Here is a 72089-nt window from a genome sequence, read left to right as displayed (position 1 = left end):
CGAAATGGAAGCAAAAGAGGTAGGCCATCAATGACCGATGATCACGTCACCAGAGAAAATCCTATAGAGTGCTTGCACGGAAGGTCATTAGTTCAAATCATCCTTCAGACACGCTCCAGAAGACATGCAAATACATAGAGTACAATACCAATCACCTATTTAACGCGGGGTATTGATCAAAGTAAATCCTCATGAATAACAATGTCAATTAAATGTCGGTAAAGGGAGTGGACAAAGTGAATGTGTTCGTTGTGGTTCCTTCTTATCTCTTTCTTCCATGGTAATACGAAGGTCGCCGGTTCGAATTCGGTCAGATGCACTGGGTTTTTTTTCCAACGTTTATATGCGCAGGTTGCTCTGGGTAATTATTACAATTTGTTTCATACAGGGCATAGTTAATACAATGCCCACACTTATCCAATCAGATGACAGAAATCTATATATGATGTATATAACTGTACATATTTTTTAAGCTCAAAAGCTTACATAAATGTGAAATGTGTAGCAATTGATTATTGTATATGTACATACATGCAGCATTGAAACTTGCGGCCAAAACCCAGCCTTCACTGAAAGCCAAACTGGAGTCTAGGTGACTCTAAAAGTAGAGTCCAACCACTCTGCGACTCTATGTCTAAAATGACTCCATATTGGGAGTCATTTGACTCCCTTGAAGAGTCATAAATTTCTTGACTCCGTTGAAGAGTCACTGTTGATGACATTTGAATCCCAATATACAGCCTGTCTCAAAAAAAATTGTGCAAGTGAAAAGCGCCCTCTATGGCAATTAGAGAATACCGTTATGACATAATGCTTACATCAACGTCACGGGCTCAGTCTTAGCTCTCAAATGCCGTTTGTTCTGTTCAATTTGCTTGTTCCAATTTCGAGATATGTTTATTTAACAACGAAAGGGTAAAATCACAATTGTGCCACTTTTACTAGGGAAGAGAGCTTTACATGTAAATCAATGATAGCTGATGTTGATGCGTCTAATGCACTCCTCCTTTCGGGGCGCATGCACTAGACGCATCAACATCAGCACGCGTGCATTATTCTGTCTAATAATATCTCTCCCAACAAGTAATACGCGTTCATTAACCTATAACATGTAGTACGCAATATTTGTTTGTCATAAGTGAAGAGAACAGCATTTACCATGATAAAATCATTGACATGCACATGTATTTAATTTTTACAGCAGAATGTGAAATATTTATTTGTATTTTAATCTCTTTATAAGTGGAAAAAGAGAATCATCATTCCTGCATCATGATAAAACAGTAAAAACAGTCAAACAAAATTTGTATTGTGTAATTGATGCATTCTTTTGGTTTCACGAAGGAACTCTTGATAAACTTGATGCTATCACTGTTACATGTAAAGCCCTCTTCCCTATAGTAAAAGTGGCACAATTGTGATTTTACCCTTTCGTCTTTAACTAAACATATCTTGAGATTAAAACAAGAAATTTGAACAGAACAAACGGCATTTGAGAGCTAAGACTACGACCTTGATGTTGATGTAAGCATTATGTCACAACGGTATTTTCTAATTGCCAAAGAGGGCGCTTTTCACTTGCACAATTTTTTTTGAGACAGGCTGTAGAGTAATTTTAGACATAGAGTCGCGTAGTGACTGGACTCTGCTCCTAGAGTAACCCAGACTCCATTAATAGAGTCACCCTGACTCCATTACAGGGTCACTCCGACTGTCCGAAAAAAGACAAATTAATGATACACATAGATGTACATATAAAAATTCAAAGTATAGACCTACCGGGGAATAGGAGACTTTACTCTGAGTTTCACGCCATTGGCGATTGTCAGACGACACGATGGAGAAAATTTGGCTTGACCACCATCCCCTTCGAATGGGAGAATATACATTCCATGGTGTCATGAGCCAAGCAATAACAGAGTCTGACTCCCTTGAAGAGTCATAAATGTCTTGACTCCGTCGACGACTCTAATTGTAGAGTCAATTGATCCCACAGGTAGTGTCAACTGACTCTCCTGTGATAATCAGGTGACTCCTTTGGAGAGTCAGTGCTAGTTTACTCCACTCCATTCTGGCTATCAGTGTTGTTATAAAAAAATTGGTACTGATCAATAAAGTTATTAGCAGTGTGTATACATAATGAATGCTCAATTGCATGTTCCAAACATAATACACATTCTCATTATTACATGTATTACAAGAGCGCCATTATGCACCATTCAACATACTCCATGGTTTGGTGTACATTGTCCGGTGTTCTTAAAGCCATACTATAACAATTCCATAAGAAATAGAACTGTATTTTTTGGTATAAAATGTAAGTTTTCACTGTCAGAGATGTCAGTGCATGTCGCCAATGCGATCCACTCATTCGAACGTGAGTCGTATCGGCTCTTTAGATATGTCACGACTGCCCGTACGCCATGTACGTACAGTGTTATGAACATCGTGTACGCGTTCGACTAATATTTCCATCGTAATAATAAGACGACAGGTTTCTGGGGTTTATTCAAAATCCCGAATTTCGATCAAAACTACAGCACCTAAAGTCTTGATTTTATGTATGTTAGTTAGCTAAAGTACAGAACAACCGTGTAAAAAAGCAGAATTTTGAAAAATACTGAGGGCATCCTCATCAGCAAATGTTATAATATGGTTTTAAGCGTATACTAAAATTCAGATAAAATATCAAGTTCTGTTCAAAAACTGTCACCCAATACAATCATACCTGTATTATGAAGTCCAGAAAAAGAATACAATGTACAAATCCTTGTACAGCAGTATATATTATCCTTAGAATCAGAGGAACTCATCCCTTGACTGTATGGCAATTTGGCTCCAAGCAAATGGCTAGCAGTTATTGTAATTAGTCATGTGACATGGTGTATGAGAGCCAATATAATTGTATATTAGTGCTAGCTGAAAGCGGGTACTATTCCGATATAGTATAGCCTATAGCCCATACATGTACCACTTATGAGCCCCAGTCCCCTGGTGTTTTCGAGCTAGCCATTTCAATCTTTTGCTGATTATTTTAACATTAGGGGCCCTGGGGCCAATGTTTGGGACTCATTAATACGTGTAGTAATTATAGAGTATCCCTAAGGCTATGATAAGGTCACAAAGATCTACCAGAGTCTTGAATGTATCAGTGTACCAACTCAGGACCCTGAGGCTGTTTTATTTGATGAGAAACGGCATGATTAGTATTTTTTACATTTGGGCCCCTGGGGCCCGTGACCTTTGACCACTGGGACCAAATGGACAAAATGCACATCTATAGGGTATGGCCATCACGTGTGCCAAATATGAGCCATAGTGCCATTGTAGTTTTGGAGATAGCCTTGTCAATATGAAGGGTCTGGAGAATGAGAAGAAGAAGGAGAAGAAGAAGGAGAAGACTAAAGAGCATAAGCAGAATATCTATGCCATGTTGCACAGGCATAGATAAATTTACCCTGTATGTTCTGCATGCGGGTATAACAATCCATAAGTTTGCGAGATGCTTTTTAATTTTACATTTCAAATGATGTTTTTTTTTTTTCAAATAGTAGAAGCATAATATAACTTTATATTTGGAACCCAACAATTATACATGCCATAGCTGCGTCTTGCACCGTACCGTTGCATCCCAGAAACCCTTTCAAATTGTTCTTGCAAATAAGATGTATTAGTATTTTAAATAACTTTAAATAAATGATTCAAAATTTTAGGCGCCTAACATAAACGCAGAAATTTAACTATATAATTATCTTCAACACTTAAAAAACAACCAAATTGGGCTATCCATTTAAAGTCCACACTCCCCCTGTGGAAGATTTTGGAAATATGTTCCAGAGAGGAAGTATGAAATTAAAATAGAATTAGCACATTAACCAACTCTTATACCCTCCTCCCTCTGTGGAAGATGCAGTTTGAAACTTTCTCAGAGGGTGTATCAAATTCAAATGGAGCTGCCTATTATGTTCATTATATTTGAAATTCAAACTCCCTCTGTGGAAGAGATTTCCAAAATATTCCATGGGGAGTGTGAACTTTAAATGTGATAGCCCATCCTACAGATGACATGCATGTAATGAAAATAATAAAATACAAAAGCAAGTGTACCCTGCTTTTATCCAAATCTCATTATCATTATCATGTCCGGTGTATTTTATTGTCTTGTGGACAAGATGAGAATATTTTGTCAATCAATCAAGTTAATGTGTTTTTGTCATCGTTAGTATCAGCAAAACCAATGTAAAATCTGATCAAGCCGGAATGAGCCATATTTGCACAAACGCATTAATGATATTTGTCTAAAAGAATGGTACAACATTCCCTGGGACAACTTTACTCTTTTTTTTGTAAAAATGAAAAATGTCATTTTTGGGAACCATATGCTCAAATTCGTTTACTTTCAGCATATTCAAGAATACAGTATAACCATGCATGATAACTGGTAAATTTGATTGGTAATATTACAAATAATTACAGCTGAGCTTGCAACATACAAAAAAAATTAGAAATCCGAAAGTATAGGCCTACCGGTATATATTCTAAAATATTTTCAAAATGTTGAATTACATGTACATTGTACTAGGCGGTTACCCGTATTTGCCGGTTCTCGACTGGGCGTGATTACCTGGCTGATGGTGACTGTACCCACCAAGTTTCATGCCCATCCGACAATTTTTTACTAATTTGACCTCAGTTGACCCCTGGTGACCCCCAAATGCCTTTCCCAAAATTTGGCTCTAAATGGTGACTGTCACGTGACTCTCCAAGTTTCATGCCCATCGGACAGTTTTACTAATATGACCTCAGATGACCCTGGTAACCCCTGAAATGACCTTCCAACAGTTTGGCTCTAAATGTTGACTGTACCCATCAAGTTTCATGCCCATATGACAGTTTTTACTAATTTGACCTCAACTGACCCCTAGATGACCTCGGATGACCCCGAAATGACCTTCCGAAAATTTGGCTCCAAATGTTGACCATACCCACCAAGTTTCATGCCCATACGACAGTTTTTAGTAATTTGACCTCGGATAACCCCTGGGTTACCCCGGATGACCTCTAAACTACCTTCCAAAAATTTGGCTCTAAATATTAACTGTTGACTCAGATGATGTCCTCGGATGCCTTGACCCACTAACCAATACAAATTGTTCTGTCTGGGGTCAAGATGCACCCACCTATTCACTAGTTTGGTCAGCACTGGGATGGATAAGAGCTATCCATTATTTTCCCATTTCACTTGTATGCATGGACAACTGCTATCCAAGCCTTGGGCCAAACACATGTAATCTGACAGGCAAAATGGATAGCAATTATCCATGTTGGTCACTCAGCACCATGGATAAGAGCTATCCAATGTCCATTTCACTAGGGCTATCCATGCATGCATTGGTCAAACATGGATAACTGCTATCCAAGCCTTGAGCCATACACCTTAGAACATTGAATTCTTTCATATTGGATGTTATTATGTCCACTTTTTTTTTCAAACTTCAAATAATTTTACTTTGTGTAGCAAATATGATTTTGAATTTCCAAATCATCATCCAAATAAATACAATGTTTTAGGACAGCCTTTATCAGTCTAATTTTTTTTAAATTGTTATTATCAGTATTGTAACATGGTAGACTTGGAACAAATCTTTACTTAGCATACGGGCGGATCACACCAAATCAAACAAGAATAGTCTTTAAAAAGACAATCGTCGCTAAGGCAGTTGTAATATGAAGCTGAAGGGGAGCGTGGCCTAGCGGTTAAGGCGTTGGACTGTGAATCCAAGGGTCAAGGGTTCGAATCCCAGGTCCGCCTGAGCTTGGCTGGCTCTTTTAAAAGACTTAGGGCGAATTTCTCGATAGGAGTCTTCGTAAGCCTTAGGCTTAAGGTGGCCTTGAGGCTACTAAGCCTAGCCCGCTCTTGAAGCCCGAGTCTTAACTGTAGCCGGATTTCTTGAACGCAAATTCAACCTGGTCTTAGTGGCCTTGCAGGCTTAACGCTTGACAACCTCGTCCCTTTCTACCAGCGACTAAATTGTATAGGCATTTGGAGGTAGATGTGCATAAGCTGTTGTCCTTCACGGTTTACCGTACTAACAAGGTTACCAGCGCAAAGACTAGCCTAGACCGGCGGTCTTGTGCTTGGGCTTACACCGTACACAACTTGATGCAAGACTAGTATTTTTTCTGTTTTTGTGTCATTTATGTATTGTTTTATTTCCACTTTACTTTATTATCATTATGAGTCCTGCTTGCTCATGAATACTTCTATACTTTTTACTCGACTCATTAATTTTTCTTTGCATTTCAAAAAGGGTCAAACTGCAAGCCTACAGAAAAGGAAACTTTGATTCCCCTAAAAGTAGGCCTAAAGCAAAAATTGTTTCACACTTCAAACAAATCATACGTAGGTTTGTCAAAAGTAAAACATTATTTAAGGATAATTTTGGTGCAAAAACAAAAACATAACCAAGCATTTGGCAACCATCATGCGTGCTATCTATTGCTGAAATGTTCATGTTCTATTTGCGAATTTAGCATGAGTGCATAGTTAATATGATGATGATGATGATGATGATGATGATGATGATGATGATGATGACGATAAAAGAAGTTTTGTTTCTTGATCATTCAAACGTTGTTCCTTCGGGTATGTTAACGAAACAATTCCGTTTTGTTCACAAATATAATCATTATTACCATCAGCATGCCTCCGAAAAGTCGCACTCAGGCAACAAATGTATAGGCCTACAGAATTGAATTACTGCATATTTTGCAGCCACTGTTTCATGTCATTGAAAGCAAGGCGTCCGATAATAAATTTCAGGCAAAAAAGAGGAAAGCATGGGAGCAAATTCATGTGGAACGTCAACATGGTCAATGTTTCGATTTCTCAAAAATATGAAAGAACAAACTTTGCATTACAAATTTAAGCAATTTGTCAATTGAAATAGAACACGGCTTACGACGTAAGACCTGCTCTGAGGCAGGGCCAAGAAAAGCCGCTGTAAGCCTGGCCTAACAGGCTTGCGTAGACTACGGCTACAGAAGACTGATTTCGAGAAATGCAAATTTTACCGAAGCCTGGGGCTAATCCTACAAGCCTGGCCCACAGGCTAACGAAGCCTCGAGGCTGTGGTAGCCGTGCTTCGGGGAATGTGTTTTCAGTTAAGCCTGGTCTTACGACCTCTTAAGCCTTGAGGCTAGACTAGCCAACTGCTAAGCCACCCGTCGAGAAATTCGCCCATAAAGACTAGTATATAATATGATTTCATAACAGGACGTTACAGTCATCTACTATTTAATGTTATTAAAACGTTTTTACCTAAACCAAAACCCAAAATATAACTTATTTAAAACTTTTTAAAAACGTTTTTGTGTTTGCTGGGTAAATCAAAAGGATATGATTTTAAATCTTACAGATTTGTATTGGGAGTTCATTTAAATTTTGAAAATAATAGTGGATTCATATTCGACAATGTCTTTGTCTCAATAATACATAATCTTCTTGAGTATAAATATTTAGCAGCATCCATGATTGCTTCGTCCTTTGTAATCCTTAATTGAAGCCCGTATAGCATGCATAGTAGATGGAAGAATCACGCAAGTGTTCCAAAATAGTTCTAGGGTCTCTAGTAGACATAGAGAATAATCTCAAATAAATTATGTGTTTGTATGTCTGAGGCACTTTTGAATAAAGGTTGGTATCTTTAGTTATCTTACCTAATTTTGATAATGCTGAATCCAAAAAGGGGGCTACCAAGCTTTACCTTTGAGTCTATAACCCTCAAAATGACCCCTAACATGTTATCGAGTTATACAGTGGTTTAAAAGGTTATAAGGATCACACAACTATAAAATTTGTGCGCGTACGACATGTGGTTCTATAGGGGTCAAAATCGGAGCAAGTAAAAATGTGACCCCTGTACAACTTGAATCTTGACATTCGACACTTTTTGTCACATACAGGCAACTAAAAATGTGACCCCTGTACAACTTGAAACTTGACATTCGACACTTTTTGTCACATACAGGTAACAAAAAGTGTCGAATGTCAAGTTTCAAGTTGTACAGGAATCACATTTTTAGTTGCTCGATTTTGACCCTGTAGAACCCTATGGGGTCATTTTAGAAGTCATTTTGGGGGTCATATACTCGAAATAAACCTTGGCAAGTGACTCCCTTTGTTGGATTCAGCCGGTCAAAATTAGGTAAGATAGCTGTGCCAATTTTTACTAATTAATTCTTTGTTTTAAAATATTCACTGTTACAATTTAATTAGTCAAAAAAGGACCTAAATCGCCTAATTAAAAGTTAGTCATCCAAGATATAACTTTGTTATTCAAGAAAAATAATGCTGAAATGATATATTTTGTAATGCTAAAAGAACAATAGCATTTCACATTAATTTGCATCATGACTTTTAATGTTCACTTTGTAAAGAATACGAAATAATGATGATTTTATGACTTAGTGATTTATCGTGATTTAATCAGTCATTTACATTTACATTTACTAATTGATTAATAATTGAAAGACTAATTAGATGACTAATTATTAATCGAAAATAAGTTGAAATGATACAAATTAATGTGAAATGCTATTGCTGTTCTTTCATCATTATACATACACCATTTCAGCATTATTTTTTCTTAAATTAATAACAACATTATATCTTGAATGACTAATTTTAATTAGTCGAATTAAAAAAAAAAAAAATTTATGTCAAGACATATCAAGGCATTAACAGCTGTTATCGTTGCAATAAAGCTGACGGGTTGGCGCCTAGATAGCTATTAACCTCCTTTTTGAAGCTGTTCCTTTTCGCAATTCCAGGAATGTGAGGCGGGAGTGCATTCCATGTGCGGGCTGTAGATGGAATGAAAGACCGCTCATGACTAACAAGGTTAGATCTTGGAATTTGAACTGCAAGGTCGTGAGATCTAACTGAACGGCGAAGGCGAGGGTCAGTCTGGAGCTGGTCCGGAAGTAGTTGGCATAGTAATTCGACCCGTTTTTACTACATTTAAGTTAAACTTAACCCAATTAGAACAAATTGCACTTTGGTAGACTTCTACTACTTTGATGTTAAAGATATCAATTCATATATTTTTTATTTACTCTACGGGTACCAAAATTGTCATTTGTACTGTACAGTTCTCAACAACCCTATTAGTAGATGAAAACCTAACGAGCATTTGATTGCATCTCATTTTAGGTAAAGAACCAGCTAGTAGCTGGCCTCAAAGAGGCGAAATCTTGATAGAAGATATCCATGTACGATACGCAAACCATTTACCTTGCGTTTTAAGATCCGTGAATCTCTACATAGCGCCAGGTGAAAAGGTAACATATTTGTGTCGATATAATAATTATGCAATTCTCTTCTCGAAGGAAACGTGACACAATTTGATCTTTGCAAGATTATTACTGACGTTTTTATATGAGATTCAGTCTTTGCAAGAATATTACATTTTTATGAGAAGGTTTCAAGAATAGTCCATAAAATGATTGCTGAATAACTACGAGCGTAGCATCCGTCCGTTGATATAGCTTGTGTGGTTTACATAATCACGTGTGTGGTGTAATTTTTACATGTGTTGTTTGAAAGACAAAGCTACAGTGTTTATATGATCATTGAGAAATGTCATGAAAACAATCCATATATGACGTCACAAGTCAACTCTTATTACATACTGACCCACTCTCGTATAAGAAGGATTTACTATTATTACGATTATAGGGGAAAATTCTTGATACTATAGTGGTGTCTCAAACATTCATCACGAAATTCTAAGAAAAATCCAGGGGAAACGGCAATGCAAATTCAAGCAATATTGTATGACCTTATAATATGAAATTTTTTTCAAACCTGATCATGCTGATTGTTTGATATATTTGTGATTACACATGTCCCAATTAAATTACACCTAAATGGAATCAGCCAAGTTTGTTGTGTTTGTAGGTCAACAGCAATGTTAAACGGCCAAAACAACCAGTTGTGTGTCACTTTACTTTGTTATTTCGGCTTAAAATGGACAGAAACCCTGCATATTTCAGCATTTTGGGCAAAGAATAACAACGTTAAAATGTCCTTCTGATATCAAATAATTTTAATTTTTTGAAATTGGCGATATAATACAAACTTTACGGCAAATTATTAAAAAATGGTATTTTTGATATTTAACAGTCCTCGAAGTATACTTCATAAATCTAATGATAGTAACGGTTGCCTTTTCCAGAGGTCTATACTTTGAATTTGTTTCTACGCTCACCTGTAATGGGTTTGAGCACTTTTAATTCCAAAGTTGGTCACCTGAAAATAATACTTGTTATAAATCTAATGATATGTATTTAAAGTGTATGTAGCTGGGATGAAAAGTCGACGATCTATTGAAAATTTTGACCTTTCGGATTGAAGATATGAATTTGTTCCCCAAAACACCAACAAACTTTAGGTCTTTTAGGAAAAAATATACATCTTCAATATGAAAGGTGAACATTTTCAATTGATCGTCGGCTTTTCTTCCCAGCTATATACACATTAAGTACATAATCAATAGATTTATAAAGTTTACTCCGAGGACTCTTAAATATCAAAAATTTAAAACATATCAAATTTTAATAATTTATCATGAAATTTGTATTATACCGCGAATTAAAAAAGTAGAGATTCACGGATCTTAAATTATTTGATATAAAGGACATTCCTCGTATTCAGAACGCAATTCGATAGGTCTGGTGTACTCTCATCTCCCATAAAAAATACTGTGCAAACGTTAATATCCGATTACTTAACAGATTGTAAATACAAATAAGCGAATGAATAGGGAAGTTTTTTTGTAGCACACAAACATTATGAAGCCGGTTGTATGAAAATGTCAACTTCTTTTGAGAAAAGTGGGGGGATGAGGCTATGGATCACGAAATACTCTTTTGAGGTACATCTCGCTCAATTACTGTTTTAGGTTGGAATCTGTGGACGAACAGGAAGTGGTAAATCATCTTTAACTTTAACCAACTAGTATTACAATGATAAACATCGACCAAAAAGTAATTACCCCCTTTAAATAATGGCCATTATTCCAAAACGGTTAATCGCATGCCATAATTGGAATATGCAGTCGAAGTAGAATTTATTTCACCTTATTTGTTGCAATGGTCCCAACATTGATGCCGCAGCGTACACTTGAATGGAAGTGACCCAAGATCTGAAAGTTGCAACAAAGTCCTATCGATCTGAGATTAACTTCAACCAACCGCAGTGCGAATTCGCTGTAGAAGTGACGCAATAAATCGGATTAACTACCATAGCAATGGATGAATACAATTATGACTATATCGCCCTGCACTACAAGCAGTTTGCACTCATCACCTGTTTATGTCTGCAATCATAGATTGAATACAATGCCGCTCTTTTCAAAGATATTTATCTTACAGGTGCGATTGAGCAGAATGATATGGTTCAATGCATATGTACCGCGTGAACGTTGTAGTGCAGGGTGATATAGTCAAACATTGTATTCATCCATTGCCATGGTAGTTAATCCGATTAATAAGTCACTTCGACAACGAATTAGAAATCATAAACATAAGTAAACAAACAGTACTTTTAAAAGGGGGCTACATTTCAAAAAGGTAAGTCTTTTGACTGGTTTTAAAGGATTATACACTGGCAGCTCTCGTGATGTTCTATGATAGCAAATTGTTCTTCTAACGTGATGTGGATGATTTATGTTTTCCCATCTTTCAGCATTAGCTTCTTGTTTGTTAACCATGCCCTATAATAGAGATACAAACTACCAGTTTGTTTGTTCGATTTCAATAGTAACTTTCATTATCACTGAATTTCTTACTTATTTTGAAAACACAAGCCAGTTGAAGCTATTTAGAACTAACAATTCAATGTTTAAGGCTTCTGCGAAACTTGTTTTGGCCCTCGCCATGCTCACCCAAATCCCATATTTTAATAAATGGTTATGTTCTCACCCAATGGGCCATCTCTCACTCAATGACCGCCTATTTCTTACTTTGTTCTCACCGAATACTCAAATATTGTAGTGCTATATTATTTTTTTTTTTTTTAAGACTAAACTTGCCTGTATGTCTTAGTAGGAATATAATTATTACTCAATGTAAATATAGTCTCGCGGGAGCATCTGTTATTAGTCTTCTTTATCAGTCTTTTTAAAAAAACTTGCTGGTCACGGCTACCTCGTGACTCTAATGCTGCACCCTTTATTTCTATTATATTACCAGAAAATAGTGCGATTTATAAAGAAAATATCATTTTTTTGCACAAATATTTTTAAGTTGTTTAATTCAAGGTGGAGCGCGTACGCGTATGTGACAGTGCGTATCGCGAAAATATTGCACGCGTAACCAAGCGTAATGCTGTGCGTAGAATATGTTACGGCGCTTAACGCATTGAATAATGGGTCGTAGGGTAATAGAATGACTAATGAAGTCAGTAATAACACGTTATATGTAATTGACAATAAGGGCGATTGCATGATACTTGGATGACGCATATGATATCCAAAAATTCCTACAAATCTCATTCAACAATCAATGACTATGCTCGACTATGTCGTGTAGTCGATACACGGTAAGTAGGCGCAAAAAAGCATGTTTCACTATATATCCGTATGTTGTGCACTTGTATCTCCAGGGATGAATTCTCAAAATGATCGGCCAAAAATTATTCACCTCAGTTACGACGTGCCAAACAGTACCCTGCACTCCGACGTGCCATACAAACTTTGGCTCCCCTTTATCTTATCTTGTGATGCGAGCGAAGCAATCAGCAAATTGTGTAAAACGTTTCAAAACTTTTTTAGGACATGTTGTTGAAAAGGTCCATCGACGTCGGTGCCAAAATCGCTTGCCCCTCTCCCTTTCTGAGTATGATGAGGAAATTTGTTTCCCCCTTGTTGTCCCCTTATAATTCACCTAGATACACATAAAACAGTCGTCTTAGTGTATTTAAATAAAGGCACTTAATTTAATGCCCACGTGACCAGCTGGGCGCTGACATTACAGCTTCTAGACAGGATGTCTGGAAAAGTGACCTTTGGCACAGCGGCTGGTCTTCCTATGTATTTCAGTTGCAAACGCGGGATGCATGTCCAAATTTTCTAGCAAATTTGTCATTTTTTGCAACTTTGTAGTATTATTGTAAAAGTTTCCGTCGATAACTTTTTTCCCGTCGGTAAAAACTTCCACAATTTAGTTCTTAAAAACATACTAAAAAGCAGAAAAAAAATCCCCCAATGTGTAATTAAGTTGCCTTGTACATTTTCAGCAATTTTGATGATATTTTTCTGAAAAAATCCTATCTCTTAGCATTGTAACACATCTACTGATCACTTGGTGGTCTTGGTATGGCGGCGCCCATGGGTCACGTGGGCATTAAATTTAGTAAATTAATTAAATAGCTATGGAGACTGTAAAACTCAACAGTATACTGACTCTCGATATCTCAATTCTTACGGAGAGCAAGATATCGAGCAAGATATAGAGAGCCAGAAAACCTCAACTCGCAAAGGTTTTCTGGTTCTCAACCTTCGATATACATAAAAAAGAAGAAAATTTACTCCATGTTGATTCACTACAGTCAGTTTCGCCCTAATTTATATACATTTAGTTTATATGAGTTAAAATAATCGAACTGTCCAAATACCTCTTTGATATATAAATTGAACCCTACCTTTCGCGGATCATTTTCAAATTTGCCGTGAAGTTGTTAGATTCCAATATATTTGTTATTATAATGTTACCATAATATCTTTGGAACAAGAAAAACTTCTTAGGTGTGAAAGTCATTAGAAACTTTTCTTTCATGGCATTTTTCGAAACATATATGTAACCGGCACCAGGTTGCCTGGTCTTAATAATAAGGATGTGGTTTGAAATGTTAGTAGGATTAAGAAAAGAATAACTATAATAATATAGATTATGCTACATATAGGTAGATAACAGTGTTAACAAATATAAAAAAGAGAGAGCGAGTGAGTGAAACTTTTTAGGACTTAAGGTAATATCATTCTTTACCATGTTTAATATTTTGTTTGTTTTGATTGTGTCATTCTTAATTAATGCATGTAGGATTTTGGTTTCATATCAAATTATATTTCCATCTGTAGTGTAATTGATCGATCATGGTCATCATCAAGTAAACTTTTTTTCCATCACATTGTCTTTGAAACTATTTTAATAGATCGTGGTTTATCTTTAATTGGCAAAGGTCACTTATCTCATTGATCATGAACACGCCTGCATCCTTTGCTTCTCAAGTTTATATCTTCATTGTTTATTGTCTTCCTTTGTTAGAAGTTTTGAGTTAAGTACACTTTAGCAAAGTGATTCTTTTTATATGAGTGTGTATTGTTATCCTAATAAGTTAAGTGCGGTAGAATATTGCCACTCATCCAATTAAGTTGTCTTTTATAACACTAGCTTGAGATTGAATAGGTGATGTACTTAGAAATTATTCAAGAGAAATTTGTATCTCTTTAACAGGTTATGTATTGTTAAGATTTGTCATAAAGTAAATGCTTAGTTAGAGTTATTATTTATGCTGTTGTAGAGATGGTACTTAAGTGGGTACTACACCCCTCGATAAATTTGTGTCTATTTTTGCATTTTTCTCAAAAACTAATAACACAGTGGTAACAAAAGTTATGTATATTATAGGGGCAAGGAATCCAATTACTACACTGGAATTTCAGTGACCCATATATACTGAACCGCTTGTCTTGAGTCACTGAAATTTCAGTGTAGTAATTGGATTCCTTGCCCCAATAATATACATAACTTTTGTTACCAGTGTGTAATTATTTTTTGAGAAAAATGCAAAAATAGTCACAAATTTACCACATGGGTGTAGTACCCCCTTAAGTTGGTTTCAAGTGTTTTTCTGGTATCCTATAGCAACATGAGCGCAGGCCCATTCCCTAAGATCATTTTACTTCATTTCCATCCAAGTATCCAACATACTAACATGCTGTAACTACTGCTTAATATAGGTTCTCCATCTATAAAGTAATTTTACATCATGTTGTTATACTCCATCTGCATCATCTGAATTAAATAAAGAATTTATCTACAACTGCATTCAACCAGTCATCATCTTGTGCATTTTATTTTTGTGTAACGGGATTGGACATTTATAATGCCCGATAAGCCCAGAAGTTGAACAAAAAGAAATTACCCAATAATTATACGTAATACCCATAATTACAATCCCTTGTACCCTCGACTACCTGCTACTGTCCAATTAACGTTGAACAGTCCAATTAGAGAGCAGTACTTCGACACTCTTGCAATCAAACAATCAGTGGACAGGATTTGGGGACATATTCAAGCATAATCGAATCTGTCCCTGGCCCGATTTGCGCTCTAATCTGACCTTACTACTGGCTATCGTGTCATTGTTTTCTTTTTTCTTTTGTACACTAACTTAACCATTTTGAAACGTATGAGAAATCAATATGTTTTTAAACTGTTAATGGTTGTTAATGAGAGGAAAGGCTGTAATTTCTACCCAAAGGTGGACATTGTTCTACATAAAAGTAACAGTCAGAAATCATATTCACCCTTGATTTTATAGAGACACAAAAATACTTGAAACTGTTGTAATTTCCACAATGTACTAGTATACTTAAAAAAGGAAGAAAAACATTGAAGCATGAAGAGAATAAAACTACTGAACCATCTGTAAAATCGTTATGATGATGAATTTGACATTTTTGCAATGTTTACTGTCCCAACATACTCCTAACTGCTATCAGCAAAATTTGTTGTGCTTGTAAGTCAACTAAGCAATTTTGATTCAATGTCGTAATTATTATGCTACAGTAGACGTATAACTTATTTGTTGTTTTATACACCAAGGATCCAAATTATATAATATTTTTTTTATTAGATTCAAGATATGAGTATGATGGGGAGTTACTTATTGGCTTGCACTAAAGATGCAAATATACTCGAGTCATTTGCGAGCAGATTTTCTGGTGTGTCGTATTCAGCTATTTGCCCTTCATTGAGAACCACTATAGTATCAGACTTCAGTATGGTGGAAACACGATGCTGAAATAATAATAATAATAATAATAATAATAATAATAATAATAATAATAATAATAATAATAATAATAATAATAATAATAAAATAATAATAATAATAATAATAATAATAATAATAATAATAATAATATTTATTTGAATTACCAAAATACAAACAATATAAAACAACATACAAGCAAGCAAAATAATTCAGTAAAGAAAAATAGACTTGTAAGTCCAAACACAGAGTGCTTTCCTTTCCTGTTACAAAATATAAATCATATATAATAGAAAACACACAATTTAATACAAAATTAAGTACGGCTGTCGTCTTAACCACTAGTAACACATGTTAGCATATCTATGACACTAAAAAGGTGCCAAAATCTGATTTTTTTAAATGATTTTACGATCCTCCGGAAGGATGGGCAAATTACTGAATATGCCTTTATATTGATTTATATTTTATCCGAGTTGTTTCACTTACAGCAATGGTGATTACAGTTTTATCCCCAAATATGGACTTGACTGTATCTTGGACTATCGATTCCTGTCAAAATGCAAGAAGAAAACAACAGCAAAACTAACTAATTATAAAAGCATACAAACAAACAGTGTTATTATTATAATTGAATTAGTACTAACATAATGATTTTGGTTCAACAATCTTACAAAATTTATTTATTTATATATTACCGTATCATAGTCAATAGAAGCAGTGGCCTCATCCATGATCAGAATTCTAGAATTACGAAGGAATGCACGCACTAAACAGAACAGCTGACGTTGTCCTACACTGAAATTTTCTCCTCCCTCTGATACTTCATAGTCTGAAAATGGTAAAAAATAATTTCTTTTATCGAGTACATTGGACTCTCTATAGAATTCGTCGGCGTATCATAAAAGCGACTTACAAATAATTTTTTTGTCATTTCTGGCGTGTTTGACCCCAATTTCTTTTGCATGCAATTAGTCAGGTTTTTGAAGTTGGATAAAAAGAGGCTCAAAGAAAGAAACCTTATTTTTGCTTCCCCGCCCGAATGGCTACAATATTGAAACAAATATTTCGGTAGATTAAAGGGCCATTTTGTGATTCTAACATCCTGATATTATAGATATCAACAAAACTATTTTCCCAAAATTTCAGTTGATTCGTACATTGATCTTTTTTTAGAATGAGTAAGTATAAGGATGAGGCTGTGGCACAAAGTGCTCTTTTCAGGACTACTATTATAATACGTTCCAGCTATGATGACATATTGTGACGTCACGATGGACGATTCTATTCACTGTCAGAGGAGGTTTGTGGATGTAAATGCAATGGAGCAAATAAACATGTAATCTATACAGCATTGAGTTGCAAAGAATTGGCGCATGTCTCATCAAATCACTCTAATTATACTTTGAAAGTAACAGAGGTGTCATCGAAGTTAAAACAGATAAGACATTGACATTTTGTTTAATATGATACCTTTTAATGTTGAATTTTAATTTTATTTTACAAAAGTGACCAATTTTACCACTTTGCAACATGTTATAGACATCAAATAAACTAAGTTTCGGGTACGTAAAGGCGTACAGTATAAATTTATGAAACCAAACACTAGTGGAAAATTTGCAATGAGAATTCTTTCAAAACGATGAGAATTGGACAAAAGTATGAGAATTTAAAAATTCTCATTCAAATGAATGAGAAATACCAATTAACGTGTCAAACACCTGTCACATTGTTTTAAATGAGAAAATTAACCACTTGTGACAGGTTGTTGGCACGGTAATTAATATTTCTCATTCATTTGGATGAGAAAATTTTATATAAATGAGACAATTTTAAATTCTCATACTTTTGTCCAATTCTCATCGTTTTGAAAGAATTCTCATTTTAAATTTTCCACTAGTGGTAGCTAAGCTCTGACCTACTACACAAATGCCAATTTTGGGCGCAAAATACAAGTTTCAACCGTCATTCTGATGTGCTAATTTGATGGGACACTTCACCAGTTCAATATGTTCAATGACCATCCCCGCTCCCCTTATTCAATGTTGTATACTAGTTGCGAATGTACATTCCCCCATCCCCATTTTTCAATGTTGGAAGACTGTAATGTAGACATGATGACGATGTTGTCCAAATCAACATAAAGCAGGGTCACGTGACACAAAGTTTACATGGCGTATTAGCTTAGAATTTTGTTTTCGTTTTTTTTTTTTTAAAGTTATTAAGCATATATAAAAATTTTAAAAAACGATTTTGATTAAAATTTATTTTCGAGTCCCAATTTTTTTTTTTTGAGAAAAAGGCAGTTATGTGATTTTTCTTCCATGTATGACAATGTTAAAACTATTTTTGCTGTTATCCGTTTGTCAAAATGGAAACTCGGATGGCTTTTAAAATACAGTACCACGTGCCCAAGGATATGATGATTGATATAAAAAAGTTCGAAATTTACCATCAAAATCCGTAATATTTTTCATTTTATACCAAGAGAGATTTTCCAATTCAGAACAAAATATTTGAGCCTCATTTTACAAAAAATGTCATTTTTAAGCTGTTGAAATTCACAACGGAAACAAATTTCGTTCCTTCAGGTTGCAAGAGATACGATGTGCATAGAAATGGTCAAAGAGTGTGCTTTTCTAGCACTTTGGAGAAAATCATTTTTTCAACTTAATGCAGATATCCCGTTTTGTCGGTAGGCCTATACATTTTCAAACATTGAATATGGATAAACTAATGATTGATTATCGATAATCGATAATTGAGTATCGATAATCGATAATTGATTTTCGATATTCGATAATTGATTATCGATTATCGAAAATCAATTATCGATTCTCAATTCCCCCTCCCCCCCCCCCCCTACCCAGAAGAAGATCATCCTTAGCGATTCCTAGTTTTGTCGGTTGCGGAGGCCTATACATTTTTCAACATTGAATACGGATAAATTAATGATTGATTATCGATAAATGATAATTGATTATCAAACTGATATTGAACTGGTGAATTGTCCCATCAAATTTGCACTTGTTTGTAGCTAATAGCACATCAGGATGACGGTTGAAACTTGTATTTTGCGCCCAAAATTGGTATTTGTGTAGAGGTCAGAGCTTAGCTACCATTAGTGGAAAATTTGCAATGAGAATTCTTTCAAAACGATGAGAATTGGACAAAAGTATGAGAATTTAAAAATGTCTCATTCAAATGAATGAGAAATACCAATTAACGTGTCAAACACCTGTCACATTGTTTTAAATGAGAAAATTAACCACTTGTGACAGGTTGTTGACACGGTAATTAATATTTCTCATTCAGTTGGATGAGAAAATTTTATATAAATGAGAAAATTTTAAATTCTCATATTTTTGTCCAATTCTCATCGTTTTGAAAGAATTCTCATTTTAAATTTTCCACTAGTGAAAGACCGTAAAAACATAATACTTCTCGATTTCCCAGTAGAAGCAATCAATAAAATCGAGAGACATGTCTGGAAGATTACCAAGGCCCGCATCCAGTTGTGATACCACTTGTCCAAGCTTCACCGATTCCAACGCATTCCATAATTCTTTGTCAGATTTAGATCCTTGTGGATCAATATTATCCCTGCATATTATAAATAAACAAAGATGAAAAACAAAGAACGATAAATAAAGTAAAATGAAACCCAAAATAGAATACTATTAACATAATTTATCCGTTGGGAGCACGGCGCGCCGCGGCGGCCGAGCGGAACGGGCTCCGACTCATAATCGGAAGGTTGCAGGTTCGAGCCCCGGCGAAGCAATCACGTTGTGCCCTTGAGTAAGACACTTTATCTCGATTACTCCACTCCACCCAGGTGTATAAATGGGTACCGGCATTCTTAAATGCTGGAAAGGTAACATAGGTAACGCTGTAGCAATCCCCCTATAGCAAAATTACATGGAGGAGTCTGGCCCAATCGGGGGCACTCCGATAACTGTTTATACAGGATCGTCTCCGTTTTATCCGTAGGCCTACTGAAGCGTGATATCATTCTAGTCATGAAGGAAGAACACTGAATAAACGGTATCAATAACTTTAAAAAAAAGACAAATAAAATACCGTAAGAATTCGTTAATAAGCATATGTGCATATTAACGGGTTGCTCGGACAAGAACGAATTGTTACGGTAGTTTGTTCTCATTTTTTACAAATATCTGCAACGCAGATATTGGTAAATTCAAAGAAAACTAAATAAAAAAGTTTAACAAACTACCGTCACAATTCGTTCATGTCCGAGCAAGTCGTTATAGGGACATTTTTACGGTACCCAAGTAACGCACCTGATAGTTCCCGTGAACAAAATAGGATCTTGTGGAATAATGCAGAGCCGTTGGCGCAGTGTCCGTAGAGAGATATTGGCAATGTCTTCACCGTCAATAACAATACGACCTGTAAATTGAGCAATAATTATATTCCTACTAAGACATACAAGCAAATAACATGGACCGATGCAATAGTCAAATTTAGTCTTAAGGTTAGAAAAAAAATATAGCACTACAATATTTGAGCATTCGGTGAGAGCAAAGTAAGAAATAGGCGGTCATTGAGTGAGAGATGACCCCATTGGGTGAGAACATAACCATTTATTAAAATATGGGATTTGGGTGAGCATGGCGAGGGCCAAAACAAGTTTCACAGAAGCCTTAAACATCGAATTGTTAGTTCTAAATAGCTTCAACTGGCTTGTGTTTTCAAAATAAGTTCTGTGATAATGAAAGTTACTATTGAAATCGAAAAAACAATGTATCATTTGATTCATTATCCAGATCTTGCACTGTTAAAAAACTGGAAGTTTGTATCTCTAGTATAGGTTATGGTTAACAAACAACAAGCTAATGCTGAACGATGGAAAAACAGAAATCATCCACATCACCTCGCGTTTAGAAGAAGAATTTGCTATCATAGAACATCAGCAGTGGTGTAGCTAGGGGTTATGGCACCCAGGGCTAGGGATACATAATGCTGCCCCTCCCCAATCCTTGACACAAATACGCGCGGAAAGCGCGAAAATCTGTACAAATAGGGCATATCACTCATTAAGTTTGGTTAATTAATGAAGTTGAATATCGGTCTAAAAATGATCTCTCAAATGATTTGTGTTGAAATGCGCAAGAAGCGCACGCAAATTTGACTCTCATCGCTAGGATGGGGGCAAAATCGATTCTGAATTGGTCAAATCGGCGCCCCCCCCCTAAGAGTGGCGCTCAGGGCACGTTCCCCCCTCGGTCCCCACCCCCGTCGCTGCTTCACTGAACATCAGGAGAAGCCAGTGTTTAATGCTTTAAAAACAGCCATAAATATCTTTCTGAGAGCATTATTTTTTACTTATCTTTATAATTCTTTTAAAATTAAAATTAAAATTCGCACTGGGGTTAGTTGATGCCTGAGAAGTTAATTTCAGGTCGATAGGACTTTGCTGCAACTTTCAAGTCTTTGATTACTTACATTCAAGTGTACGCTGCGGCATCAATGTTGGGATCATCGCAACAAATCAGATGTCATAATGCGCAGAAATAAATTTTGCTTCGACTGCATATCCAAATTTTGGTATACGATTAACCGTTATGGAATAATGCCCATTATTTAAAGGGGGTAATTACTTTTTGGTAGATGTTTATTGTAATACTAGTTGGTAGAGGGCATACCTTTATAAGTGTCTATCACTCGAAAGAGAGTCAGAGTTAGAGATGATTTACCACTTCCTGTTCGTCCACAGATTCCAACCTAAAACAATAATTGAGCGAGATTTACCTTAAAAGAGTATTTCGGGATCCATATCCTCCAAAAAAGTTGAGCTTTTTTTTTTATCAAGATTTGGCCAAATTTGAAATTTCACCTCTGCATAAGCGGCCATTTTGGATTTATGCAAATTTGGTACTGATCCACTGCTTGGATGTTTGACTGTGGACAATTGATATGTTTTTGCGTAAGCTTTTTGGAGATGGATTCTGTTGCAATTAGTGTTAGGTAATATTTTAATTTGACTATCCTATATTATACGAATAAATCCTACACGTCAACAAAGCCAAGTAGCAAATCCACAAAAGCTATATCAACGGACGGATGGTAGTTATTCAGCAATATGGACTATTCTTGAAATCTTCTCATAAAAATGTAATATTCTTGCAAAGACTGAATCTCATATAAAAACGTTTCACGTTTCCTTCGAGAAGAGAATTGCATAATTGTTATATCTACAAAAATATGTTACCTTTTCACCTGGCGCTATGTAGAGATTCACGGATCTTAAAACGGAAGGCAAATGGTTTGCGTATCGTACATGGATATCTTCTATCATGATTTCGCCTCGTTGAGGCCAGCTTCTAGCTGGTTCTTTACCTAAAATGAGATGTAATGAAATTACAGGTTTTCATCTATTAATAGGGTTGTTGGGAACTGTACAGCACAAGTGACAATTTTGGTAAATAAAAATATATTAATTGACATCTTTTACATTAAAGTAGTCTCACAACGTACAATTTGTTGTAATTGGATTAACATTGGGCGCCTCTTTAGACTAGACAATACGGTTAAACTTAAGTTAGTAGAAAAGGGTCTAATTCGACTAATTAAAATTAGTCATGTAAGATATAATATTGTTATTCAAGAAAAAAAAAGAAAACTAATGCTGAAATGAGGTATTTGTAATGCTAAAAGAACCTAAAAGAAAAATTGAAAACATTGATTTGTATCATTTCATCTTATTTTTGATTAATAATTAGTCATTTAATGTGTAATCTTCCCGTCTCAGCCATAAAAACTGACGTTATACTTGCCATTAACATTAATATGGAGCAATAAAATATTTTCTCACCTCCTTTAGGTTCATTAGGTAACTCAGTATAATATTGAATTCTTTCCACCGCATTCATCATAATCTCAGTATCAGCCGAATTTTGTATCGTGTTCATTAACAGCACTGGCATCTGTGTATGATTGAAAAGAGTTACAAGCTTAGTAAGGAAGAAATTAATCGATTTTAGAATTCAAAAAAAATTAAAACACATTTTAACCAATGCCAACGGTTACGTTTTTTTGATGTCTAGCAAATCAAGATTATGGATGTTTTGGGTCAACAAGTAGTGGAAAATCAATAATTCTGGACTCACCAACTATTTTTTCGGTAACATTGCAACCCGTTTGTCGGGTCTTCATCAAACTGTGCAGAGACTTGAATGATGGTTTGATAAAATGATAGTAATCGGAGAGGAAGTTGTGAAACTAGCTGTACCCAGTCTGTCTTACGTTACGAAGGAGATACAAAACCGGCTTTTAAAGCTCGCTTTAACAAGCACCGAAGAGAAAGCTTCAACGAAACCAGGACTCTGTAGTCTTCACCCACTCAAAACTCTCTGGTCACCGATTCAAACCCGATGACAACATCATCTTCGATAAGGAGGAGATATGGTTTGAGAAGGGAGTTAAAGAAGTCATCCGGGAAAGAGCCGAACAGCCAGCACTCAATAATGGAGGTCTCTGTTTCGTACTATCACATGCCTGGGACCCCGCCGTGAACTTTTTCGCCATCACGTGACCAAACCATCAGTCTAGTCTGCACAGATGAACGGGTCGCAACGTTACTGAAAAAAGAATTTGATTCATATTTTGTCTATCTACAGTAAATCGTTGCATAAGTTGTACAAAGGAAATTGACTTACCACGAAAGTAAAGAATAATACCAACCCAACCTCACTAACGTGTAATCTTCCCGTCTCAGCCATAAAAACTGACGTTATACTTGCCATTAACATTAATATCGCTGTCAGAATAGCCTGAAAAAAAAACCCCAATAGTAATGTTGCACAGTATAATATTCTATTATACCCGTGGCTTCATAATGTTGTGTGCAAAAAATTCTTGCAAATTTATTTGCTTGGAAAAAATATCGTCACATTTGTATTTATGTTACGTTTACAGAACAACATTACAACACAGTGGCCGATGGAGCCTATGAACACGTCATAGTCATATATAACTCGCAAACGCAAAATTGGGATCAACTGAACGTTTGTGAATAAGCTTTATGAACTGAAACATATATACCATAAGAGGATGTTAGAATCACGAAAAAAAGTGCAAAAAGTGGAAGGGGCAAAATATACCACGGGGATGACACCCCACCCAGGTGCAATGGGAAGCTGTTAGGGGTAGTCACAGCCGTTGTACTGATGGACCCTGCGCCACTTGTAGACTGCAAACGTGGTTCCGACATATTCTAATGACGGCGGAATAAATGTAAAGCGTTTTGAGGCTGTTTACGGCATAAAGCGCTATATAAATATCTACATTTATTTATTTATGACAATCTAAACCCAAAACGCGCATCATTACTTGCTCACTGACCCCTTGGAATAGTGCATTGTGTGATGTGTGAAAATAAATTATGGTAGATTTTATGATTACCATAACGATATCAAAGTTACGTACCAGTGTGCTTCCTATCCAACCGTTGCACGCAGATAGGTACAGGAAAGCGGTGTTGTTGACATCGATCCTCCTTATCAGTTCGTTAAATAGTCGCTCTTGTGCCCTAAGTTTAAGAGATGCAAAATTGGGCATAAAAGCTACTATTCGTAACAGATAGATAAGAGCCGCATTTTGTGTGCTATTCTCATTTTTCTTGCAATGACAAAATGCTTGAAAAAATAGATTCTGACAATTCAGAACCAAATTACGTACCTATGGGAACAACCCAAGTCCGAATGGCGAGCCGAAGGGTCATTAGCCTGAAAAGGGTTAAAGACAGCAGGGCATTGTAGGTTAGGATTAGGGTTAGGATTTAAGCTAGTGTTAGTGTTAGGGTAAGCATTAGGGCTTGGGTTAGTGTTAGGTACATGGTTAAGTTAGAGTTAGAGTTCAGATTTAGAGTTAGTGTTATGTTAGAGGTTACAGGTTAGAATTAGGGCTTAGGTTAGGGTTAGAGTTAAATTTAGGGTTAGGGTAAGGATTGTGGTTTATAACTTAGGTGGTCAGAATAATAAGCTATCTACCATGCTTCGTTTAAGATATATTCCGGGAAAGACAAGAAACCGTAAATTTCATTTTATTTCCTATTGTTTTGAGATCAGCATTTGCGTTAGATATCCAAGTGAAATGGATGATAACTATTCAACTAAATACTTGAAAGAGCAAATATTGTTTTTCCATTTCAATAAAACTCCATAATTAAGCAGGTTTTTTCAACTGTATTAATTTATAAATAAATATTGAATTAAACAAGTAACAATGCAATCAATTCAAGAGACTTACTTATAGGCTCTAATGGTCGATAAGCCTCCCAATGTTTCCGAGAAATGGGCAAATACTGGCGACTTCGTTATACTATTAAGACGATGCAATTCCCTGAAAAGGTAAGACACCAAAAAAGTGTTATCATTGCCAGATGATGATACACGTAAGGCTGATTGCTTAAGTTAGTTCCATGTACTTGGAAATTGGGCTACAAGTTACCGGGAATGCGACAAAATTGTTTTGCTCATCTCAACGAATGTGTATCAAAGGACCCGTACTAAATTGGTTTTATTCATGACTACGTCTTTTCATTACAAATGCAAATCTGTTATTATTCATCTGTGAAACATCGTTAGAATTAAAGACCAACCTACTAATATCATCATGCCGTACGTTCATTGATACTAGAGAGATTGCGAAATTTACGTGAAACGTGATACGGGAACGCCAACGGCAAACAACATTAGTCAAAAATAGGTTAGTGTGCCCTCTAGAGGGTGAAATCTATTGTGAATTGGTCAATCGTGGAATTACCGTAAGGCGATTACGTTGCGGTTGGTAGCAAAAAATGACGTTCCAAAATGCATAGTGCACTTACGTCCACGGCGAATTCACCGTGACCTTTCCAGCCACAAACCCGCTTATTGAAGATTAAACAGATATATGCAGTACTAAACCATTATATAGTAATCTATTTTCCAATGCAAATTTATTACCACCTGATAATATTGATCCAATGAGCGACCGAATTGTCCGCTACGGACGACTAATCCAATTGATAATGACTCTATTGACATGTATATACGAACGGAGCCCCACTGACCGAGTTTTGGGATATTTTTCACTGGTTTGCTGTCATTTACTCATCAAGGCGGACCACCGTTATTATAAGGACTATGCCAATTATTTAAAGATTGACATGTAGAGAATAAGCCATAATTGATTGACAGAAAGTACTAAATTTGTACCTATGACGGTTTTATGACACCAATCTTCAAAATACGATCAAAAATGGCTGCCCGGTGAAGTAAAATGTGCATTGGAATAACACGGCGAGCTTGGATAGATGGTAGGATTTCTTTTTAATAAAATGTATGTTCCCCCGTTATTAAAGCTTGTACCGGGTTGAAGATTCAGATATTTGGAAAAGAATAAGTAATTGAAACATAGAGAAAGTACTAAAATCATAGCTTTTATACTTTTTGATATATGATACTAACTAGTTCATCACCAATAGCTACGATACAGCGCTACCAGTAGGGTTCAATTGCCTATTGTGAGTGCCCCTGTGTTGTGTGCATACATGTAGTTAACAATAACTGCATGATGGAAAAAAAGACGCATTATAAAATGCAGAAAAATGTTATGTTTGTCTTGTTATGAAGCGAATCAAAGTATCCTAATAGAGCAAGTAGAGTCCGACATATAATAAAATCCATTTTGGGGGTTACAATTTGACCTAGTATAGACCAGAAGAAGTGAATAAATTTCGATTTTTTTTTCCGACGCGAATTCGAACGGGAAGATTACCATTTGTCTGTGGAAAATGCCGTCCAAAAATCATCTTGCGAAGAGACGTTTTAGGCAAGATCGAGTCGTGTTACGGCAAATTTGCCGTTGATTTTTTTTTGGACGGGGGACAGAAGTTCATGCAACGCCTTTTTTCGCCTTGCTTTTTCATTGTTTTAAATATGTTAAACAGCTGTCAAGGTGTTTTGCTTATGGGATTGAGATTTGGCTATAGCCGGGGCCTATAGGGTAAGCACATATTTGAGGTCAAAGGTCATTAAGGGTGTAATTCCAGTACATTACAAAGAGCTTCAAAATGCTTCTTTTCCTGCAGATTACATGGTATACAGAGGTGCGACTGACACATAAGCATTGACATTAGCTGGTGTCTATATTGTAACAGATCTTGAGTTCAAGATCATGTAGGGGTCAAACATAGTTTATTACTGAAACAACTTTGAAATTCCCTTTTGCTGCATATGAAGTGCTGTGATCATCAGAACAATGGCATCATGTGCATAGGGTTAAAATTACAGTTGGCTTAAACATGGGGAGGGGTCTGTTTTGGGGATGGAATGAAATTAGTATTATGTGATGTTGATATGATTCAAAACACGATGGAGGTCATTTTAAGGTCATCAGAGGTCAAGTCAAGATCAAATTGTTTTTATTAGATTGTCATTAAACTTAGTGCCTATATTTTTTAACAAAAAGACAATTTTGACCAAAGCCATTTCAAGGTCATCAGAGGTCATTTCAAGGTCACGACTGGACTTCGCGGTCTTACAAGACCGCAACATATCTATCTCTATGTCTTTCTTTTCGATCAATGTTCCGGGGGAATTCGTTGTGACGACGAGTCATAATCGATGCATGATGCACGAAGCAGTAAGCGAGCATGAAAAAGAGCAATGATGAACAGAAGAAAAAGATTCACCCGTTCACTCAATCATGAACAAATAGAACTGGAGCACGCAATATATCATGTCTAGAGTTGAAAATGATATAAGAATAATAATAGTAGTAAATCAATAATAAATATGAAGTATAAATAAATTAAATTAAAGTAATAAAAGTATGGAGGATATTTATAGATAGAAGAAAAATATAATTGAACAAAGTGCAAATAAATTAATTGATCCATGGATAAGTAGTGTAATAATCAGCATGGTAAAAAGAAGATGGTCTCACAAACAGAGAGTTTGCTCTGAAAAAAAATCAGTGAATGGATGGTACAGCTAGCAGGTGAAAAGGGCAGTTAGACAGAGACCAAGCAAAAAGGGGTGCCAATTCCATTGTTCTTTGCCCTACAGTGTGCGTATGCATCGTAGTTTGCTCAGGGCACGTGTATTTTAAATCGCCTACCGCATTTCATATACAAGAAAGCCATTGAACAATGTAGCGGCTCGTTCATGCATATCGATAGACGATGTCAAGTGGTCTATAAACAGAGAAGATGTAAAGAAAAGGAGATAGATCCAAGGAGTTTATATAGGAAGGAGGAGCGTGTTTATAGTGAGCCAGATTATGCGGTATTTAGCTGGACTGCCACGCAGTCTGTATTTGTTTATGTTTTACTAACCACTGCAAATCTAGACTACGCGGTAGTTTAGCTAAATAACGGAAAGATTGTCTCACTATAAACACGCTCAGGAGGAAATAGATTATGTAACGCTTATTGTTCCTTTGTGCCAATTGGAGTTCCCGACACGCTATTCATCGAGAGGTACCTTTTGTTCGAGACAAAATTAAATCGGTAACTGACCTGACCAGCGTATTAACGCTATAATAGGCAGGCTACTGGCAATAAGTGATGAAACGAAAGTCACGTAAAAGCGCCTATACGAACGAGAGGTACCTTTTGTACTAGTCCATCCCAAGGGTGTGCGTGAGTTGTCGCATGCACACAAAACAGAGGTTCACCTACAATACAAACCTATTGCAGCGCCCAAATTGGTTTGGGCGCTCATTTGATTATACTCAGTGAACACGCTTTGCTCTACCATTTCGCTACGGACAGTTCAGCAGCATAGGCAAAGTGTGCGCTCTGTGTGGCGGATATAAGAATCTACACAAGTAAGTTGTCTACATTGTTTGCCAATAGGTCTACATATAACTAGGATTTGAAGTATTATGATATCACTCCTACTGTAGTATTTTTAAGGACATTAGCCGCGGTCCACATCGTGTTTTATTATGTATAGGCCTACCATAGTATTTTACATGAGCATCGCGTATATTTTTGTCTAGAAAGAGTCTACCCTGGACCTCAAATGTAATATATTTGCTGATAACTCGAGAAGCATATAGCCATACTATTTCTGAATAAATCAATAAAGCAAAGCAAATCATACTTGTAGGCCTATAATACTATGTTAAATATAATTGCGGACCAACCGATACAGCTCGATACGCCCAATGTATGAATAAAAGCACCTAACAATAAAGTCGCCCAATTGAACAGTTGTAGGTGTCGATCGCACGACTTCATTAATATTGATTGGCAACATTTTCCAATATGTCAGCGCTCAAATCGGACACAATAGAACAATAGACTCTTCAGTGCGTTGGATCCAGCTATCCTCAAACAAAATATATGTGTTGCCGCTCATTCAAAAGCAATCACGCTATTTAGGTTTAACAATAAAATACAACAAAAGGGTTCGAACCCATGACGGGTGTGATACACAAGTTGCTGCTTACTAGTTTTAGGGAAAGGTCAGTGTCTGTATACCATCAATACTATGCATACCATGCATGCATATCCTAACATCCAGTTTATTTCAAATAAAATATGACCGAAGTTCCATGGCAAATAATAATTTTGCACGCTTGGTTACGTTTTCAACCTTTCAACGATTTATGATACAGACTATTTTCAATTATCAAAATATCTTTATTAGGTTTGCAGGAAATGACAGGAAAATACATAAAACAATAAAATATAGATGATCAAAAATCATCCCTTTTCTAACAAAATCATAAAACACTCTCCTAAATAATTAATATATGTTCCAAAATGGGCGGATTTTTTGGAATATTTACAAAACTACATTTCTTTCTTATAGTATCCACGTGTGGTATCCCTTCAGAGCAACATCAGGTACTTAACACACACGTGTCATACTTTCAAGGGATTCTCTATAGAAACATTGGATATCAGTTAGCAGCCTGCACAACCGATTCTTTTGTTTGGCAAGGCTCACTCAGTCATTTAATGAGGCAATACAAACGATCGAATTTGGTGTTGAAATGAGCTAAATTTTTAGTTACACCTTTTCGATGTAAAATTAATTTTCTCGGCCAAATGAAAAGCAATCATTTTCATTTTTTCAGTAAATGTCAGGAAAAATTGTAGTGCTTGATACTGTATTTTTTTTCAAATTCTAGTGTTAAACTTAGGCGTGAAATTTAGTCATTTAGTGTAAGATTTTCGATTTTGATAGGCTTAAACTCTGTCCGCGAGCCTTTTTTTGGATCAACCTTTTAGCTTTTCAAAGTGAGATAGTTCGCTAATGAAGGATTTTTCCCAACTTTCTAACGCACATCACCGTGAGCGATATATCATAGTTTGGTCAGAATTTGCGTTTTCATTTCACTATTTTAACTGCCGGCTGACCATTTTTCAAAATCAACGAGTGAAATCTAAGGCTAATACTAGCATTGTGGATCGATATCCCTGGGTTTAATAGGAATACCGGCATGGCTTCAGTGTTGCTAGAACTTCAATATAGCAAAGAAATTCCCAGGCCTATAGCGCTCCTACTGATCATGTTTAACCAGAACACTCAATTGGGGATTTGGGCTACCAAATCGCTGGTCGGGCAATTTGCTTTCAATGGAAAATTGACCTGGATAAACAACAAAGGAAATATCGACTATTTCTGTTGGTTGCTCTCGAGATAAAAGTACTGAGTTAGACATTTTCGGAGTATGGAGGAAAAAGGGTAAAATAAAACGGAAATTCTAACAAAACTATAATATATAGACCCACACGATGTGCTTTACAGAGGTGGGAAATATCTTTCTTTAGCAAACTATATTAGTTTGAGACGCTAAAAATGAATTCCGTAAAAAGCTCGCGTGCGAACTGAAGGCCTATAAAAATCAAAAATATCACACTAAAAGACACAATTTGATGCTTAATTTTAACACCAGGATTTTAAAAAAAATGCATATCCAAGCACCAAGTTTTAACTGACATTACTGAAGAAAAAAAATATTGCTTTATATTTGACCGAGAAAATTAATTTCATAGCAAAAAGGTGTATCTCTGAATTGTGCTGATTTTAACATGTATCGATCGACTTTCAGCGCGACTAAGCATTTCTAAAGAATCGGTTGTCCAGGCTGCTAACTGATATGGTTTCAATTCTAGAGTGAAAATTAATCAACCGTAGTCGGCAACACACATCACATCAAAGGCTACTTTCAAGTAGATGTGTAACTACTTGAGAATAAAGGACTATGAATAGGTGCGACAGGATTACCTATCTCAAGGATATAATTCCGTTCTCCCTCCTTTCTTTACATCTTCTCTGTCTATAAATAAAACTGGTTTACTCATAGAACCACGATCAAAACGAACACAACACAAAGCCAGTGGATTTAAATTCGTACAAACTGTAAACTCTGTTTTTTACTGATCATACTCCCTTCGCCATCCGACACCAAACTCTTGTTTTGGGTATTTAGACAACTAATGACATATACCTGTTAAAAAAATACTCTTTAAAAAAAAAGCCCGCAAAACATCGATGCTATGATCTAAACTGGACTGAATGCAGCCAATCGTATTTCATACCAATACAAATCAGGAGGGTGAAAGTGCATAGGAACAATGCCGGAAACTACGTCACGCTATTGTTCGACCTAGGCTACATATTTTTTAACGAATGCGTGTTCGTCAATACAGCTTTAGTCTCCTCCACCTTCGCAACACGGTACGTGGAGTGTCTGGAATCACACTGACGGCGGAGGAGAATACTAGCTGGTCAGATAGTTTGATTTTATCAAGCATATAATACCTGAACAATCACCGTCATTTGATCGATTTACTACAGAATATATTGTTTATTCAAAATATAATTTTAATATTGTAAATCTGTTAACTTATATATTTGTGTACTAAAGTATAAGGACACGTGGATAAAATCATGTCGAAGACAAAATGGCCGCTAATCCGCCTATTGCCTAGACCTAGGCTACATCTTCCGGTATGGTTATGTAACCTAGGATGCTTATCCCTTTGTATCCCTGTACAAATGTGGGTTCGATACACCCAAGGGTGAAATGGTGATTCATATCTCTTTATTGAGGTTGTGCATATATAACGTATCATACCGTGAATATGACGGACTACTCAAATGCATTCAACAAAAGCATGATCCAATCTATCGCGACATTTAGTCTCACACACAAAGCAAATACACTACGATCATGTAGGTTGATGACAACATTTGATTGAATGGACTGGACTGCGCCATGATTACGGCGAAGGACACCGGTTAAAATCCTTTGTTTGGAGCCAATCAATAAAAGCATGCAGGGCATCTATAGATATATTTGTTTCAGCATAGCGCCACCATAAATTTATTGTAGTTAAGTTTCGAGGCGAACGGAATTATGAGGTCCGCCCGCACAATGCCGTAACATGTAACCCGTATGGCGTTTCCAGTGAACGCCTCTTCTCAATCTCTCTACTTTCTCGCCTTGGCTATTGTAATGGCCTCCTCTCCTCATCACTATCTACTCGTCTACAACGTCTTAAAAACTGGGCAGTACGTCTTGTATTTGAAGGCGACCGAAAACACTCACCTGGAACACTTTTGAAATCACTTGATTGGCTTCCAATACGCCACAGGATCATTTGTAAATTACTTTCGCTTTTACATAATTGTTTTCGCAACCAAAGACCAACATATTTGTTCATTCTTATTTATTCATTCATTCATTCATTCATTTATTTATTTCCACAATTCACATAGAAATACAAAATACGCATTAAAATACCATCAAAGAATCATGGAGGAGATGGCCGAAAGGCCAGTAAGGCCAGAGGTAGCTATCCCCTTTAACAGAAAAGTTACCAAACAGAAAATTCAACAGCAAATAATAAAAATTAAAAACAACAAACAAACAAACAAGAAACAAAAAAAACTACAATGCTCGTCAATTAATCATATTTTGAAATTAAATGTCTTTTGTACACGTTTCGGAAATGTTTCACTGAATAAGACGCTCTTAAAGATTTTTGCAATGAGTTCCATAATATAGGACCAGCTGTACGGACAGCGTGATCGGTGAAAACCCTGCTATTTTTAGTCAAGTTATAGTTATTAGCGTTTCTTGTTTGGTAATCATGAATATTAGATCGTAGGGTAAATAAACTGTCAAATAAGCTCGGTAATTCATTAATACTGTACTTATACATAAAAACTCCCAATTCTAATTTATAGGTGTCATTGTTTGCCAAAATGTTATATTTGGCAAACAAGGGGGCTGTATGACTTCTGTAATGACTACTGGTAACTGTCCGTATCGCCCATTTTGGAGTTTCACAATTTTATCCAAATATGTTTTACATGTGTTTCCCCAAATTAATATTCCATAGTTCAAATAAGGTTGAATAAAGGTACAATATAGAGTATAAAGAATGCGATCTGGTACAAAGAATTTGAGTTTGTTCATTACACCAATATTCCTTGAAATTGTTTTTGCTATACAGTTAATATGACACCTCCATGTTAAGTTTTCGTCTATGAGTACTCCCAGGAATTTGGTATTATCTACCCTTTCTAGAACGATTTCGTCTAAAATTATCTTAACATCTACATTACAGACAGTTGTTGTTGAATCAATATTTATCCAATTCTTGGACGTCATATGTGGTGTTCCCAGAATCATATAATTGGTTTTACTGGCATTTACTGATAATTTGTTTGCTCTGAACCAATTACTGACTTCCTTTAGTTCATTGTTAATTAACCAAAATTTGCTTCTTATATCTTTATGCGAGTATAGTATTTATTCGACATACCTTGATGAAGCGATGTAACGCTTGTAAACAAGACAAAAGGCAATAGCCACTGGAATCAGTCCTATCAAGAAAATTGGCTGAATAATGACGACTGTGGTCATGAATGACGGTAGTGAAATGAAGCTCCTAATAAGTGCCATGAGTGTTAACATCAATTTCTGAAACACCGAAATGCAATATGCTTGAGAAGTTCATGTAATGTAATGTAATGTAATGTAATGTAATGTAATGTAATGTAATGTAATGTAATGTAATGCAATGTAATGTAATGTAAGGTAAGGTAATGTAAGGTAAGGTAATGTAAGGTAATGTAATGTAAGGTAAGGTAAGGTAAGGTAAGGCAAGACAAGACAAGGCAAGGCATAAAGGTAATGTAATGTAATGTAATTTAATGTAATGTAATGATATTGTAATGTAATGTAATGTAATGTAATGTAATGTAATGTAATGTAATGTAATGTAATGTAATGTAATGTAATGTAATGTAATGTAATGTAAGGTAAAGTCGTAAAGTTATGCTCACGTGCCGAAATGTCTCTCTTTTTCCGTTGCGTTTGGACTAGATCTACACTGCACTAACTTAACTTGTGAGGGTTCACCAATCATCCGTACTATACTCAATGAATCTCCAAGTGACGAAGCCTCAACACAACAGTCACAAATGAATACCAACGAAAAAACTATTTTTTGCATTTTATCCGCAAAATTTACGCCAGAATAAATGACTTGATGATTAAACTTAAAACTTCAATACACATACTCAACGCTCGACACAGCGAGCAAACACACTGGTGTGTGGTTTAGGTTCTTGTTTTGAGCAAAAATATAATATTTTCTCTTTCAATCATCGGCCTATTTTTCCAGTAAAAGAGTAGACATTTATAAGGTTCCTGTCTTATTCTTTACACCAAACAATGTTTCCTTGGCAGAAAAACGTTTAAATAATGACGTCATTACCGCCTCGGACATATTATTTGAGCGTACATGATACGGCATTAGCCGCAAATAAGTTCATCAGGATTGTCAGTAAATAAATTATTCCGAGATTCTTGTGTACAAATGCAAAAATTGGGTTGTTACGTTCCTGAATTACAAACAAACGCAAAGTAAAAGCAAATCGCAGAGTAAGGAACAGTCTGATTCAAAATCCACAGGGATTGCTCTTCCAGTGCGTGAGACAGGTCTTAACACCGCTGAGAAACGCTGAGAAATATCTTAGTACACCCTAAAGATAAGCGAGACGTCAAACAAACATCATACTGTATATGAGATACCATGCCTCAATTGCGATAAAACATACATAGGAAAAACAGCTAGACTATGTGGATTTAGACTCAAAGATCCTAAGACCGAAGCAGAAAAAGCTTCAAAGAAAGCATTTACCACCAAATCACAAAGACAGGCCTCTTTTACAGGGGAGGATAACTAATCCGCAATAAATCACGTCGCAGAGTATAATCATGTAATTGGATTGGAGGACAGACCAGAAAGAGAAGACATATAAAGGAAGCCACCTGGTTAGGAAAGAGAGAGAGAGGGGGGGGGCAAACACTCAACAGAGACGAATGGAACTAGTTTCTTCCGCATGACTTACGACCAACTTCTAACAGCGCCACCTACGTCAGCTCCAACTGGAAGCAGGAATTGGTCAGTGAATTTGAGAAAGTCTTAGCACGAAACTCTCATTGAGGTACATAACATCAACACAAGTTTTGGATCTGTACACAAGAGTCTCTGAATTAGACGACCTTACCCTTTACCCTTTAAATATATCTGTAAAATGTCAATTATTTAAATTAAGCTTTTGTAGAATTTATCTTATTCTGGTACTTTTTTTCCCATTAAATTTAAAGGCCTAGTCCTAATTTCCTTACACTGTCTACAATATGAGTATCACTTGACAATCTGTTCATAATGCGTCCTGCTGGTGTCGTGTCGAAAAATCTGTTTAAAATAGAACAACAAAATAAAATATTTAAGTATGTATAACTTGTAGTTGAAACACAAACAAATAAATGTTGGTATTACGATTTGGAGAGTACGTGATCGATCAATATTTCACGGGGATCGAGGGATGGGTTGGGCTGGAGGAAATTAGGGGAACATGTACTGGTGAACGCACAATTTGAAACAAAGAAATTGGAGACATTTTTAGTAACATTAATAGATTTGCATTTCTTTTCCACAAAATGTTAGTTTTTACTCTCGGAAATGTCCCCTTTTAATATTTAGCCGAACAAATGAGGCAAAAGAAAGAAAATCGTTAATATTCCAAATATGTCAACAACGACAAAAGGCGAGACACCAACAACACAATTCAAGACCAAACCACCAAGCCTGTCTGAGTTTAATGCATATCTCCAAAAGCGTAAAAATGTCAGTGCTCCTGGAACCAACCGTATTCCCTAGTATGGAAGAAATGTCCAAGACTAACTGGGCTGCTTCATGAAGTTATCTGTGACATCTGGAGAAGCACATCAATACCCACTACATGGCGAATAGGTGAAACCATCCTAATCTCCAAGGAAGAGAATACCAATGAGCCATCTTGCTTCAGACCTATCACTCTGAAGAAAAAAATCCAGTGGCAACCTTGGAATGGGTATTCTTGCTCAAAGGATAATCGAGTACCTGTCAGAGAACAAATATATTTACAATGCTGTTCAGAATGGTTTTATGGAGAAGATATAAGGATGTGTGGAACACACAGAGGCACTCACTGAAATGCTCCAAGGTGCCAAAAGGAACGGCAAGCCAATTATTACAACCTGGCAAGATTTGCAAAATGCATATGGCACTGTACCACACAATCTTTATATGCAGTTTGCCTTGGAATGGTACCATGTACCAACACACATTAGAAAGAGCATCTTCAATTATTACGACGAGCTTTTCATCAGAGTGAAAACTGGAGATTGGACAACAGACTGGATTAAATGTTGTACTGGTATCTTCCAAGGATGCCCATTATCTTACATCTTATTCCTAGCAGTCTTCAATCTATGTCTCGATCTTCTTGACCAATCCAGCCATCTTGGATACCGCATGAGTAGCTCAGACCTTACATCGTCAGCCAAGGCATATGCAGATGATCTGACCCTTGTAACAAGAAGCACAGAAAGTTGCCAGTAACATTGTCAACAACTTCCTCAACTCTCAACTGGACAAGAGCTATGAAGGTCAAACCATCCAAATGCAGATCTCATGCGATGAAGAAAGTAGTTCCAAACGCAGAACAGAAGTTGAATGGCCACAAGACCCAATATGTAGCCTACAATCCTCAGCTACAAATAGACGGACAGATGATCACAACCAGCCCATGAGATTCCTAGGAAATCTCATCTATGAAGATCTAAAAGGATGTCAACATTGTCAACAACTTCCTCAACTCTCAACTGGACAAGAGCTATGAAAGTCAAACCATCCAAATGCAGATCTCATGCGATGAAGAAAGTAATTCCAAACGCAGAACAGAAGTTGAATGGCCACAAGACCCAATATGTAACCTACAATCCTCAGCTACAAATAGACGGACAGATGATCACAACCAGCCCATGCGATTCCTAGGAAATCTCATCTATGAAGATCTAAAGGATGATGACATCAGACAAATGATTAATCAGAAACTGACTTTCAGCCATGCTGAAAACTACTGATAAAAGTCAACTGAATGGAATCATGAAAATGTGGATATACAATCATATGATTATTCCCAAAATGACAGGCGAGTTCACTATATACAATCTCCCAAAAACCTACATCGAGAACCTGGAGGCAACCTGTACGAAGTACTTGAAGAGATGGGCCGGCATTAGCAGGTGCACCACCAATAGTGCATTGTACAGAAGTAAAGGAAAACATGACCTACCAGTTAAATGCATGCAGGTCATCAAATACCATCTGAACAAATACAGTAAGCCAAAAAATTAAGGTACCAGTTGTGTTTACCCCTGTATATCCTAACCAAAGACACGTATGTCAAAATAAAACAAACAACCAATACATGTACTCATTAGCTCTGGTTAAAGACCTTATTTGTTGAAATTGGTTGAGAATTAAAGAAACGGTGATTTAAAACCTAATGAAGAAACGAAATCAAAAGTTGTACTTTTGTGTTCTAATCATTGAAAGCACGACGCTAGTTTTAACGTGCTAATCAATTGAAAGCGGCGCTAGTTCTCTTGTTAGCGAACGCGTTGTGTACAAATCAGTATGGCATGCAATGAAGCAAACTGCAACTTTTAAATTGGAATCTTCCTTGGGTTTTTGGATCGTCGTGTCTTTATTTCTTAAACAATTTCATCAAATGAGGCCTTAAATTCGAGCTAAAAGATTCATTATTATTATTATTATCGGTATTTTATTATTCACATATCGTGGCCAAATTACATGTAAAATTACAAAGCAATTATACATATTAATGTGTATTCATTGTTCGTTCGTTCATTAGGCAGCCCTTCAGCAAACCTACGACAGTGTTGCACCCTCCTATCAGACAGGGAGTCAAGTTTACAGCTGAGCAGCGCATCATGATATGAATTGTAATCTCCTCCCAGGATTGTTCTACAGGCTCTTTTTGAATAGACTCAAGGTCTTTGGATTGTTTAATTGAAATACTAGAATGCCACACAACACTGGCGTACTCGAGAATCGGTCTAACATAACCACTGTAAACGACACTCAGCTCTTCACTATCAAAGCCAAACCTCTTGAGGGACCTTAGCATAAACAACCTCTTATTGGCTTTTTTAAGCATGTTATTAACCTGGGTGTCCCACTTGAGGTTGTCCTGAAGATAAATACCAAGGACCTTAGCTTCTGTGACGTATGACAGTGGTTCTGCGCCGATTCTCAAGTCGCCAGCCTGGGGCTTATTTTTACTGAAGCATACTTGGAGGGCCTGATTTTTGAGCAACTTACCCTTGGACCACTCAGTAAACTGATCAAGATCAGATTGTAAATGTCAGGTCATCCACGTATTTCCAACAACTAGAATTGGAATTTTGAGCAGCATCGTTTATGAGAATCTGAAAACCAATGGGACCAAGTTTCGTGCCCTGAGGTACTCCCCCATGTAGTGGAACATAGTCTGAAAGGGTGTCATTAAAACGAACACATTGCTGCCTATCATGAAGGAAATCACAAATCCATGGAACGATGGACCCACGGACTCCCAAGCAGATTATCTTATCAACAAGGATGGTATGGTCGACCAAGTCAAACGCTTTGGAAAAATCCGTTAGGACCACCGTTCCAACATTGTGACTTCCTTCTGCGCCTTGATGCAGATGGTGAAGAAGGCCAACAAGGTAATGGGATGTCGAAACACCTTTAACATTGTCAAATTGGCGCTCATCAATTTTATGCTGAATATCATCGAGGACCCACCCCGCAACAAAACCTTCGGCAACTTTAGCAAACACAGAGGTGAGTGACACTGGTCTCAGTTTTTCAATAGTGGGGGGTAGTTGCTTAGGAATAGGCACAACTATTGCTTGTTTCCATTGTTTTGGAACTTTACCTTCTGAGTAAGAACTATTTAATATATCAGTCAGGGGCACACTCAGTTTATATGCAAACTCTTTTACTAACCGCGGAGGAATTTGATCAGGCCCCGCAGCTTTGGCAGGCTTCAGTTTACCAAGCTCAGCAAAAACCTCCCATGGATACAACTGAGGAGGTTTTTCAGCAGGTAAGTAAACAGGCAGATGACTAAAATTTAAAGGGTCAGGCCCTCAGAGACCTGAGCAAACTTGATATTGATGGCATTAGCTTTACCTTTCAAGTCAGAATCGTCAATACCTGGGATGTCCATGCTGAGCTTAGTTTTACTGGAGTTGGTAACAACCTTTATTTGCTGGTGCCATTTTTTAGGTTCAGTTTTCTGTAAATTCCTGATCCTATTAGCATGGTAAGACTCCATGGCCTTTTTTTATTTCACGTTGAACCTGATTTCTGAGTTTACGCCACAGCTCCTGGTTACCTGATGCAAAAGCATCTTGACGCTGAGAAATTAAGTTTTTAATACGATCTGTAAGCCATGGCTTGTCATTAGAGTGCATTTTAGATTTAACAAGAGGAAAACACAGGTCAATAGCCTGTTCAAGCATTTCATAGAACACATTGCATTTTTCTTGAGTATCACTAGACTGTAAGATTTCATGCCAATCCTGATCTTGAACCCACACCCCAAACGCTCGTAAACCAGACTCACGTAAACGCTCGTAAACCAGACTCACGTAATGGACGAGAAACACAGACTCACGTAATGGACGAGAAACACAGATCTCTGACATGAGTCAGAAAGAGCACAGAAAATGCCTCACTAAAGAAGTGAATAAAGCATATATGCTGGTTTACTTCTACGGATGTGCTAAACAATGACAGTGGTTGAGATAGGACTCCGCCATGCAGACTGACCCCTCATGGAAGGAGCTCCTATAATGTCTGGACACCAGAACTCCTGTCTTTCCATATCAATGCCATCCATGACCAACTTCCTTCACCTGCTAATCTGAAACTGTGGGGCGGGACCAATCTTGGACTGTGCCAACTCTGCAACAACCGTAACTGTACTCTGCTCCACATTCTGAATTGTTGCAGCTACTCGCTTGAGAATGGAAGGTACAACTGGCGCCATGACCAAACACTAAGAACAATAGCATCCGCACCATATATTGATGAGGATAACAACAGCAAAACAACAGAGTATACTCCCTACCATTGCTTTTCTGTACAGCCGATGGCACAACATAGTTTACAGGAACCCAGCTCTACGTACTCCAAAGACAGAATTAAAGAAGGCTAGAGACCGGACCTTCCTGATGGATGAGGAGCACAAGCCAATAGTGTTCCCTCCAGAAATAGCAGAAAGTGCCCAGCGGCCTGATATTACGATCTATTCAGCCACCACCAAATGTGCATTCATCATAGAATTGACAGTACCATCGGAGGAGAACCTAGCCAATGCGTACGCCAGGAACAAGTGTAAATATGACGACCTGGTAGCCGAATGTGAAAACAGAGGATGGTAGAAGTGGGAAACAGAGGCTTCTATAACACATATAAACCAATCCTAGACACTGCCTCCAAAACAGCTCTGAGAGCCAGCCACATCATCTGGCCATGCAGAAATACAAAGTCATGTCGACAGGTAGAGTTTATACCAACACCATCGATATGCTCTTAGGGGAATGGGGAAGGTTGAGCGCTCATAAACCGGTTAACCCTCCAAAATCTGGTCCTAAGTCCAGATACCCCAGCGCACACTATACTGTGAAAATAGGCTTCGATGGTGACAGTGTTAATGTTTTACCAATGACTATTCCTCAACCACACTTTTCATAGCTATACACTAGTCCTGACTGCTCCCTTACACCTCCCGGGTGGACCGTTGAACGGTGTGGCACTTGCTAGTGTAGCTTAAGCCCTATACTCATAGGCTTAAGTACAAGCTGAGTGATTTTGTTTGTTTGTAAGTTAGACTGCAACAAGGTGATTTTTCCAATTGTCATCTTCCAAGAGAGAACTACACCAGGAGTGGTCATCTTAGAAATTGGACCCCCGAAGATTGGTGATCTACCAATGAACTACCACTCAGCGCCTACGTCGCCAATGCGTGTCACTCCGGAGGTCAGTCCTGCTGATGTATTACAATCCCATACGCCAGTACGTAAACACTGTTATGAAGATCGCGTATGCGTTTGACCAATATTTCGATGCGGCGTATAAATAAAACGACGGGACACGTTGGTTTATTAAAAAATCTCACAAATACAACACCTTAAGCCTTGATTGTTACAGTTACTAGTCTCAGGTTTATACAAGCACATCACAATCGTGTAAAAATTGAACTTTGAAAAACATTACTGTGGGTGTCCTTCTAGCAAATGTTACAATAATGGTATGTTTCCATGAATGTGACGTGGAAACACTACACTTTAGTTTCCAACTGCAACTGTGAACTCCCTATCCCCCTGGCGTAAATTTTGATGGGACCCCAAGTACTATCAAACGTAGGAATACACCGACCACATATCAGGTTTATATTAATTGTTTGCCTTTATATCCTTGCTTTTTGTTCGGTATTAATGACATGAAATATAGTTGTTAAACCGATCGTGTTGATAGAAAGACACAAATAAAGTAGTCGATAGATATAGAATTTTGGTACCTTATTCGGCTTTGATACCTTATCTGGCATTTTAAGTGACAAATTTAGATATTTCCTCCTTCAAGGCTGTTTCTACCTTTTGTTACGGGTTCAATAAAGCCTGAAGGATGAACGCTCACTCTGTTGTGTTCATTATCTGCGTGCTTCGAGGGGAAAGTCAGTGCAATTTTTTGTCACTTTTTAAAAGCTCTTTTATTCAAATTGCTACAAGTTAGAATATAAAGTCGTATCGTACTGAATAATGTATCAAAATAAGCAGAACAAATTCGCCATCTAACGACTACATTGTTTTGTGGGTTAGTTTTAGTGTCCTTAAGAAATAACTTTTGTTTGAAGTGTTCGGATACTTTTTTGCGCAGTATAGCAATATCAATGTTTGTCTCTAAAGTATATATTTACCTCAGTGGTGATCCAATGATGTTTCTGATCATTTCTGAGTGTATGTTCTTGGCTGCAATGAATATTGCAGTGACACCGATTATAGTTATGCTAAATACTACCACTGAAAACAACAGCGTGATGCATCCAAATACAGCGATGTAGTAACGATTATCAACTTCCACCATGTCCGTTGTCTGTAAAAAAAACCCAACAAAAAAAACAAAAAACAAAAACGATACAATAGTATTTCTAGCGAACAATAAAAGCCATAAAGTTACTACTAAACAGTGGACTTCGGGTGTATATATAAATGCGCTTTTATAAATGCGCACGTGACATCTACAAGTCGCCATACCGTGTTCAACGATGTACCCGGATGTGCAAAAATTCCACACGCAAAAGTAAGGCGAAAATGACAGGTTACAAGGAAAATTGGTTTTGCAAAATAGTGGCATTGATTGCAAAGGGCAAAATAATTTGACCCGAAAGATAAACTCTTTATTTGGATTTTCCATTACGGACAAAAAAAAATATGACGGAAAAGCTAGATATAGCTGATTTTAAAAGTTATATTTCATTATTTCCGTGCTAAATGGGCGTGGCAATTGGCCATATTGATGACGAAATGTGATTCTTACTGGCATTAAGGTCAGAACTGGGTAGCTGCCGATGATGTTATTTGATAATGTTTGCACGTAGGGAACTTAGGGGGCTGTCATTTTCTTCGGAAGGAAGGGGTTATGGATTTATTTATTTGGGAGTCAAGATAAGTATCCCCCCCCGCAGTGCCGCCAATGAACATAACTCTGACCCTAATTTTAACTCTAATTATAACGTAAATTGAGGAAACTATAACTTTAGCCCTTTTCGGTATAATGACACTCTCAAACTAATAGGCTAGATGTCCTCGCCCGACCTCCTCAACTCTAACTTACTCATTCGCTCGCAAATGGACAAAAAACAAATTCAAAATGTGTTTTAAGCACCTTTTGTGTCCCCCATGCTAAATCGGTAATCTGTACACCCTTTGTCACCCTTTGACGTACAATTTAGAGTATAAACACGTAGATGACTGTACATGATCTAATCATCCCGGCTGGAAGATGTTGAGGAAGACTCGTATACTATACATCACGCTCATACGTTATATGACAATTTGACGTACAATCACGTATGTGATGCATGGTTTGAGGTTTATTCAGCTAGTAAGTTAGATCTCGTCATACACATTATTGTCATGGTATTATATTGTAATTGTATACGTCAATTTTGTTCAGTTTGATTCAACAGGCTTATAAAGTTTTACTTTACACGGAAGGGAAAGTTAGCAAAAAACAATTAATTTATGAGTGTAAAAGGGAGGAGGGTGGTTTTGGGGGAAGGGGGGGGGTGGACAAGTAATATTTATAAAATTATAAGTAAGGCATGAAAGAGAGAAACCCTGTTCTACGGGCGAACGGACCTTTCAAGTAGGGTCGGTCGGTCGGTTGGTATTTTCTAAAAAAATTTAAATAACCCAAAAATCACAAAAATCTGTAAATAAATTTCAATTTGAGAAAATACAAAAAAAATTGTCCTGAAATTTCCGAAATTTGGGGTCGGCATTCATTTGTACAGGAAAAAAAATTGTTTCCCAATTTGTTCAAAATAGAACAGGGTTTTCGTTTTTCGTCGCATAAATAAAATTATAAAAGCGCATTTATATATACAACCGAAGTCTACTGCTAAAGACACATATTGATATTTTTCTTTAAATCATACTGAGCAACTTTCTAAGCTTTTAATGAAAGCCTTTCATAGTAAAAATACTTAGTGGTGAATCAAAACACAACATATTGTTAGGTGGCGGAAGAAGGGCAGTCAGTGACGGAAAATGTAGAAAATTTGAATCGTATGAGGGGTGTCTGAGACGGATGTGCTTCCCTCATAAGTGATAAACGTTGGCAAAATAAAACCCAATGGCCCAATTGAAGTCATTTGGTGGACAATTTTGGTACACACTTTTAGTTTGAAAAATCCGAATGAGTTAAATTAAGGCCCAAATTGAAGCCATTCGTGGACAGGTTTTCACTATTGTTGTATAAATTATTGCATTAAACATATCGTTTTGGGTGTCCAAAGCAGAAACGAAAAGCGAAATTTGTTTATCCATACACAGGGGGCGGGGGGGGTGCAAAATGAATGACCAATTGAAGCCATTTGGTGCATCATTTTTACACTTTCTCTCAGGGTATATAATAAAGAATCGATTATTTATGTTCAGTCAGATGCAGAACATTATCATTATGGGTTTGATAAAACGTGAGAAAGCCAGGCACCCCGGCCCAAATGCCGCCACCGGTTCCGCTGACGTTAGTTAGGGGATATGGTTATATCAGCCTGGAAGTGTAAAAATTCCAAGCGGCGTGCCAAAAATGTTTGCTTTCCACTCCCGGCTTGCCAAATGTGCTTTCCTCTCCTCTCGGCTTGCACATAAATGTTTGCCCTTTCCAGCAAATACACAACGTTTTACAGAAATGGTTTCAATGTCGGGTTATATAAACGTATAAATACGTTTTAATTATATTCATAAAACATTTTAGAAAACGTGAGACAAAACTTTCTAACAGAATGTTATTTATCTGTTGCCAAAATGATTTTACAAAAATAGTTTACGATAACGTTTTAAAAACGTATTCATGGTCTTTATATAATCCGAAATTTAAATGTTAGTTAAACGTTTTGAAAAACATGTTTTTTCTACCCCGCGCATGACAAACAAGCAGGTTTTAAAAAGGGAACGATGGTATTCCAAATCGCTATTGTTGGCACACTAACAGACCCATAGACTATGCATAGACCTACACATTAGTTTTGAAAGGAATAAAATACCACAACAGCTTACATTATTTGTAGATGCATTGACTTTTTCACTTGCTTCAGACCATGCGGCTAACCAGAAGAGTTTACTGAGAGTAACTGCTTCTAGTGTAAATCGCAATAAAACGTAGATTACTACGATAGGCCAGCCCATAGATTTTACAAAGTATTTATACACACGAAAAGACACCGATCCTCTTTCTAGTTCTTCATCTTGAGTCAGCTGGCCGTCATGATTCAAAGCCTGGTCGTTCGAATAATCTGTAGTAAAAACAACAATAATAATTTTTTAATGTGCTGTAGATTCAATGAGGCTAGTGTGAAAGCTATACCCGTAGCAGGGGCGTAGCCAGCTTTCTTAGTGTGTTGGGCAAAATTAAAAATTCGGGGGTAAAGACGAAAAACATTTCTCGGTTTGCTCATTTTGACCCGTTACTATCGATGGAATATACACATATGGCGTTTTTACAGAGAGACTGTACATTTAAAGTCTTCAAGCTTGCAAAAAGGCTTTATCGGGACAATGTTCTGACTCAAACCAAATCATCAATGCCCAGGACCATGGCTCCATCCAAATCAACGTAAGAGAGGTGGATCCCATCACAGGACTCTATGTTGACACCTATGCCATCTGTGGTCAACTCAGGAGATTGGGTGAATCTGTTGACAGCTTATTTAGGCTTTCAAAACAAGATGAAATTCTGGGAAAGAATTTCTGGGCCAAGTCTCATGTGTCTATTTTGCCCACTATAATATCTTTGGAAAGTACAAACATTGGTAGTTAAAGGAATTACTGTGTCCTTTAACACACTGGAATGCTTAAGAGCATAGAAGATTCTCTACATTACCATTATTGATGCCTTTTCCAGGGACCCTTTGATAGACCTGTTTCATCAATGCGTGGCTTTCTTCCTCGACATCCGATTCAGATTGTTGAAATTCCGACTCCGTCCTTTCCACCAGGGATTGTTTCCAACTGGCAAAGAGTGATGGATCTGAAGACCTCACTTCGTCAAAGGTGCCGTCGTGAACAATAGCACAATCTTGCATAACTAGTACCTGGCAGGTTGTCCGTGTCATAAGGATTGCATGTACCGTAATTCATAGTAGATAGATATACGCAAAAATACGGTGAATATTTATCATGCGTGTATTAAACACTTAACAAAAAGTAGCAGGTGAGCAAACCAAGTAAAACCAGAATTCTTTATCTATAATGTAAAATGGCGAAATGCTTAATAGTAGCATCACGTTGTTTATTTTTACGTCGTCCACCCTGTTATATATTGACGACACATGACTCCATCTACGCAATTTGCGACCTTTTCAATGCGTTTAGTAAACATGGTAAAGAACAAGCATTTGATCATGTTGATTGTTTGAGAGTGGCGTCCCGTCCCTACTCTATTCCAGTTATTATTTTAATTCTTTGTTTACTAACTTCAATAATTAAGTCCAGCATGCTTATTTAACTTTGAACGTCTGGCTTCGATAATCAGGACCCATGCGTGTTTCGGCACGGAATGACCGGACAAACAAACAAGCAAACTGAGACATTTTTACCTTGTCTGCGTATTGTAAGAACTGCAGCTGATGCGTTACCAAGACAACGGTCTTGCCATCCTTAATAAGTATGCCAATGATACCTTCTTTAAATAGATGGCCTCCAACATGGACATCAAGAGCAGATAATGGATCATCCTAATCAAATAAAACGAAGTTTTATATCAAATTTATTAATTCTTTTGCGGTTGTTAAAGACGGTCCTACAAAAGTTCATACTTAAAATTTCAATTTGCATAGCTTCACAAAATCGCCCAGCTAATCCGCTATCAAAATGACTTTGCGACGTGTGCTAACAAAGCTCGCAAAAATTTGCAATTTTAATGCTGGAATGGGCCGAAATAAGGATAATTGTTGTTCCAAAAGCCCAAACGGAATGTACACATCATAAATTGAATTAATTTTGTCCTGGTATTTTGGCGGTCGGTACGCAACTATTTCAGGGCGTCCGCCGGACGGGTTGGTTAGGATAACAGCACGTCCGAAGACAAAGTACCCCGTCTAGGACGGGCGGACGGGCTCGTATTTGTAAACATGTTAAGCCCATAACCCGAGTAGCTCCATGAAAATGACGTTGCACAGTATTGCTACTTACCAAAAGCACGATATTGTTTTCAGAATACATAGCTCGAGCCACACTAACTCTTTGTTTCTGTCCTCCACTCAGATTAATGCCCTTTTCACCAATCTCGGTCAAATCTCCTGCTGGAAGGATGTCGATGTCTTGCTGAAGTGCGCATGCGTCAATAATCCGCTTGTATCTGAGGGAAGAATAATATTCTGGATGATTAAAACCAAGGTCTTAGACAGCTCCATTGCCGGGTAGGTAAAGTCTTTTGCCTTTTGTAGAATCAAACCTCAGGTTAAAAAAACCCCTCAAGGTATGAAACGGATAAAGTATTGGACATTACTTTGTTGTTTTGTTAAGCCCCTCTTGAGCCAGGGCAGACCGTTCATTGTTGGAAAAATGTAAAACAGATTTAACCTGGACATGTATGACTCTTTATCAAAGAGTCATACAAAACCAGACATTATTTTTTATTGGCCTACAGACAAGCGAATCATTCTCATTTGAGCCTATATCCAAAAACGATCGGTTCTCGTCTTTGTTTCCGACATCATCGACACGTATGATTGCTCGTTATTGCATGATGTCGGCTTTAGAGGTTTGATCGACACCGACAACAAAAACGCTTCTTCTGTTTCCGCCATTATCGACGCCAGGTATGATTGCTCGTTATCGCAAATGTCGGCTTTAGAGGTTTGATCGACACCGATGACAAAAATAGGCTGACTCGGTTGTCAAAGCAACTAAATATCCCACCAAGGTCAAGGAATTGAAAGATGAACTATCCAAGTCTATTCTCATGCTTTGATCATGTCACATTTAATACCTGACACGAGACAAAATGGCCCCAGAAGTCATTTTACTGTTTTCTTCCAGTCATTACGTGTTTTCTCGTAGTTTTTTTTAAAAATATTATCAATGATACTATTGTGTTTTACCTAGCCGGAGATCGGTATGGATATCAGTTGTTCTTGCGGTTTTCTTCTTTTGGCTAATAAATATGCTTAAAAAATTACAACGTTTTCACTTGGAAGGGCACTTTATATATTAACCTGGATTTGTTATATGGTTTCCCAAACAATATGTTTGTCTTCAGTGATGCGTTAAGAATCCAAGCTGTTTGTGCAGAGTAAGCCACTCCGTTGTTTTGACTGATTAAAGAAAAGAAAACACTTTGCATAAGTATAAACCAAATAAAACTATTTTACCTGTATCAAGGTATGATGATAGCTAATACAGCTTCAACAACAACAAATATTTTAAATATCTGAATGTATTGCGTAACAATGCATTGTAACGGGATATTATAGTGGGAATTCCAATTGAATGAACGCAGCTTTCAATAGCGTGACGACCTTTTGCGTACACTGCGCGATGTACGCCAGCGTTTGCGACTGTGCGTGAGTAACGCGAAGTGAATCTAACCATGCCAACGCACACGTGATTGGTTAGCATTGTATCCAAGGTCGTGCGTTCTCGTTGTAGTTTAAAATACGCGATATGCGATCGCGGTTGGATCGAGTACAGCTGTTGAAAGCTGCGTTCATTAAATTGGAATTCCCACTATAGTTTTCGTGGACACATCATAGTATTGTTGTGAAATTGGCATAACACGTGAAGTGCTTTATGCGGTTTGCCGAGGGCCAGTTGGGATCAAGGTTGAAACGACTTTTCACTGTAAAAACCAAAAACAAAGAACAAAGAACAAAACAAAACAAAACAAAACAAAACAAGTGCTTTATGCGGTTTGCCGAGGGCCAGTTGGGATCAAGGTTGAAACGACTTTTCACTGTAAAAACCAAAAACAAACAACAAAACAAAACAAAAACAAAACAAAAAAACAACAACCAAAAAACAAACAAATTCGATACCGTAGATAAAATAATATAATTATGATATTAGAGTTTATAGTTGGGTGCAATGTTTATACAGTGTAAAGCCGTTGTGCGTGGTCGCTAACTGCGCTCGGCGAATCGCCTGCGGCACTCATATGTTATACCGCTAGTTGAGTAAACGGGAGCGGTTAGTAAACAGGGAGTGTTTAGTAAACGGGAGTAACGGTGATGATAATCATGCTGTCTTGGTGTAAATTATTCATCCAGCAATAATCAGATGTTAATAATCATGTTAGCTCCTGTCATGTAAGAAGCTAAACTTCCAGATCTGTGATGTTGTTCTCACTCAATCCCTGCATTTATTTTGCAAATTTGTCACCCAATTACCCCTTTTTTCACCAGCTTACACCCAATGACCCCCTTTTTTTAAATAGAAACTTACACGAAATCTGCAAATATTTTAGGCGCTTCGCGCGCATTGTGAACAAATTTAACATTTTTGTAGCCATGCATTTCAGTTTCAAAAAGACAAATTTTCACAAAACGTTGCCCAGAAAATTATGTTTTACGGTTAATGGCACTGAATTTTAGCGTTCTCGCACATTTTCTTGGACGCCCCCACTACTGAATAACCCCCTTTTTGACCATAATCGCCTTCGATAGACCCCTAGTGTCATACTCTGGTAGGGACAGGTACGTTATTTTCATATTCGAGTGCCCCCCCCCTCCCGGCGCACCGTCCATCAGACACCCTCCCTCCGCGTATTGATTAGAAGCTTGTTTTGGACATCCGATAACAACTATTATAGTGTCAAAGTGGTCGCGAAATGGCTTCAATTCGGTCTTTATTTTGACTTTTTTTTTCAAATAGGGCCTACCCAGGGGGCCACATCCCCCCTGGGTATTAAGAAGTGTCCGTTTTTGCTTCTGCTTCGGACAGCTGTACACTTATGTTTTAAACGATGATAACTACATTAGTGTCAAAATGGTGCTTCAATTGAGCCTTTATTTTGATTTTTTTTTCAAATACTCACCCCCCTTGATACCCCCTGCGTATAAAGAAGTATCAGTTTTGGCTTCTGTTTTGGACACCTGTACACTTTAAAGCAATGACAAAACAAAAATGGTCCCCGAAATGGCTTCAATTAGGCCTAGGCCTATATTTTTTATCAAGTGTTCAATTCTGAGTGGACACCCCCCCCCCTCCTCAGACCATCAGACAACCCTCTGCGGCGCGCGACCTATAAACCCAGACGCAGTACGTGTCAGGGTGCGTGACTCGCCACTAATAGCGCATTTGACGCGTTTTTGGTCATGACCTGAGCCGTAAGGTTATTGACCTCAACGGCCTAGCAACCGACCATTTTTTTTTGTTATTTCCATAGTGAATAGTTTTGCAAAAATGAACCTCAGATGGTTTAATGGCAATATGTAACCGATCAATGTACGAATAAATCAGAGCTGAAAGTGAAATCATCTCTGAGTGTATTCGCGAACAAGATTTAGCGACTTCCTTTTATTTATATAGATAGGGACTGTTTATAGTGATTTGGTATTAAGCACTATGCAGAAATTACACCATAAAATGCACCAATGACAGGCCTTCCCCCTAAATCCCGAAAGCTTTGGGACTGTCTAAAAACGCAAAATATTTCACCGGTGAATCACCCAGTGACATTTCTTGATTTTAGCAGTATTTTATTTCAGGAGAACATAAAGAGAGGTGTTGATATCACAAATGACAGGGGGCCGGGGAACAGATAGATAACCGGTATTGTTTGATAAGTCAATAATTAGCTTACTGTGACAGTGGCACAAAATAACTCATCAGTTCTTTTGTAACTACGTTGTAACATTAAATTATGTGCTACCCAAATACATTACTGTTTATCATGTTTATAGTAAGTGTAAATAGTATGCTAAATTCAATACAACCTTACTTGTGCACGTTGACAGTGCCTTTCAATGTTGTCATTTCACCAATGATGGCTGATAACAGGGACGATTTGCCACTACCTACAGCACCAACAACCATTATTAGTTTTCCTAACATAGAAAGTAAAAATCTGCATTAAAGTCGAGAGAGTGAAGTCACTGCCTCGATAATGCTATAATTGTTATAAAAATAAGTGGTCTCAGGGACATTTTCCCCGGACAATTCTTCTTCTGACGGACCATTACCAAAATACACCATCTCTATGCATAGATCAAAGTAGAAAAGGGTATGCAACTCTTTCACTTCATCATTGGCGTTCTCCTGATGGTGTATGAAATATTGAAGTGAATATCTTAATACGCTAGGTCTATATATTTTATACGCTATAATAGGTCTATATTGCTTACCTCTCTCAATAGACGTTTTATTCCCTCCATTCCATATCTAATCAGAGAAGGTAAAACATAAAGTTTTTTAACGGGCTTACACATCATGTTAGACTATATCAAATCGCATAATGGCTTGTTATGTTTGGTCAAACCACAGAATTCTCTCATTCTGTGGGTCACACATAAAACTGGTTCCAGTCCCCCGGGGTGGGGGGGGGGGGGGAGTGCGCGAAGCTCGCTCGAAGCTGCAGAGCGCGCAACGACTGGTGGCTTTTGTAACGTCAGAGAGAGCTTGTCATGATCCCCTACGCAATAAAACAAGTGCAAGGTCAACCATTGCGATCTCCGGTTTCTCAAACAGTTTCTCTGTTTGATTCAGTTAACAAATTCGGAATCTTTAATGAAAAGTATAATATGATTGACAATGATTCTGCCCAAACACAAATATAACTTTATAAAAAACACTAACAATTACTGCTTATCCAGCAGTCTTCTTTTTCTTGATTGCAAAGTTTTGTTGCACTAAATGTTCCGGATTTGATTATATGTGACCAGCTCCAACATAACTCGGAACAAGTCGCCAGGCATATGTTTGAGTTATATTCCCGCAAAAAATCAAATTTTGGAATTCTTAATTTCTAGGTATTGGGTGGACTTTCAAATCCTTGAAAGTATTTATTAAAAAGGGGTTTATTTAATCAATAATTGACAGTTGAACTATGATAATCGCTATTCAATCCTGTGTAAAGCAGGGAACTAATTAACTCATTTCTCAGAAATAGCAGTTCGGTAAAAATACCAAGGTATCATTTACAAAATCATCCATATCCTGAAAAGTATTGATGCTATGTATATATTTTTGGTATCATTTTGAAGCTTATTTTCCCATACTTACATTTGTATTCAAATCATGAAATGTCAAAAAGAACGGATCATATTCTGATCCAAACTTGTTCTGCGAAAATCATTGTTCAACGAAGTTCACTGAACACTTGAATTTATATATCCTTTGCGTATAAAATCCTCACGCAGATGACAATTTCCAAAATGGTGTTACTTTCACCAATCACTTACTTTCTCCAGGAAACATGCTTTTCTGCACTGAACCACTTTATTGACAGATGTGTTTTTCATAAATCAGACACCAACAAGTCGACAGGATAATATAAATCCTTTGGGGAGGAGGAACACTTTTGTGCACTTAAAATCATCTTCATTATTGCTGTAATAGCACATTATTGGCTATGCAAAACGACAGGTTCACGGGTACCTTACAATAATTTTCTTCATAAACTCTACCACGAGAACATGCTACTTTTACCTTTCATATCAAATTAATAAAACTGGAAATTCCTTAGCTATAATTCATGCTGCAACCTTCACCCTATTATAGCAACCGGGACTTTCCCACATCATGAAATACAATGTTTACATTGAGACGATATGGGGATTTCCAAAGATCATAAAAAAAATATAATTGAATTTGTTTTTCAGATCAAAACGGGATTCCCCCTAAAATATACACAAACTCTTGCACGATTACTTGAAAGGGGAGTTCTTTCATATCTCTCATAAAATAGCTTTAAATTGTAAACAAAGATAAACAATCAAATTAAATTACTCAGGGCAGATCACACTCTCCAAATCCAAAATATCCGTAATAAGTGTATGTTATACTTGTGTGTTAAACACTTACCTTGATAACGGTTACTTCGTCATCGACTGCACTTTTCCTCGATTGATCAACCCCTGCGTGCGAAAAAGTCAAGTTGCTTGTAGGATGTTGAAATGGGGCTACTAATTAAAGAAAATTGTGGTGTTTTTAATTGTTTTACTATAGATTTAAATCCAAACTAATGAGTTGTTGCGGTAATACCTTTTAAGAACGGTAGCGAATTTTTGCGTATTTTAATTAGTTTGATACTACATTGTGATGTTTTTACTTTACCAGAGTAAGGTTACGAGCTCCATCTATCTCCCAATACTTTGATCAGCTCGTAATCGGCGGGATTTTTTAGGATTTTAACACTACGCCGAAAAGTAGACCAACGTTAAAAGTGATATAGTTGACCGGCATGGTCTATATTTTGTATGTTCAAGAAAGTAGACAAAGTATAGGATTTCTCTTAATAGTTTGTGAAGTTTCTTGCAAGTTGTCACAAGACATTCAAAATAAAATATATTGATATTAATCCGCGATGTTATGAGGCCTGCCGATTACGAGCTGATCAAAGTATAGTTCAGCATTTATATTTTCTTGTTGCACTGTTAAATGCAATGTCGAGTGGTAAATCGCTCGCTAGAAATTGAGTTTGGGCGAGCGGTGGCGAGCGACAGCAATCGCTCGCCTCAAACGGCAAGGCCTGATGAAACATATCTTGCCCGCTCCAAAAAACCAAAAAACTGGCATGTGCAAAATAGGGAGAAAATATTTGTTGGCATACTGAGAGTGGGAATGAGCAATATTTGGCAGGCTGAGAGGGGAAGAGAGGGGAGCAATTGTGGCATAACATTTCACGTTTTTACTATTACTAGCAACTATTTTACCGTTAATGTGTGTCAGATGTTGGGTCATCATTAATGGTATTGTTTCCTCTTCTACACCAGAAAAGAATCCTTTCCATTTTCGCTTCCAATTGAATCTAAAACCCTGCATGTAAAAAAGGAAACGCAACACGACTGTGATCCGTATGCCTTGATCGGAATGCTATATAGTTGCATCATTTCCTTTCTAAAAATGTATACTTTTATATTCTTATCATCATTTAGATGCAATATCTAAATAAATTAAATTTAAATTATGGTGATATGGAAATTTCAAGGCAAAATTCCAATTGTATCTTTAATACACAGCTTTCGGCTCAACCACTACCACTAAATTTTGATAATTTTTACGATTTTCCAAATGAGCAATTTGACAACAAATCCTAAAATGTACATAGGTAAGTCTTGAAAGTGTTATAAACTGGTCCCAAAAAGTAACTTACCAGGTAAGAAATTCGTCTGTCAAGTTCAAACGACAAATCGTATTATACTGAATAGCATATGAGTGGAAGCGGTGTACATTTACGCGGAGTTTGACACCTCATTTGTCGCAAACAGATCAAAACTTTTGAAGTTATGCTCATTTGAACAAGCCTACTATCAAATTTGAAAGTTGCAGGTCACACCCAAGGTCCCCTAAATCCCTGGTCATCATATTGATTCTTTCCTCACAAGAAGCAATAGGAAAGTTAGTCATGCAAAGAAGAAGAGGAGAGCACTGATTACACCTGTATACTGCCAACCATCTCAAGTGGTATGAGTGCAACTTTCATTCCAGTGGATAGGTTCGGTTAAATAAGCATAACTTCAAAAATACTCATCCGTTTGCAACAAATGAGGTGTCAAAATTCGCGTAAATTAACACTGCTTCCACTCATATCCCATTTAGTGTAACACAATTTGTCGTTTGAATTTGACAGACAAATTTCTTACCTGGTAAGTTTCTTTTTTGGAGCAGTTTAGATGTTTAACATGGGGTTATTTGGAAAGATTTAGTATTTGAAACTATGTCGATTGAAATAAAAATATTCCCCATTTTGGAACAAATTTAGGCACCACTTCTCAAAATCATTGTTTGGTTGGTTTTTGACCGATATTTATAATATTCATTATGCAGTCATGTCCACAGCAGAATTCACCACGACCTTTGCAGGACTTAAACCCCATTAAACCAAGATAAACCTCATTGAAAACAGCTCAACTATGTTAAATCAGGGATGTGTCTCATAGCCCTGGTTAAATCCATAAACATATGTTTCTGATTTACCTGTGCGATATTTCAATGTGCTGTGATGAAATAGGTATTATAATTTCAGTTGGATGCACCATTACAAAGCAAACGCACAGTAACAATAGTGAGCGTGGCCTTTGTTTCCGAAATGAGAACAATAGTCTGCTTATTGTTATCCAGACATGTTGATGGTACAACTCATTTCAAACTTGTCACAGTTATTGTGATCGTATCACACAAGTAAATGTGAAACATGTGATTTTGGAAAGTTTTTTCATTTTTTAGCTCCCTATCAGTCAGAACTCCATATTTGGGAGGGCTCGACAACAATCTTCCCAAAATCGCATTTTAATCATTTTTAGATGACCATAGAGGGAAAGAATTGAAATTTATTTACAGCTTCTATGGCAAAAATTGATCAAATCGATCACACGATGGTGCTCGTTCGAAGTTGGAGGTATCGCGAGTCAGATGTGAGCACAATTTGCCATTGAAATTACACGTCCGACTGTTATGAAATTTTGGAAGACTCTGTTCGGGAAAACAGCTCGACAACAGCTTTCCCCTGACATTTTTTTACTTCAAATTGTAGTATGTTAAGGATGAACATTATAATTCACATGTGAGCTTCTATAGCTATTATTGAGTGAAGGGATTTTCCACCAGCCCACTAACTAGTCCTTTGCCTATACATACAGTACAGTGAGTGAGCTAGATGTCAATCATCAATTGGAGCGCTGTGTGTGCACTGAATAGGAAAAACGGACAGTAACTGCATAATGTGGAGTGTTTAAAATGCTACCAGTTCGTGTTGTTGTCAGGTTTAATGTTATAGTAAGAACCAATGCTTACCATTGCTTCCATTCACATGAAGGTATAGCAAGTTTTAACTGTAAAGTTTGTAAATATTAGTTGAATCATTGAAAGCATACCTTACTAGTTCCATTATGTGGTGGCATTCCTACGTTAGGTGTCTCGTCGATGTGGCCCCCTATTTCTGTTTCCGTCTCTTTTTCGGAGTGAGTAAAAAACTTGGTTAAACGCCGAGTCGCCACCGTGGCATTCACCAGAGTGCTCAATATGTTGGGAAAATTAAACAGGGGATCGTATACAAAATAGCATAAAATTAGCACTGTAAACGCTAAACTAGCAGTGATATTATTCCCCGTCAAGTACGGATAAGTGGCGTAGAGCTGAAATTAAAAACATCCATATGCTCGTATTAGCTTTACTTTGCATGTTGCTACATATAGCATGGTGGTTTTTGACATCAATAACAGCCATTTATAATAGCGTCTCTGCCAAAAGTTACAAAGTAAAAGAGATAAACAGAAAACATTTATAAGCAAGAACGACAACTCATTGAAACAAATATGTCTTAATGTGGCACGTAGGATCACTCAAACTGGGAAATTTTAGATATTGTTGTGTATTGTATCTCTAAAAGTAATGATGATAAGTACATAAAAGTACACATTTTTAGAAAGGAAATGATGCAAGGAATCCAACTTTTTGAGAAAAGTGCCAATTAAGCGGGATTAATAATAAAATGCAATCTCTATGTGAATAATAATTTGTAAGTGCTTCAGTAAATATTTTCGCTATGGTTCAATACAAAAGTAGGTTATTATGAAAACAGAAAACATTAATAATTAATAAACGATACAAGAGGGAACCTTGATATGCGAACAACGGAAAGAAAAGCAAGGTACACCAACTTGATGTGGGAAAGCAAGCAAAACACACCACAGTATGCAGAGAGGACAACAAATAAGTTTGTTGTTCGATTTGGAACTTGTGATGAGTAGACCACTTTTTTCACGCTCCAAATTTGACGCAAAATTGCACATTTCTTGTTCAAATCACTTCTCATGCTACTTGAATTCCAGTCTTAAGGTAATCTCATTTGAAATTAACACTCCCTATGAGGAAGATTAAGGGATCTAAAATGAGCGTTTATTGCGTTTCGACAGTATTTTTTGTGGGACATGAGAGCACCTCAGACCTATCGAATTGCATTCTGAATACGAAGCATGTCTTTCTGATATCAAATAATTTTCATTTTTTGAAAATCACAATATAATACAAATTTTATGACAAATTATAAAAATTTGATATTTTTCAAATTTTTGATATATAACAGTCCTCGAAGTAAATTATATAAATCTAATGACATATTCTTAAAGTGTATGTAGCAGGGAGAGGAAAAGCCGACGGTCAATTGAAAATTTTGACCTTTCATATTGAAGATATGGATTTTTTTCCCAAAAGACCAAATTTTTTGGTGTTTTGGGAAAAAATCCATATCTTCAATACGAAAGGTCAAAATTTTCAATTGATCGTCGGCTTTTCATCCCACCTACATACACTTTAAGTATAAATCATCAGATTTATAAAGTTTACTTCAAGTACTGTTAAATATCAAAATATCAATTTTAATGATTTGCCATAAAACGTGTATTAAATTGCGAATTTCAAAAAACCAACATTATTTGATATCAGAATGACATCCTTCGTATTCATAATGCAATTCGATATGTCTGATGTGCTCTAACGTCCCACAATAAATACTGTCCAAACGTTCATACCCCAGCCCTTAAAGGCCCTTTCAGTGATTTCACAGGAACATCAAAAAAAATGGAAATTTGTCAGAGTTGCTTAGAAATAAAGAATAAGTCTACAGAATTTCATTAAACCACTTTTCCCTTAATACATCGACAAATTAGTCAAAAAACAGAAGTTTTAGAAAGGTTTTCTACTTCAACTCTGAGAAAATCGAGATTTTCGTACAGTGCGCCACCAATCGACTGGAAAAACTTCCTAGTCCAGTGTTTCTAACACGGGGAAGTAGAGTCTAAATTGATTTAAAACAGACGCTTTTAAGCTACAATTTTGTAGTAGAAAACAAAATAAGCAATTAAAGATCACCGAGGCAAACTAACGGTCAATTCAAATATGAAAAACAGTTAAAATTGTGTATTTTGTTTAAAATAGTAGCTACTGATGTAATAAGTAGTAGAAACAATACGCAACGCGTGTTGGTACGTGGAGAGTGAGCTTCTTTCGATCTCGAGTCGGACTTTTTGTACTGTCAGTATCAAAAGTCCAGAATCATGCAAATGCTTTATTTTGTCTAAAATACGTGGCTTTCGACCGAACCACTAGCAGGCTATGTTAGCACATCTATGCCAATTACAAAGGTACCAAAATCTGAATTTTGATGATTTTTACGATCGTCCGGATGAGCAAATCACTGAATGGGCCTTTAAGGTCATGTTCCGTATTAGGGTGTACGGACTCTCATTACTACCCTTGGCTATTATATATAGGACAAACTTGTCACGCGGTCAGTTAGCTCCTTGATTTAAAATTTTTTCCTAAGTTTGAATTTAAAAGTTACATACCACCAGTGGAATGCTATTTCCTACTGTATATGCTACAGTCACTTGGATTTGGAATGTTGATTGGCGAGAAGATGACGAAAGTAAACAAAGAAAAAGAAAACTGCGTAAATCATTTTAGTTAATTCTTTAATTGCATTATATTATGTTAGCTCGAGTTCAAATAAATCATAATAAGGATTAGATAGTGACATCTGCACAGTATTGTTATGGGTCCTGAGAGCATATTATACATATCCAATTGTATTCTGAATACGAGTAATATATCAAATAATTTTGATGTTTTGAAATTTGCAATATACATGTAATACAAATTTTATGTCAAATTATTAAAATTTGATATTTTTGACATTTTGCAGTCCTTGAAGTAAACTTTATAAATCTAATAATATGTTCTCAAAGTGTATGTAGCGGGGATGAAAAGCTGACCATCAATTGAAAAGTTTGACCTTTTATATTAAAGATATACATTCCCCCCCAGATCTAAAATTTGTTTGTGTTTTGGGGAAAAATCTATATCTTCAATACAAAAGGTTAAATATGATAGACGGCTTTTCATTCCAACTACATACACTACAATACCACACAAGAGGTCTTCACACTGTATCAAGAAGCTAGAAAGCAAATAGGCTAATTATGAAGAAAAAAGTTTTTAAAAGTTCATCGATGACTTGTTTCTCCCAAGCTGGCCGACGTGGCCGACCGACCAACTACTACGCCATAGTACACACCTCAAATACACAAAGTCCGCAGTTATGTAACCCATCCTACACCAAAACCTGATCTTGTACAGACAATTTGGTTAACAAGGTCTTGGTAGCTCCAATTGGATACCATTTGCTACTAAACAGTCTAAATTGACAAAGATTGATATCAGTGAATCAAATTGGAGCTAATATGAGTCTACACACGACCTTATGAATCAAATTGTCATAACGAAAACAGGCTTTGGTGTAGGACGGGTTGAATAACTGCGGACATTCTCTATTTGAAGTATTTATAATCCCCAAACATCACAGTGTTATGAGGACCAATTTCCGATCTTAGTCTCATTTAGTGACGTTTTATTACTTACATGTATATCTCAACTTACCTAAATTCACAAATTGGAAATTTAATTGGTATAAAGACTTTAGTTCTTCATTTCTGGCTTCCATTATGCGCTCTCTAAACTCATCTTCCCATCCATAGAGTTTGAGTAACTTGATGCCTTGAAGCATCTCATTGGAGCGTTTAAGTCGAACATCAGAGTTTTTCTGGTATTGGGAGGAAAACACATAATCTTTGTTAAAGGGAATTTTTTTCTAAAAAAAATACCTAAAAATTTAAAGTCTTTTTTGTTTAAAAAAATGTAGCTCTTCAATACCAATGGTCACTTGATGGTCGGCCTTTCATCCCAGCTATATACACTTGAAGTATATATCATTAGATTTATAAATATAAATATGCAAATATGCCAATTATGCACTAAAAACCCCTCGAAACAACAACATGCGATACAGGAGGTCAATATATTGTATCACACTACCAAGATAAAAGTTCATTGGTGATTTGTTTCCGTCCAGGACCATTAAATGTCAAAAAATTTTAAAAATTCAATTTGTAATAATTTGCCATAAACTTTGTATTTCATCGCAAATTTCAAAAAATCTAAATTATTTGATATCAGATGACCATTCTTCGTGTTCAGAATGCAATTTGATGTGTCTGATGTGCTCTCAGGCTCTACAAAAATACTGTTCTATGGTGGGTGACCGACCCCTTAACGTTTAAATGAAAAAATACAGGGTATTAAAAAAGAAACCCAAAACCAACCAACCAATCAAACAAACAAACTAGAAAAAAACCAACAACAAAAAACAAAACAACAAAAACCCAAAACAAAAAACAACAACCACAAAACAAAAACAAAAACCCCAAAACACACACACAAAAAAACCCCAAAAACACCAGTACCCTCATCATATCTTCAGAAGTTGTAAGCCGACTAAAATATTTTTTCGGTTCATTAAGGGTAAACGAGGTATTGTTGGTCGAAGCAACCAAAAAAAAATCGATTTTCATTATCTGAATCAATATATTATTGAAAAATAACACTTTGGTGTTTTGCAAAAGTTCATTCTACAAATCATATACTTTGAAAACTTGCTTAATTTATTGTTGTTAATAAGTTATGTACGTTTTACAAAAGTGTGTTGTTTCAGCCCTCTTTACAACATAACTCAAGAACTACAGGACCTACAAAAGTATCTGTGATATTTGAATTCTTCTACACGCTCGCTATGAATTGAGCAATGCAATTTTTTCCAAAGCTAACTACCATTCGCCAGATGCTGCGAACTACTTTTCCTTTGGCTACTTCAACAATACATCGTATACCCTTAAAGCTAACGATTAAAGGTGTCTTTACATTTCAAATTATATTTGACCAACTTTTCTAAAATAGGCGGAAAAGAGGGCGCAACGAGGGTTCTGATTTTCTAGGACTTCACACCCTGTATTTAACCTTTCAAAATCGATTTTGCATGTTTATGAACCTCGTTGATCAGAAATGCAAGTAATTAAAAGTAACAAAAATATAGTATACGTGCAAAGACAAAATTATGTCCATTGACACCTGTACACATTCTGAGCTTGGAAGACATGGATAAAACGTGGTAAGACAATAATGGTTCTGCAAGTTGGTGTTTATGGTGCATGGTAGGGGTGTGTGTGTGTGGGTTGGGGTGTGGGGGGGGGTGTCTGGGGGTGGTGGTGGGGGTGTAGATGTAGGTTATATGGGGAGTTTTTCTCTATGTATGTATGGTAGGTGTTCTTCTTTGTGTGTATGTATTTGTAATATCATTGAAGGGGTGTGTAGCGGGATATGTTTGGGCGGGGGTGACCGCATGTGGGTATGGTATCAAGACTTACATTGTTCAGATTCCTATGGTTTGGCAAACCTTATTTGATACATACCTGTGTCAGAGTCTGATATTTGGCTATTTGTCCAATAACGGCCTTTTGCAAGGGAATCATAAGAAGCGCAACAAGAAAACCAAAAATAGCCGACCAACCCACGAAGAAAGATAATGTAATCCCAACACACACTACCTGTTGAACAAAAAAATACACAAAACGCTACATTACAACTTTCTAAGTTGTAAGAACTTGAAACGAGTAACCGTTTTAAAATAGCCCGCCACCACACCACCCTACTTATGATGCGTCCCTTTTCAAACTCCTTGCGTAGTGACAATTCGCCACCATCATTTCAATAGCGTGCACAATAATCAATTCAAATAGCGCGTCTTAGGAATGGATTTCAATCTCACCCAAGCTCTCATTATCCTACAGGTGCAGGTATCATCTACAGAAGAACATTCAACACTTCGAGGGTTGAGAGCCAAAAAGCCTCAACTCACAATCACCTACTCCCACAAAATGAGCATAAAGTCGCTCGGCCACTATAGAAGATACAGTCCATTAATCATCACAAAATTCAAAAGAAAACAAAAGACAGTGTGGAGGAAATATTGATGTTTAAAAACAAAGCAAGGTGCGAACTTTATGCTCCGTTTGTGAGAGCTGGTCATAGTGTGTTTAGGCTTTCTGGTTCTGAACCCGCGACTTGTTGCTTTGCATGGATTGGGGGATTATTGCAAAACGAGGCGGACATATATATATACGGTATGTACTCTAATTTAGGTGAGGAATACAGGGTGTCCCAAAAAAAAGAGGCCCCTCATTGCGCACTCTTTTTCTCCTATTTTTGAGAAGTTGATTAAATATATTTTGATATGTAAAGAAACCTTTAATCGTTAGCTTTAATAAACCAAAACAATTATTTCAATCGGCTCACAACTTTTGAAGATATGCCCTTTGAATAAAAGTACCCGTTTTTCACTCTGTCCACGGATAGCAAACAGAAAGGTTGGGATGGCTCATGCTGTGGAGTGGCCTGCACGATCACCAGACCTCACACCACTTGATTTTTTTCCTTTGTGACAAAATCCAAGATCTTCGCAAACGTATTACTGAATGCATTCGCAAGTATCCGGCGCACAAGGATGGTACGCAACGCAATTGATGCAATGAGGACAAGGGCTGAAACCTGTATTCGCCAAGGAGGCAACCAGGTAGAGGACAGAGCAGCACAGTAAACTCACTTCAGAAGAACTCAATACAAACCAAACAGCCTTTTAGGGCTACCTTTTCTCCTAAAAATAGAAATGACTTATGTTGTAAATAAAAAAAAGAAAGCAAGAAACAACACAGTAAGAAACTAAGAAACATAAAACATCCATTTTACCCACACATTAATGACACTATTTACAAAATCCATTGCCCATAAACCCCCGGTAAAGCCCATTCCATAAATAAAGTTATTTTATAAAGTTATCATTGAGGAACGTTTGATATTAATGCATGGTATGTGTACTCCTTTTCAATCTTTGAAGTAGCGAAACCTTCTACGTGGACAGAGTGAAGAACGGGTACATTTCTTTGAAAGCGCATATCTTCAAAAGTTATGAGTTGATTGATATAATTGTTTTGGTTTATTTAAGCTAACAACTCAAGGTTTCTTTACATACCAAAATATATTTGATCAACTTTTCAGAAATAGGAGAAAAAGAGGGCGCAATAAGGGGCCTCTTTTTTTGGGACACCCTGTATAATAGTATCAACTTACTCGGGTAGGTACAGACCACACCAGGTGTAATTTTTCACATAAATATTGAAGGTTCATCGCGTCAGTAGACATGTGATTAGTGATGTTACCCATGGTCAGGTCTTCTCCCGCCAGATTGTAGATACGGAGTGTCTTCTCGTAGACGAGAGCCTGTCGGGATAGAATCACAAAATGATTTGACATTGATTGACTAGGGGCATGCTTCCCCACTCTTCAATGGATCTTGGCAGGTCCCAAAATAGTGTACAGATACGGTCCCTGTATCTGGCTAGTAAACGTACTAAATACGTTCCCTAGATCTATTGTCTCTTTTTCCTGCTGGTATATTTTGTTTATGCTCTGTATGCGCCATGAGTGTTTGTTGCGGATTTGCGCGCTTCACAAGTGTACATATTATTAATTATTATTATCATTAGCATGAGTTTGAAATAACCAGTATATGAATGAGCGAAGAAAATGTTTCTGCTATGAATTCAGGGGCGGATTTAGGGGGGCGCAGCCGGCGCGCGCCCCCCCTATTTTTTGCCTAGCAAAGGGCGCCGGCCCAACTTAAAATTTAAAAAAATGAAAGAAATATAAAAAATGAACAAATTCGGCCATGAGCAGCAAACAATGGGCCAAAACCGTTGAGTTAAATTCAATTTATAGCGTGTATAGCTTTTGTATAGGGGCTATTGCAACTTCTGAAATCCGACCGTTTACCATTGAAATGAGCAACAAATGAGGTATCAAAATTTGCAGTATGAAATACTGCATGCAGCGAGTTTATTGATTTGCTCAATATTTTTTTGGTTTATTTTAAATCATCTCGACGATTTTTAAATACCCACCTGCATGCCAGATCTCAAATGTACACCCACGCATGTACTAAAATAATCATGTACTTTGGATGAAATAGAACTAATGAATGGGGCAGCAACAAATATCAAGCACAATATGTACACATTACTGAATAACTCTGATATCGTCACCATGTGTGGGCTGGTCTGGAAGAAAACAGTCAATAATAACAGGTCTAATTAAATACGGTGCGGATTAATTAAAATCCAATTATTATTATGTGTTCTTAAATGACAATACTGCTGACGATGAAGACGACGACGACGACGATGATCATGTTGCTGCTGCTGATGATGATAATGATGATGATAATGATGATGATGACATGAACTGAGAAGTTTATCTTACTGATAATATTAAAGGCTTATTCAGTGATCCCAGCGGAAGTGTAAACAATTAAAATTGTGTGTAAATTCCATACGCCATATTGCCATTAGGTATACCGTAAAACCCCGTCTACAAGCATATAGTGTGCTTCTGATGAAAGCTACATTAATCCAGTCGCCATTATGGAGTTTGAGCAAATAAATTACGGATCCAAGCATATACAAACAAGTATTATTTTAAGACCGATCTATTGTATTGGTATATTAACGCTTGCTTCGAATTCATTAAGGTTTTATAAAAAACACTATATATGCTTGAGACGGGGTTTTAAGGTATTTGAAATGAAAAAAAATATTGGCAAAAAAATGAGGAAAACTACAGTATTGACGAAGTTGAAGCCCCATTCAAATACATGTAGCTAATTTCTTACAGATCCATGTAAAATGTCTTAATTTGTCGTTAATACACGACGTTCGGCGTAACCACTAGCAGACTATGTTGGTACATCTATGACACTAACAAAGGTGCCATCATCTTTATTTTGATGATTTTTACGATCCTACGGATGAGCATATAACTAAATATGCATTAGTTTCAAGACTGAAGCACTTACATCTACTGAATTGGCCGTAAGTTGTTGTGTTATAACATACAGACATAATGGTTCGATGTAGATCACGAACTCCTGAGCAAATTTTGCGAGGAATGATTTGAATAACATGCCAGAAAATGTTTTATAATAAACCTTCCAGAGTGATGGTTCTCTACCGGCTTCAGTAGCATTTTCCTTTGAAAAGAGAAGTACAAAATAATCTATAAAAATAAGCTTACATATCTATGTTTACTTGAACGATTGTTTCATCAACTTTGCCTGGGGGAGTGGTCTAGCATAATGTGTGTATAAAATATGCCAGTGATTTTTGTTTCTGTTTTTTTTTTCTTGTGGGGTGCACAAAACCTACCACCACCTAAAGTCAATTTGTACCCCACAATCTATTGCTGCAACCAGTGTTGCAACTTGCAAAATACCCCACAACAATGCTGACATACCGAAGGACACAGTGGCTGTCAGCAGGTCAGCATTTGCCCATCACAAAATTAATGAAACAAGACCTCTTTTCAAATTAAAACTTTTGGTTTTTCTTTTGTTAAGAAACCAAAAATCAGTGGATTAAAAAGAGGTGCAGAACTTGTCTGCACTCATAACATTTAAAACTGAATTTAATTTATACTACATAGCTGAGCGAAAGCGATTGCGCGGATTTGGGGGAGGGCTTTGGGGCGCGAGCGTACCGGTGTAAAAGCAAGGGGCGGCAAAAGAAGGGGCGGCGGAAGTAGAAGGGGCGGCAAAAACATGAGAAACCCGGGAACAACTATTATGATATTTAGTCCCACCTTACATGCCTTAGGAGCTTGCAGACCTATGGTACTATGTTGCCAGGGACTTATGAAGGCATTATAATTGAATGCTATAACTGGTTTGATATTTAAATAGCTGGGCGGACCCAACGGTCACGATTTGCTTCGGTGAACTTTCTTATTCTTACTGTTTTTGACAGTGGGCGGCCTTTGACTGTATAGTTTGAGTGAACATGAATAGCCAGCTACGTAGTAACCAAAATAAACGAGTATAACGTGCGATGTTAATATCACAATAGTTGTTTCAAGAAATGTAATGAGAATAAAGCAATTCCAGCTAAAAATGATGTTGATTGCTCACATTTTTAGTGACGTTGCACCTCTGAGTGGTTTCATCAGATTGTCCAGTCTGATTAAACCTCGAGTTTAGTGGTGAAACGTCACTAAAAATGTAAATAGTCAACATCATTTTTCGCTGGAATTGTTATAAAAGAACCATGTTAACAGCTTTGGTTGACTTTTATACATGTTTTTAGATGGATTAAAGTACCTTGCCAGTTAGACTGCTTTGCATTCCCTTTTTGATACCATACCATTCCATGCATAAAACACAACACATCTCCAGTGATTGCTCTGCCCAGAGAAAAGGGCATTTTTATGGATAGCTACAACCATATAATTTAGTCTTGGGACAGTTTAGGACCATGCACTAAAATTGATCCCCCTCCCCTCGTAACAATGTTGATCGGGGTCTTATCATCAGGCTCCGTGTTGGACTCTGCAACATTGATTGGTGGGGAAGGAGGGGAGGGATATGGCTTACAGGAGGGTTGAGGCTACACGTAGAACATTACTTGAAAAACATCCATCAAAATTTACGTGACTGGCGATGAAAACAATGGGTGCAATTGATCATGTGTCCCAACACAATACTTCTATGATTGTAGCTGTTGAATCAGAACAGCATAGCCTTTCCAAGGTCAGAGGATTAGAGGGATGATGAACTAAAACGGTATACTAAAGTAGACTACCTACCATTTCGCGTTGGAATTCCTTTCGTAATTTCTCATAGTTGTATTCAGTTTGATGTTTCCTTGGTAACGTTCCCAGGTCTTTCATCTCCAGTGGTCGTTTGTATCCTAAATCCAGAAGCCAGCGAATCCAGAAGAAAAGTCCGAAGGACACACAGTTTACACAATCCTCATAGTAATTCATATCATGAGTTAGATTTTCCTCTGGAAACGAAACCTGCATGTATACATAAAGCATTAAGTCATTATTGATCATATCTTGATTCATCTGAAACACGGTCAAACTACTTTCTAAAAGTTGAATATTGCAGATATATAAGCATTACACCAGTATAAGTAATACACCATACATTTATAGACAACATTCTGTGGACTGGAACCATGAGCGTGTTTATAGTGAATATACCGCATTTTCAGTATACCGTACACGATAATCCTTGTATATGTACCGATACTCTTGCTGTTTATAGTGGGACACAGTTACCGCACAGATTATATACCAACTAACATTATCGTACATCGTACAAATATTGTGGCGCGAGCTATAAACAGCCCATTCAACAATATGATCATGGCGGTGAACATGTAGCTTCTGTTTTGATCACTCTTGGGGTGAGAATCGTTCCGAATGTCCTGCGCGCATCCTACGCATCATGAAGAAGCTCCTACTTCCGGTAATGCCGCACACAATTTATACTGGTGTGTTCATAGTGGGAATATCTCGCCACAATATCCTTCGGTTGAGAAGGATATCGATGTACCGTACATACAGGGTGTCCCAAAAAAAGAGGCCCCACATTGCGCCCTCTTTTCTCCTATTTCTGAAAAGTTGATCAAATATATTTTGGTATGTAAAGAAACCTTCAATCGTTAGCTTTAATAAACCAAAACAATTATTTCAATCGGCTCATAACTTTTGAAGATATGTCCTTTTAAAGAAATGTATCCGTTTTTCACTCTGTCCACGGAGGAGGTTTGGCTACTTCAAAGATTGAAAAGTGCATATACCATGCATGAATATAAAACATTCCTCGGTGATAACTTTATAAAATAGCAACTTTATTTAAGGGAATGGGCTTTACCGGTGGGCTTATGGGTTATGGATTTTGTTAAGTGTCATTAATTTGGGCGAAATTGATGTGGGATGGGACTTCTTTTGCTATACTTGCAATCACTTGTTTTTCTCGTTTCTTGCTTTCTTTTTATTGACAACATAAGTAATTTCTCTTTTTGGAATAAAAGGTAGCCCTGAAAAGGGCTGTTTAGTTTGTCTTTGGTTCTTTTGAAGTGAGTTTACTGTGCTGCTCTGCCCTCTGCCTGGTTGCCTCCGTGACGAATACATGTTTCAGCCCTAGTTCTCATTGCATTAATTGCGTTGCGTACCATCCTTAAGGCCTTGTGCGCCGGATACTTGCGAATGCAGCAGTAATACGGGGTTGCGAAGATGTTTGAAGCTAGCTGGTGATCCTCGCTTATAGTGAATTCTTTTCCAAGACTAATGCTATTATCTATCCATGTCATTAACCGTGTGTTTCGTTTAAATCTTTGATGTAGCCAAACCTCATCCGTGCACAGAGTGAAAAACGGGTACATTTCTTAAAGAGGGCATATCTTCAAAAATTGTGAGCCGATTGAAAGAATTGTTTTGGTTTATTAAAGCTAACGATTTAGGGTTTCTTTACATACCAAAATATATTTAATCAACGTTTCAGAAATAGGAAAAAAAGAGGGCGCAATGTGGGGCCTTTTTTTTGGGACACCCTGTACATATACTGCTAGTGTTTTTAGTGGGCAAGTATCCGGATAATCTCTAACCGGGTAGAAATTGTACCGCAATGTACCGCACATCTGCTCCCACTATAAACACGCTCACAGTCAAGGTTCTTGATCAGTACTCCAACTGGTACAATAGAGGAAGCTAGAGGATTGAGTGAGGCTAGTGACATACACAGACACCCCAGCAACCTAAACAAGGACAAGGGCCGGAACGACACGACCTGGTACCTGTCTACCGCAACATCAAGAACGTCAGTTTGAAAAAGGTTTAGCGACCGCGATCCGAAAGCTTACGTAAGTGAACATTTTTGTTATGAGAATTGTCATAAATTCATCAATATTATAAGATATGTTCATTGTCGTCTTTCGAGAACATTGCTTTCTTTTTTTGTTCATACATTTTGTTAATTTGTTATATAACTCTATGGAAAAATACTTACTTTGGAAGATGTCGACCATTGTAGAAATATTTCTAGTATAGCTAAAGTGCTGTAAACAAGTAGGTTGATAATTGTTATATCGTATCTAGCGATGTCAACTCCTGCCGATTCACTCAAGTGAAAATTCCACAGTTTGAACGTTTCATTAATAATCCCAATAACCCAATATACACATAGAATATGAAGCAAATTGACAGCTCGCCAACATTCACAATGATGGTAAAATATCAAAGAAAATACTACCCCTAAGGTTGAGAAGACTGCAGGAAGATAAAGTTGTGGTCGAGTAGTCGATGCTATTTGCTGGAAACTTTGGTCTGTTATAATACCTTCTCCAACCGACAATGCGCAAAAGGATAAAAATACAAGTAGGAGAATCCATCGGAATGTATGAGCGGGAAACTTGTGAAGATAAAAGCACGTGGTATGCCGATATGTTGAAAATGAATAGAAAATTAGTACCAGCGAAGAAATGAGGACGAATAAAATGTGAAGTAGCGTGGTAATGGCATTAACGATGCATGTGTCTTCTGTTATCCCAGTGAAATCATAGAATGTGGTTGAATTGTCATGATTCTTGTCTTCATGTCCACAAAACCAATCCCAAGATGCCGATCTCATTGTGTTGGATTCTCGGAGTCCTCCTGCGTGCAAACCTGAAATAGGGGAGATAAAAATGACCCAAACCAGGAGGATGAGTGTTTGTTATAAGGGCAATGTCGGTACACAGGGTCATAGGGCCAGCTTAAGGGAAAATATGATATACCACCACGGCCATTTTATTCATTCTACCGCATGGTCCCTGTTCTATTTTCTGTCGGACGCTCTATGCTATGCTAGTATCTGATCATGCGCAGATAAAATGATTAACATGCATGTAAATATCCCGCATATATAATGCCTTATCAGTATCATATACATGACGCAGTCATGTCTACAGTAGAATTCACCACGACCTTTGCAGGACTTAAACCCCATTAAAAGCTATTAAACCAAGATAACACTCATTGAAAACAGCTCAACTGATTAAATCAGATCTTCTCTGGTTAAATCCACACAACACATGTTTCTGTTTTACCCCTTTACCTGTGCAATGAGCAATGAGCTGGTATTATAGTTTCAGTTGGGTGAACGATTATAAAGCGAATGCAAGATAACAATACTGTGGTGGCTTTTGCTTACGAATTGAGACAATAGTGTGATTATTGTTAACCACCGTTCTTGAAAATGAGCAACATAATGATTGTTGACTTAACACGGTTTGGAAATAATTTCTTCATATTTTTTGGTGTTATCTGTCGTTTACATATCCTTCCTAAAACACAAAAGTGTTGGCCGGTTATTTTTCACATAGAGATGTTAACTAGGCAAATGCCTATACTTCTAACATACACTATTTGTAAAGGTCGCGCGTCAATGGTGAGAACATTGTATATTGTGTATAGGAAAACGGACAGTAACTGCAGTATGTACGGTCATCTAAAAGATAAATCTACTGTATACAAATTTTAAATTACTAGAAAACATGTATATACATACCTGATGGTAATGGCAGTGGAAGAGTAGCAAGAATTAATTGGTTGTGCACTTCATCATACTGCGTATTGGCTGCGTGAAACCAACCGGGTGATACTAAGTCATGTAAGTAATTTGCATTGCAGGCTGATCCTCCATTAGAACAAGTCATACCTAGAATTTTTTTTTCTCAATTTTAATTTTATCATTTCTAGGTATGACGGACTGTACCATAAAATTTGCGTCAATTCCCGATGTCATAATAATGCGCCACGTTTTGTAGGCTCCTATTGCCGATTATATAGATGAGAACTACAACTGATAACCAGGCACAGTTCAAAACTGTGCAGTTTCGCTCTGCTATTCAATTACGTGGTGCATTGGGTGATATGTATTTTCAACGTCATTTGCCTATACGATGATAACACCCCCTTCTGTTTGAAACAGAAAGTTAGTGAAACGAAAGCCTAATTGAAGCCATTGAAAAGTTTTCACCATTATTGTATAATATAAACAATTGTTTTAAAAATAACACGTGGATGTCCATAGCAGAAGCAAAAAGGAAGACTTGTCCATTTTTCAAAATGAAGGTCCAATTGAAGCCATTTGCATGGGGACTGTAGGGCCTATTTACAATATTAGGTCTAGGCCTATTGTGTAAAAATTTAGTTTTAAAAATGGAAAATTTGGAAAATTGTTTTTGGTGCAGCATTTTTACACTATTATTGCCTTAAACAAAAAACAAAGAAGGCCCGAACTGAATTTGCAAAATTTAAAATGTTACACTGATCCACTGACACTTAGATATAAGACTTCAGACTCGTAATTTCAGGTAAAGCATGCATGGATTGATATGTTAAAGTCAGTAATAGACCTAAGTCCGTCTTAAATACTGATTTTGGTGACAAAATGTCACGTGCCCTACATATCGACGGGCCGGCAGTAATTTCCACAGGCTTTTGGGCCAAGGAACCACGTTTAAGCACTGCCTATAGGCCTAATAATCACAGGCCTATACTTTTAAGTACTTTAAGTACTTAGGCTTACTATATACTATCCTGGGCCTACTCAATAACGTACAATTTAACCTTTTCCATGTTTTCTCTTCTTTTTTCTTTCTTGTCAATTACTAAAACTGGTAGGAATTTGATATTGCGTCCTCTACCCTTCAGAAAGCGCCCCTCCCTCAATACTACTTACATGCATAGGCCTACTAAATTACGTGCAATTTAACTTTTCTCTTCTCTTCTCTCTTCAATTTTTCTCACTTTCTTTTCTTTTTCTCTCCTTTCCCCTTTTTTCTACTTGTCAGTCACTAAAGTACTGGGGGAAATATGATATTGCGTCACACACCCTTCAGAACCCCCCCCTCCATGATCGATGCAC

The 72089-nt window shown here is 37.0% G+C and overlaps 1 protein-coding gene across 1 annotated transcript; it reads right to left on the bottom strand.

Moving 5' to 3' along the window:
• Positions 1 to 15726: 15726 nt before the first annotated feature.
• LOC140171523 (ATP-binding cassette sub-family C member 9-like) lies at positions 15727 to 69842 on the bottom strand. Its single transcript, XM_072194792.1, has 32 exons — positions 69189 to 69842; positions 66977 to 67189; positions 65196 to 65369; positions 64246 to 64401; positions 63416 to 63565; positions 61702 to 61836; positions 59837 to 59999; positions 58747 to 58787; positions 56275 to 56535; positions 54115 to 54217; positions 53264 to 53316; positions 51586 to 51622; positions 51183 to 51288; positions 48460 to 48558; positions 47435 to 47600; positions 46840 to 46977; positions 46125 to 46335; positions 45302 to 45537; positions 42436 to 42611; positions 35738 to 35807; positions 33864 to 34021; positions 25334 to 25426; positions 24512 to 24614; positions 23743 to 23856; positions 22899 to 23010; positions 22296 to 22423; positions 21730 to 21808; positions 20365 to 20473; positions 19560 to 19663; positions 16759 to 16892; positions 16550 to 16612; positions 15727 to 16086 (listed from the first exon to the last, which is right to left on the bottom strand). Exons 1-32 carry the CDS (start codon positions 69807 to 69809, stop codon positions 15949 to 15951), a joined length of 4644 nt encoding a protein of 1547 aa, XP_072050893.1. The 5' UTR covers positions 69810 to 69842; the 3' UTR covers positions 15727 to 15948.
• Positions 69843 to 72089: the final 2247 nt, after the last annotated feature.

This window comes from Amphiura filiformis, chromosome 15, assembly GCF_039555335.1.
Source record: "Amphiura filiformis chromosome 15, Afil_fr2py, whole genome shotgun sequence".
Lineage (NCBI taxonomy): Eukaryota > Metazoa > Echinodermata > Ophiuroidea > Amphilepidida > Amphiuridae > Amphiura > Amphiura filiformis.
The sequence above is the reverse complement of the archived record's forward strand: the minus strand, read 5'-3'. Positions and strand labels throughout refer to the sequence as shown.

Excerpts from the sequence above, each read along its gene's own strand:
- LOC140171523 (XM_072194792.1), bottom strand. The coding sequence starts at position 69,809 with ATGAGATCGGCATCTTGGGATTGGTTTTGTGGACATGAAGACAAGAAT. Across the intron at positions 34,022-35,737 it reads ATACTCATATTGTAGACAGT|AAATTGATGTTAACACTCAT; the intron begins GTAAGGAAATTA and ends TCGGTGTTTCAG. Across the intron at positions 16,893-19,559 it reads ACAACTGGATGCGGGCCTTG|ACTATGAAGTATCAGAGGGA; the intron begins GTAATCTTCCAG and ends TACCATTTTCAG.